At 36.6% G+C, this 60,948-nt stretch overlaps 2 protein-coding genes across 5 annotated transcripts; both read left to right on the top strand.

The window, feature by feature from the left end:
- The first annotated feature begins 6,915 nt into the window (after nt 1–6,915).
- On the top strand, nt 6,916–39,310 carry LOC125232223 (synaptic vesicle glycoprotein 2B-like). 4 transcript variants are annotated; one of them, XM_048137880.1, is made up of 10 exons: nt 6,916–7,020; nt 26,244–26,462; nt 29,279–29,441; nt 32,585–32,766; nt 33,528–33,712; nt 34,327–34,487; nt 34,811–34,988; nt 35,931–36,205; nt 36,992–37,119; nt 39,214–39,310. In XM_048137880.1, the coding sequence occupies exons 2-10, from the start codon at nt 26,267–26,269 to the stop codon at nt 39,279–39,281; spliced, it is 1,536 nt and encodes a 511-aa protein (XP_047993837.1). In that variant the 5' UTR covers nt 6,916–7,020; nt 26,244–26,266; the 3' UTR covers nt 39,282–39,310. The 4 variants fall into 4 exon arrangements, with proteins under 4 accessions (XP_047993837.1, XP_047993829.1, XP_047993846.1 ...); XM_048137872.1 differs by lacking the exon at nt 6,916–7,020 and adding an exon at nt 16,539–16,844; XM_048137889.1 differs by lacking the exon at nt 6,916–7,020 and adding an exon at nt 19,079–19,100.
- A 2,160-nt stretch (nt 39,311–41,470) lies between these two features.
- Nucleotides 41,471–57,920, top strand: LOC125231713 (synaptic vesicle glycoprotein 2B-like). The gene is made up of 10 exons (XM_048137255.1): nt 41,471–41,658; nt 46,722–46,940; nt 47,450–47,612; nt 48,114–48,295; nt 55,548–55,732; nt 56,087–56,247; nt 56,324–56,501; nt 56,577–56,851; nt 57,256–57,383; nt 57,663–57,920. Exons 1-10 carry the CDS (start codon nt 41,628–41,630, stop codon nt 57,728–57,730), a joined length of 1,590 nt encoding a protein of 529 aa, XP_047993212.1. The 5' UTR covers nt 41,471–41,627; the 3' UTR covers nt 57,731–57,920.
- The last annotated feature ends 3,028 nt before the right edge of the window (nt 57,921–60,948 follow it).

Genomic DNA, 60,948 nt, shown 5'->3' with positions numbered 1-60,948 from the left:
GTCTATCATTTTGTCACAATGTCTTTCACGGTCCAACAAAAATGTAAGTGCGAAAGTGACGCATGATCATCATCATCATTGGCCACGTCATTTATTGCCGATGATTGTTGCAGCGTCTAGTAAGTTATGTGTTGTGTGGAGGTTGATTGAACGTCTTCGGTGGCTAAAGAGATACCAGAGCGGCATCTTCTACCATAGCGATCGCAGACATGATCAGAGTTCAGAGGAGTGGGTCTGGCAGCGCGTAGTTTTTTCTGCCTGAGGCTTTCTAGACGCATGATAGGACAAGTGATAAAAGCAGACTATGATACGGACACTAAATGGAGATACATCTGTGCAGTTCGCGGACAGAAATGTAAACGTTTAATTATTCTTTCTATGTATAGACATATCAGTTTTTGTTTAGCGGTTAATACAGACCATTCTGTTACTTTGAAGCGTTGTTTGATCCGTTACTTTTGATTGTAACTGTACCTACGTCCCAATTCACGCCTCTGTTCCCATAAAAGACAGGCTGAGTACATGAATTCTGGTCAAATATTTTAATGTGTCAGTAATTAAATGGTTGAAAGAAAACAAAATCGTGATATTGCAGTTACAAATTGTAAGTGCATCGCCCACACCACAATTGAACCGAAAATAATGTAATACATAAATATATTATATGACTTACATCCACTACTTACAGTCTGTAGTACGAAACCACTTGACTAATATTAAAAATTTTCAAACAATAGTCTTCAAAACAAAAGCGCTGGTAGCCTAGTGGTATGAGCGTGCGACTTTCGATCCGGAGGTCGCGGGTTCGAACCCCGGCTCGTACCAATGAATTTTTCGGAACATAAATATGTGCGAAATGTCACTTGACATTTGCCAGTCGCTTTTCGGTGAAGGAAAGCATCGTGAGGAAACCGGGCCAATTCCAATAAGGCCTAGTTACCCTTCGGGTTGGAAGGTCAGATGGCAGTCGCTTTCGTAAAACTAGTGCCTACGCCAAATCTTGGGATTGGTTGTCAAAGCGGACCCCAGGCTCCCATGAGCCGTGGCAAATGCCGGGATAACGCAAGGAGGATCATAATGAGTCTTCTTCCACTAGCATGACCGTAAGCGTGAGCGAGGTGGATATGCTTAGGATAATGTTTGGCATCGCGGATGTTATATATTTTTGTGGGTCAACTGCCGAATATAATTTATTTACAACTATTAATATAACAATAAATATAAATATACACAACAAAAAATTTAATTAATGCTAAAACTAAATATAAAAAATCTCCTCTAAAGAACCGACCTCTGGAAGTGAACCCAGGATGCTGGCGGCGTTGCCCCTTTGCACCGCTAAACTTATTCAATCTTGGTCAACTGGTTCCAAATCGCATATTAGTGTTCGAGACGACGCGATACGCGTTTACTTCGAAAGTCCTCACAGGGTTCATAGGTGTGCTATACTGAAATGTTCCAATTTATTTGTTACCTATGAAAGCAATAAACTACTGATTACTGAACCCCCTCTACCTGTTAGTACCACCCTTATAAATGGGTAATTTTAGGTTGTTTACTCACAACTGAAGCTATAACTTCTTTATCAATTAGAGATTTACGGTTAGAGTTCTGGTTTTCCATTTTTTGCTTCAACGACAGACAGACAAATCGGCGTATTTTTTGTTGTAGATTTATGGCCTAGAGAATGACATAGCGGCGCACGGACATAGAACCATTGCTGATTGATGTGTAAAATACGATCACTAAAAAGCGACCTGCGAATTAATCTAAAAAAGAAAATCATAGACATGAACAATGGAACATTCTCCCAACATTAGGCACTGGTCCCACCGCGAGCTAGTAAGCTATCGGCTATAAAATCGAACAAAAGATAAAGCTCCCCCGTGCCACAGAATACATATTAGTACAATCACAGAAAGCCCTCTCCAAAAATCCGTTTAAAGAAATAACGACTCCTGCTACGATACTATTAAGTTCAAATTCCGACCGCGCAACGCTAAATGCCTACAATTATATTCAAGTAGAAGTGCGCTCTCTTTCTATCGCGTAACTCGTACCTTTTCTGACGATATAGGGTTGTCTCCTTTCAAAAAAGAATATAATCTTAATATTTAATTACTACCTTTTTTATTTTGCTCTACTTTGCTCGAAAAAACCTAAGATATGTCTTAGATTCAGATTCAGATTCAATAATTTATTCAGTATCTTAGTGGTATGTAGGTTTAATTCTATAAATTCGCGTGTAACTAAGGCGTACTTACTTAGATAGGTAACTTAATTGAAACAGGCCTGATATTACCTACTCCAAGCCCAAGCTAATAATACCCCAAGCCTCCAAGTCCTACTCCAAGCTAATAATTCCGCCCTTTAGTTATTTTTGTAAACAAATGAGGTTTCGAATAGTACGATCACGATAAAATATCAATTCTGTGACAGCGTTCGAATCAATACGTAGTACGCGACGAACAATCTCTCGCGCGTGCGTCACCGCTCGCCCGTGAGGCCCTACGATTTGCCCCTCGCGAGGGGTACTTACAGTTCGATACCAACACGCGCGAGTGGGACAGGTAGGGTTGCCAACTTTTTTTGGGAAATATAGTATTTGAGAAAATTATATATAAAAAAAAATATAGTACACCGAAATAAAATATAGTACGGTACAGATAATGGGTAACCGAATCGTAGAGATCGTTTTGTCTGTCCACTTTAAGGGCACCTTAAGGGTGCGCGCCCACGGGGGCAACAGTTGCTCGGCGACTTTCGTATTTGTATGAAAAGTTGTGTCGCCTCGTGTGCGCACTTTCATACTAGGCCATGGTCGCGACAAAAAAGCTGTCCGTGCAAATAAAAGAGACACGGCGATTTTGATAGCTTACCGCCAGACGAGTAGGTAACTATAAACATCGCCGTGTCCCTTTTATTTACACGGGAGTGATTATCTTTTGTTCGTTTTTATAGCCGATAGCTCATAGCTTACTAGCTCGCGGTGGGACCAGTGCCTTACCTACGGATGCCAAATGGACATTTACAGCAAAGACCAAAATATGATAGTTTCATGGCAAAGAGGAATGGCGAGGAGTCTGCTAAAGATAAGGAAGATAGATAAGATCAGTGTGCGTAGCTGAATGCACAAACGCTCACGAAACGCTCACGATAACAATAGTTATATCTCTTTCGTAGCTATCTATCCTAACGCTCTTGCGTATTGGCGCGGCAGAGTCAGACTATATTTCTCCGGCGTTTTGGTGGTGTTTCGCGTCGCAGAAATGTCATTCGGCTATGGCGCCAGACACTCAAAAATCCTAGGCAAAACTAAGATCATAGATGCACTCAGCCAAGCCCAGAAACAGAAAAGGGTGTAAATATAATACTACAAGCCAATCAATACTGTACACTCTGTACTGCGGATCAAACAACGCTTTATATGTAACTAGCTTTTTCCCGCGGCTTCGCTCGCGTTAGAAAGAGACAACAATAGCCTATGTCACACTCCATCCCTTCAACTATCTCCACTTAAAAAATCACGTCAATTAGTCGCTCCCTTTGCCGTCAAAGACGGACAAACAGACAGACACACACACTTTCCCATTTATAATATTAGTATGGATGTAGGTACAGTCGCCATCAGATATATAAGAGCGCCCGAGGTACTCAAAAATATCTGAACACGCCTCTAACGCCTAGGCAATAGAGGCGTGTTCAGATATTTTTGAGTACCTCGGGCGCTCTTATATATCTGATGGCGACTGTACCAATCTGAATATTAATATGCGGTTTAGGTTAAGTCCCGCATACTATGTACTTATGTAAGTACTTTCAAACTGTTGTACAAAATCTAAACCCATTTCGGGCACTGTGCTTTTATTAAGTTTGAATAATAGAATTCTGAAAGCGGAATGCAATCTAGGTACCTAGCCAACGTCTCAATCGCTTAACCTCTCCCTATCACTCTTTAGCCGGTCTAGCCAAGATCGAAACAAAGTCTGTAGCGCCGATACGGAAGGGCGATAGATATACGACGATAACGGTATAATTTTTTTTTTTATCATGCAGAAACGTCTGCGAGCGATATTACATATTTTTAAATTAAAGGAAAAATGGAAAAATTCACACCTCCTGCAGGACTCGAACCTGCGACCTTTGGCCTTGCCGGGGCCATCACGCTTCCAACTGCACCACGGAGGCCTGCTGGATGTGTGCGAATTTATCCATGCCTTCCCTCAATTCTCAACCGCCTTAGGGAGGCGTTATAGCAAACATCTACCCGTAAGAATAGATCTTAACAGGCACTGGAGTCTCAATTTACATTGAGAATAGCCGGAGGTGTGAATTTTTTTTTTCCATTTTTCCTTTAATTTAAAAATTTGTAACGGTATCATTGTTAGTGTTTGTGCAGTTGGCTACGTACCCTGGAAGTGGCGCGACGAACCAGGGGGCCGATTTTTGAGTCTCACGGCGTCCGAATTCAGAAAATTGTCACTGAAAATAATAGGCAATTCACCGTTTTCAACCGGTATTTTAGTGACAGTGAGACTCAAAAATCGGCCCCCAGACTGCGTGTAGATCGCCATTCGCCACGTAGCGTAGCGTGGACGGTTGTAACTTCGGCTAGACCGCCCTGGGCTTGATAATGCTAAGCATAACTTTAAATTTGCATTCGAGAGCTCGGGTTTCTAGAACATTCGTAGAATGGAGTCGCTTTTCTAACCTCATTCCAATTGAAGATGTCATTTTTTTATTGTAATTTACCGTAAAACAGATATATTGTGGATGGAATGCAGGTGAAGGGCGGGGATGTCTAATTGGGCTCTTATAGGATAATTATTTTATTCAAATACCCAATATTTCAAGGTGCTTTTTATTTTATCTTTATGTTTACTTAAATTACATATAAGCAACCAAAGTTTGGTTTAGTTTGTGTAAAACTGTTATCTAATGGGTCTGTAACTTTATTTTTTTTTTAAATCTAAAATAAGTACAATTGAATAGATATAAACTGTTTAAAATAAATAACATAAAATTGTCATGTCTAATCTAATTGTCATGAAACTCCAACTCCATAAAGTTACTCTATGTTACTAAGGGCCACTTGCACCAAGGAAAATGGAGGGTTAACCCGAGGGTTAACCCACCTGACAATGACAGCCCACTAACCCTGAGTAAAGTGGTTGGTGCAAGTGGGCCTAATACTAACTAAAATGTTACCTTTTTTCGTGACCCAAAAGTTACGTCACTCCAACTTCCTGTAAATTGAAACACTTCCTTTCAGGGCCTCTCAATCCGTTTTGTAAAATATACTTGTCGAACAAATCGAAGCTCGCTCCTTTAGCTCGAATGCGGCCCGGAATTGGGAAAACATATAACGAGTCCCGGTTAATGATGCAACCCTAATAATGGAACCTTTTCAAGCCTTCCATTTCAGTCTTGTTAGTTTTATGTTTTTATGTATCTAGTTTTTTTTTATGGCTTTCACTCCTCGGTCTATGTATTTAGTTTTTTTATATGGCTTTCACTCCTCGGTCTATGTATCTAGTTTTTTTTTATGTCTTTCACTCCTCGGTCTATGTATCTAGTTTATTTTTTATGGCTTTCACTCCTCGGTCTATGTATCTAGTTTTTTTTTATGGCTTTCACTCCTCAGTCTATGTATCTTGTTTTTTTTTATGGCTTTCACTCCTCGGTCTATGTATCTAGTTTATTTTTTATGGCTTTCACTCCTCGGTCTATGTATCTAGTTTTTTTTTATGGCTTTCACTCCTCGGTCTATGTATCTAGTTTTTTTGAAGTGAAACTTCTAATGCGACTTCCAACTGACAGAGCGTAACACTCAGTGTTACGTTGCGTTAAACCCCAACTCACTCAGTCAGTCACTCATTCACTCACTTACTCAGTGACATAAAGGCTTTGAATTCTGGAATGGTGGCTGGAATGGCTGGAATGGATCGAGTGCAGAATGAGTTTGTTTTTTTCAATAATGTGAGCAATTAGCAATTTAAAATATTTAAAACAGTAAAACGGCTCGTACTAATGAGTTTTTCGATAATACTTATTGCCATTTGCCAGTCGCTTTTCGATGAAGGAAAACATCGTGAGGAAACCGGACTAATCCCAATAACGCCTAGTTACCTTTCGGGTTGGAAGGTCAGATGGCAGTCGCTTCCGTAAGACTTGTGCCCACGCCAAATCTTGGGATTAGTTGCCAAAGCTCCCATGAGCCGTGGCAATTGCCGGGATAACGCAAGGAGGATGATGATCGTCATTATATTATTGCAAGCACAAATAATGACGTGACTCTGAATCACGTTTGACACTCCCCCTGATTGACAGATTTTGGCAACCTTCGGCTCGCATTGCTGCAATATTGATTTATTAGGGCTCGTAACACTTGATGTCCTTTTGCGTGCGATAGTAGTATCGTAACTATCTAATCTGTAGTGATTAGATAATAACATATATTTTACATATATTTCTGGACTGTTATTCGTCATTTACAGTGTCGTGCCCCTACATAAAAGATGTCAAGACAATTCTATAGTCTATTCTCCAAAGCCAGCTCCGACCCCCCGGCTCCCCGCGCACCTTAATGCATTTTGACGACCGGTCTGGCCTAGCGCGTGACCCTGTCCGCTAAGCCGCGGTCCCGGGTTCGAATCCCGGTAAGGGCATACATTTGTGTGATGATTGATGAGCACAGATATTTGTTTCTGTCATGCAACTGTCATGGATGTTTTCTATGTACATATATGTATTTGTATATTATATATATCATTGTCTGAGTACCACATTACAAGCTTTCTTGAGCTTACCGTGGGACTCAGTCAATCTGTGTAAGAATGTCCTATAATATTTATTTATTTATTATTAACCTTACTGCGTGAGTGCGCGGGGAGCCGGCGGGGGCTGGCGGCGGCGCTGGGGAGTGCGAGCGGGTTGAGTGAAGGAACAGAGGGGAGTCATTTACGTCAAAATACAGGAAGCAGCGTGAATCTCACGAAAGTGATTCTAAACTATTAAAAAGTAAGTGCATGGTCGTAGAAAAAGTATTGTATGCAACGGTGTTTAACTGAGTCCAAAAATACTATTGTAGGAAGTGTCCTTTCTGTACGTAAGTACTTTAATTTAATATATGTATAGTGTAAGTTTTACCTAATAGTGGGACGTGGGATACCCACGTATCATAATACACACTACACAAGCATCGATCTACTCTCTTCTAGATTACATTTTATTTTAATACGTAGGTACAATAAAAATATCACTAACGTAACTTTGCGCTGATTTGCATAAAAAATACGATAGTACTCTTTATTATACTGTGAAGAGAATGTGTAATAAAACTAACATAACAAATTTTATATCCTAAACTGCTACGCCTGTATGTTTTTCTAAAGCAATGTAGACGATCGACCTGGATTTCGGTAAACAACATAATTTTATTTTTATTAGTTAGAGTGAAATTAGGTTTTATGTTAGTTTGCGTCAAAGAGAATGGTCATAGTGGAAGATTGTTATAAAGTTGTATAGACTGTTTGTCTTTGGACAGAGTTAAATTATTTAGAAGGGCAACATTGACAATAGGGAACTTGACTGTTCTTAAAATAAAATATTTTATACCATGCACGAAATATAGCATTAGATAATTATTAGAAAAACATTAAAGTTATTTTTAATTCGAATTCCTATTTAATAAGTCAGATAGAAATATATAAAGGATCTGAATTGACCGTGACGTCACTAAATTCGATTTCATATTAATTCCATATAATGCAAGTCGTTCAAATTCGTTTTGACAGTTCTTAAAAAGAAGCTGATTTAACTAAGGAGGCAAGTAGCCTATTTGTCCGATGTCGTTGCGTGCTAACACAGATAAGATATTTACGTGATTTTTCGACCTTAATCTGTAGTATAATATTAACAGACGTATTCTCGATTTAATACTATGTAACGTTATCTGTGAAGTGACCTATTGTAACTGGCCACTCACACCTGAAGATGCTCATCACAAAGCACTGATTATACAGAGTGGGGCCTGTAACAAAGGCGAAGAATTGAACTGTAGGCTATTCTCCTTATACTGATCAACATTTGTTCAGTGACTTTTAAAAATTATGAAGTCTTTAAATTTTTAATTTTTCATACAAAATAAATATTAGCTTCAATGTACGCCATTATTGTTGTCATTGACGTTGTCTGTCACACTTTAGACTTAACAGAATTCGCAATACATTACCTCTTAGAAAAAACTTTCAAGGGTGATAAAAATCTAAAATACAAGTTATTTTTAAAAGTCGCCGAACAAATGTTGATCAGTATAAGGAGAATAGCCTAGAGTTCAATTCTTCGCCTTTGTTACAGGCCCCACTCTGTAGATATTCAGGTTAATATTGCACCCACTCTTAAACCAAACCCTACTATGATTCACAATTTTAGTGCTGGCGATTACAATAAAATAAACATGGTTCTGTCTAAAATAAATTGCTCCTCTTTTTTTTAAACAGTGATGTTATAAGTGGTGTTGCAAAACTTAATAATCTTTTAAATGACTTCATAAAAACTCATATTCCGCAACGTAAGGCAAATGCGTCAGTTTCTGTTTCTGTATAGCACTCTAGGCCATTGAGAAAACTCCTTAAAGAAAAACAAAAATATCACAAACTATGGAAATTATAAAAAAATTCCCTAGATTACGAATCGTTTAAAATCTTGAGAAAAAGGGCTCAAAAAATGGAAACGCAGTGCCTTAACAGTTACGTATCATACGCTGAACAAAAAGTTCTGGTTCTATGTTAAAGCAAAATACTCTAACAGTAAATTACCACAAACAATGCAATAAAGAAATCGTGTCACATCTAATGGAGAATAAATATGCAATCTCTTTAACACTTACTTTTATTCCGTTTTCGTGAAGCTTGCTAATGTTTCATCCATAAACAGTTAAACACTCCACCTGCTAATAATTATTGTGATCATGTGATCGATATTAATTATATTGCCGTTCTTAAATTACTAAATAGCATAAATGTTAATAAAGGCAGGCCCGGATGGTATTCATCCTATGTTTATAAGGAGATGCTCATTTTGGCTAGACCGCTTACAATTTTATTTAAAAAATCGATTGAGAAATTTGGAAAAAGGCACTAATTACTCCTGTTCTTAAAGGATCAATTAGCAATATAGGCCGATCTCTATATTGTGTCAATTTAGTAAAATATTTGATAAAATTGTAGTGCAACAACTATCCCAAGTGGTCAAAACTCAAAAATCACAAGTACTATATCAACATGGATTTTACAGAGGTCGTTCTATAAACACTAATTTACTGACGTTTACTAATGATGTTCCGAATGCGATGGATAAAGGCGCTAGGGTCGAAGCCGTATATACTGATTTCTCCAAGGCGTTCGACACAATATGCCACGATACTCTACTACAGAAGCTCTGGCTGCTCAACATACACGGCGACTTGTTCAGATGGATTCATTCCTATATTGAGAATCGTAGCCAATGTGTAGTTTTATCCGGTTATGCCTCACAATGGAAATCCATTAGCTCTGGAGTCCCACAGGGATCTCATCTTGGTCCGTTATTTTTTCTACTATTTATAAACGATACTGATAAATATATTAAGCACTCGAGTGTGTCACTCTATGCAGATGACACTAAAATTTATAAAGTTACCCATTCTGTTGAAGATTGTCGCATGTTACAAGACGATCTAGTTAATTTTGAAACATTTTGTAATGATAACACATTATTATTGAACCTAAAAATTATTTATTATCAGTTACTCAAAGAAAAAACACAATATCGACTACAACTTTACTTTATTGATATTATCCTCTGAATAGAGTGACACAAATACGTGATCTAGGTGTTGCTATGGACTCCGAGCTATCGTTTAGGCCTCATTTGGAGTTTATTATAAAAAAGGCATATAAACAACTCGGTTTTATACTGCGCGTAGGAAAAACCTTTTAAAAATAGTCTCACCTATAAAATTTTATATAACAGTTTTGTCCGCAGCCATTTTGAGTTTGCCTCTTCTGTCTGAAAACCTTACCACGCCATTCACATTGAAAGGATAGAGCGCATACAAGAAAAGTTTATCAAAGCTGCAGTCGATTTTCGAACTGGTCATACTTACACTAGCTACCAAGACTCACTTAATTTTATTATCATAAGCTCCAAACGCTCAGTAGCCGCCGCGATTGTGCAGACTCTGTCATGTTATTTAAAGTCTTACATAGCTTAATAGACGTTCCCTCACTGCTCCATCAAATTCAAATTAAAATCCCTCGAACTCGTCAGCGCCAATGTAGAAAAAAGTTTTGTTCTCAATATCAAAAAGCCGCACTTGTTACGCACGAAATGTTTTTATAAGACGCGTGTGTAGACAATTTAATGATAAAACTTCAAGAAATTGATATTTCAATTGTAATGTTGTCTCCCTTAAACGTGCTTTCAGATGATGTTATTTAAATTAATTTACTTATATAATATTCGTTCAAGCTACTGATTTTCCTTTAGCACATTTATTTTAGATAAATGAATTGGATAGATAAGCATCACTAAAGTTATTGTTATCTCTATACTCACTGTTTTGCACTGCATTATATTTAAAACATAAATGAAACTCCAGGTTTAGATTTTAAAAATAATAATAATAATAATAATAATAATAAGCCTTTATTTCCTTAACTTACAGAAAATTGCATTTTTTACATGTAGTTATTTTAGATATATAAGTTTTTATTTAAGCTAAGGTCCCATTCTGGGTATAGGCCTCCTCCAATAATTGCCAGGCTTTTCGGTCTCCTGCTATTGTTTTCCAATTACGTCCTGCTGTTCTTTCTATATCGTCAGCCCACCGTTCTTTTGGGCGACCTCTGTCCCTGTAGTTGATTGGGCCCGACCATGTAGAAACTTTTTTTATCCACTTTTCTCTTGGTGCTCGTGCCACATGTCCGGCCCACATCCACTTCAGGTGAAGGGAATGCTGTAGGGCATCTATGATATTTGTTCGTTTTCTGATGTCTTTACATTTCTGTCTATCTCTGAGTTTGATGTTCAGTATACTCCTTTCCATTGATCGTTGGCATGTTTGAATTTTTCTTTTGATATGGTTGTCAAACGTCCAAGTTTGTGAGGCATATGTTAAGCAGGGTAATAAACATGAGTCTAATACTTTTTTCTTTAGTCTGAGTGGCAGGTTAGATTTCAGTATCTCTTTATAACCCCAGAATTTTTTCCAAGTTATATTTATTCTTCTTTGTACTTCATCTAAATGCCTTGATGGCTTAAAGGATATTTCTTTGCCCAAGTATATATAACTGTCTACATATTGAAGCGGTGTTTCTTTGACCAATATAGGGACTTGAGATCTATTTGTAGCAACCTTTGTCTTTGAGGTGTTTAGTTGAAGCCCAATATTTTCGCTCACTGTGCAAAGCTCATTTATCATTCTTTCCAGTTGAGATGGTGTTTTTGAGAACAATACTATGTCATCTGCAAATCTTAGGTTTGATAAGTATTGACCATTAATGTAAATTCCTTTTTCTTTCCAGTTTAGGTCCTTCATTATATCCTGTAGCACTGATATGAAAATCTTCGGAGACAGAGGATCTCCTTGTTTGACGCCTCTTCGTATAGTTATAATGGGTCCTAGTCTATCGAGTTTGACACGGCTCGTACTTTTATTATAGATGTCTTTAATTATATTTATGTAAGTATCAGCAATACCTTGATGTTTTAGTGCCTGCCAAATACTCTTGTGTGATATTGAGTCGAATGCTTTGGCATAATCAATGTAGGCCAGATATAGAGGGTTGTTGAATTCCAGGTATTTTTCTATCACTTGATCCAAAGTATAGATATGGTCGGTGGTTGAGTACCCTGGCCTGAACCCAGCCTGTTCGCTCGGTTGGTGTTTTTCTATTTGTGGCCCTATCCTTCTTTCGAGGCACATTGCAAACAGCTTATAGATTGTGGGTAATAAGCTAATCGGCCTGTAGTTATTAATATCCGCTGGGGCGCCCTTCTTATGTAGTAAGATGATCCGTGCCTCAGCCCAATGCTTAGGTATTGATTGTGTTTCAAGTATTTTGTTAAACAGTACAGTGAGGGGTTCTGTGAGAATCGATATTCCTACTTTTAGAGCTTCGTTGGATATATTGTCCGCTCCTGGGCTTTTCTCATTTTTTAGGTGTTTTATGTTGTTCTGTATTTCTTGGGCGTCAAATGGTGAGATAGCAATATTTATATTGCTGTACTCCTCTCGTTGTTGCTCATGCTCGATGTTGTCGCTTGGTGTATTGGTTAAGTCTTCATTACTATATAGTTTTTTGTAGAAATCTGTAGCTACTTCAACTAGTTCTGTGCGTGTTTGGCGTTTTTTACTTGCTTTTTTTTTGAAAATACTATGTACTAATATTTTTGTAAAAGACCGTTTGTAGAAACAAAAATATTCTCAAATAAATAAAAAAAAATTATAGGAAGTGTACTTGTTATACTAATTTGGTTTATTACAATATAGGTACATATTGTAATAAACCAAAAGACCAAAAATTTAAAAATCTGTTGTATGAAAATAGTAATGTAGTGAGTTAATGTAAACTTACATTAATTATTTAATTAATAAAAAACGCAATCCTCAAATGCAACATAAAGGCATCTCCAGTCAATTTTCTCCGAGCGTTGACTACCATGTCTAAACATTTAGAACCTCAGTTTTGACTATTTGGCCATAAGCTATCGGTTATACCTATGGATAAATAAACCACAGAATAAAATAAGTTTAAATATGTCCTGTATGTAAATCCGTGCGCAGTTAGACGAGTATTTGGCTAATCAACGAGCTGTTGATTCACCGGCTACAGTAATTTTTAGAGATGTCCATAGAATATTCGGAAAGTATCCGTTATAAGCCGATTCGGCTACTTTTACTAAATATTCTTCAACCGATGCTGAATAGTTGTTACACATAAACTCAGCTAACTAAATGAGGAAAGGGAATAATTTTAATAGCGTATTCCCGATCCCATTTTAAGACTAAAATGCTATATAAACTTTTCTGGGTTTCGCCTAGTTTCAGAGTTATTAGGAAATGAAAAAAAAATCTTGTTAATCAGTACAATAGGCTTTTTTAAAGGGGTTGATGCCATATATTATTATGGAGCATAGCGTCACTATCCTCATTGATAGATGTCAAAAAATGAGAAGTAAAACCTTTCAAAAATGAGGATTTTAGAAAAAAAAACGTTCAAACTCATGGTAAGTGCTAGTTTTAAAACTAACATTTACATTTTTTTTAAACAATACATTCAAAATAGTTAAGAAACCATAAAAAAGGCAACTGTATACATTTTTTTCTTTCTTTTGGCCCCAGTAATAGGTGGTTTATTTTCTTTCCTCATGGGCACCTGTATAGGTACTAACGCCTGCTCCTCTTAGGCCTACTTGCATCAACCACTTAACTCAGGGTTAGTGGGCTGTCATTTGTCAAATTCCATATAAAATGGTGGGTTAACCCTCCATTTTCGTTGGTGCAAGTAGCCCTTAGCAATTAACGAGTTAAAAGAAATCGATATACTTACCTAAAACAAAAATTGCGCAATCAACATTAAATATTAACTACTGATCCATTTTTTTTAAAGATTCCAAATACGAAGAAGATTCTTTTGATAATTTGTCTATTTGATTGACTAAGATCATTAACTGTCAGCAACATAATTTAAAATTTAAATTGTATCAAATGCTTTGCTTCGTTGGTTCACATGAACAATTTTCATAATAAATATGCCTCAAAATGTAGGTATGAACATTACCAAGATATTCTGTATTTGCATTAAATAAATGTCATACCTATACAAAAAAATAATGACCAATGCCAGTGTCCAAAATATGTCCAGCTTGGAACACTTGCGGGCATTGGTAATTTTTTCTTTGTATATGACATTTATTTAATGCAAATATAGAATATCTTGGTAATGTTCATACCTACATTTTGAGGCATATTTCTTATGAATGCCGTGCCGTGGAGTAAAATTATTTGGAATGCTGGTTTTGGCAGAATACAGAAGTATTTGGCGCAGAGGGTGCCGAATATCAGTATTCCGAATTCGGCCAAAACCAGCATTTGGGGCAGCTCTAGTAATTTTACCCCACGGCAAACACTACTCCAATCAGATTTCAATGTAAAGTAATCAACGGTGCTGATTTTATTCATGAAATATATTCCTGCGGAATTGATATAAATTTTTGATACTTAATTATACGTGAGTCTGAACAAACAATGACATAATTCGTTGAACTATTTTAATGAAGTGCACATTGCAAAAATGCGAATGTGTTAAGGAAAATAATTATTTTTGTGTCTATATTAATTAGTGATTTTTTTATTCTGATAATTATTATGTAAATATGAAATGAAAATAAACAAACTACTAGTGGTTAAGTTTGCCTCGAACTTGGAACATAGAACTCGAATTTGTCGAAAACTATTCTTTTGATTTTCAACTCGAATAAACCAGCGATACCTAAAACTACCTACTAATATTTAATATCACGACCTACTTATATTTGACGACCGACCGGTCTGGCTCAGTCGGTAGTGACCCTGCCTGCTAAGCCTCGGTCCTAGGTGCGAATCCCGGTAAGCGCATTTATTTGTGTGACGAGCACAGGCCCCGTAGCCGAATGGCATTTCTCCGACGCCAAACGAAAGCGATACGCCGCTGGCTCTGTCGCGCCAATACGCAGCGCTTCGTTTCGTGAGCGATTGTGCCATTCGGCTAGCCACCCAGGGTGGCTAGCCGAATGGCACAATCGCTCACGAAACGCTCACGAAACGAAGCGCTAGTAGATATCTATCTCTATCGCGCTTGCGTATTGGCGCGACAGAGCCAGCGGCGTATCGCTTTCGTTTGGCGTCGGAGAAATGCCTTTTGCCAGAAAGGCATTTCTGCGACGCGAAACGAACACGAAACGCCGCGAAAGGTAGTCTGGCTCTGTCGCGCCAATGCTCAAGAGCCATAGAGTTAGATATCTACGAGCGTTTCGTGAGCGTTCGCGCCATTCGGCTACGTACTAAGGCGGGTCTGCATGGGGTCGCCGGTCGTCTAACTGGTTTTGGTTTCTCATTCGGATCCTGTTCCTACGACATTAGGTAGGTAATTATTCACTACCAGGGTGCGTAGCCGAATGGCACAAATGCTCACGAAACGAAACGCTCGTAGATATCTATCTCTATCGCTCGTGCGTATTGGCGCGACAGAGCTAGACTAACTTGCGCGGCGTTTCGTTTTCGTTTGGTGTCGGAGAAATGCCATTCGGCTACGCACGCAGTCTGGCTTAGTGGCTAGTGATCCTGCATTATGCCAATAGTCCTAGGTTCAAATCTTGATACGCACACAGATTTGTTTTTGAGTCATGGTGGGTATTTTCATCGTACCTACATTTGTATATTTTTTAAATTTAATGTTAGTAGGTATACGACTAAGTCAGTGTCAAGACTGTCAAGGTCTTGATGGTAGTACTACTTACACGTGCAATATTTATCTTATTCGGTAAGAATATTTTCAGAACAATATTAAGGGCCCATTTACACGGTGCGAGAACTTACATGCGGGTGTCATTATTAATAAAAAATCGATTGTCATATTAATTACGTAAATCGAGGTTCAAGGAATGCGACTGTTTATTATTACGAATTACCACAGTAATTTGCCGGTGATGAGCAAGCACGCATGCTAAAAAATGACATATCTTTAAATCGTAATATTATTCGTTTTGTACGACGTCCAGTTAGTATACGACGTAATTATCAGCGATCCCTTGGGCGTCGTTATAACCTGACTCTACTGTATATATCAAATTATTTTTTTTAAATAAAGGGAAAATGAAGATCTTGGTTTTTATACGTTACTTCCTTGTATTACTAGTGCCTCTGGGAGCTGTAGACCTCCGCGACATGCTTAGAAAGCGCACAACTGAACTGACAAATATTTAGTTTTTATAGTGATTATCAAAGTAAACTCACGACAGTTTTAAGCGCCATATACGCTATGGGCACTCAAGTCCTTTATGACAACTTCTGAATTTTACAAAATTTCCAAAAACTGGATAAAAATGATCTTCATCGTGCAAGTAATACCTGCTACGATATCATAAACAACATAATTATTGAAGGTAATGGTAATATTTTTGCGTAGTATGGTAATTTACTAAAAATCCGCAAAACCGGTTATTAACCGGTTTTTAAAGTTAACCGGTTTTTGCATCCCCTAAGCATTACCTACTAGTCCAGTCCACTTTTATTTCGATAAATAAACGAGTACAAGCGTAGACGGAACATATGAAAAAAATATTGAATGATTTAAAAATATATCTATCCTCAAGGTTATCTCGCACGTTGGGCAACATATATTTATAATAACAAAACAGATAATTTACTGTTACAATGAAATTAGCGTCCGTTCTTAAACATTTTGATTGTAATTAATAGTTTAGTAGGGACGCATAACCATAAAATGTGAACCAAAGTCAAGAACGTTTCAATTATTATGATCTATTAATGATCCTTCTCAATTGGAACTATGCACGCAAGAATGTTTCGTAATCGTACGCATCTTCAGTTCACTCTTAGCTTTGCTGTAGTTATCTCGTTCCGCTTCCTTGTAAAGCTTGTTATAATGCAGTGATAGTATTGTTTTTAATTAAGTGTAGTGTAATTTATATTAAAATATAAGTATCTTATTTTACAATTGATACAAATAATAGTGTTCATTAGTTTAAAGACGTTTAAAAGTTTATTATATGGGGTAAAAGGATGCCACAGACGCCAGGTAAATTTTAGATATTATAATCTACATGTTCGAATTTAAATTACTCGATTTTAGTGTCGGAAATAAAGTCTCTATTGAAGGAATTTCATGATTTAAGATATTAATAGATCAGATTTGTATGTTAAACTCTAAAACTGGTCGTATAAATTAAAATTAGATTGCGGTTCTAAGATAAATTACCTACATTACTTTAAGTTTAATGTTTGTAAGTCTCTCTAGTAAACTCTTTATTACGTACCTAATACACTTAATTGATAATCTACTTTTTTAACAGCAGAAAAGAGAACGAGCCACGAGAGATAAAAATATCATAAAAATTATGATTGAACGTAGTAGGTAACATCAATTCTAAAAGCAGAATGCTAGATGTTACAATTTACCTTATATTCTTTTCGATACCCTGTAGCAGACTGATAACATGTGTATTTTGACAACACTATTAAAAATAGAATTTTACTCTGCTGCTTAGTAATAAGAATAATACGTTCGCGGATACTCGGTGTCTACAATACAGACGTCTGGCTATTATGTCAGACGTAGCTTTCATGAAGTGCAGTAACTCCGTCATCCGTCATTGTTTAGTTTAGGGCTAGAAAACTTTTTTTTATTCGGAAATAACCCAATTAGTTTAATTATGTAATATTATTATTATTGGACTCAATCATGTATTTATGTCGCAGTCCTATTGCCTAATTCGACGTTTAACATTACGGCTAGCCGTTATCAAAAACTGCGGTGCGGCGACGGCTCCGATGGTTATTAGATTATTTTTATTGACAAAACAAAATACCTACAAGTTTTCGTTGAATTATTAGCGATTTTTCACTAAGGGTCAGTTGCATCAACCACATACCACATTTGACAGACAAATCATCCAAATCATGCAAATTCGTATTAATTTTTCCTAGTCTACATCAGTGCAAGATAAAAGCTTTTTCCCCTCACTAGCTCAGAAACACGTGTTTTGTCCTTTAATACCAGCGGGTAAAAACGCATTTTATCCACTAGTGGGTAAAGTAATTTGACCTCTTTGAATAAAGTCAAATTAACTGCTTTAAAATTAATAAAAGTAGGTGAATCTAGTAATAAAGATGATTTACCACCTGCAGAACTACTGGAAGCAGTGATAAACGCATTTTTTGCGTTGTAGTTTCCTCGCTATAGTGAGGGGAAAAGTTTTGTGTTACACTCGGGTGCAAATGTATTTTACTTCTCGTGTGTTAAAAAACTCGCAAGTTCAGGATTCTATTCTCGAACCACTCGCTTCGCTCGTGGTTCAACTATAGAATCCTTTCACTTGCTCGTTTTTCAATTCCACACTCGGCGTTAAAATACAACTTTGCCCCCTTGTATAACAAATAACTATTTCACGAATCAAATGGATCTGTCTCCTTAATTATCAACGTATACTTGATTGAGTATTGGGAAGTGAAGATTGTCAACTAAATAATAGCATTACCTACTAGTCCAGGCCACTTCTATTTCGATAAATAAACGAGTACAAGCCATCGTCACGCAGCTGATGTCTATGGAACTTCCCATACAATAAAATTTAACGAACGCTTTAACGGTGACAGACGGTTTGATGCAACCGTCGACGACATTTTATCATAGGTAGTGAATAAAAGGTAAATATTTAAATAAAATAGGTTAACTTCCAATAGTATAAATCACAAATATAATAAATCACCAAAATATGTGAAGTTCTTCTGTATCATAAGCAATTAATGACATGCAACTTAATCGTTCTGCGGTTAACTGACCATTAGTAAACCTAGTTAATTAATAATAGGACAGTAATTTGATACTAACTGTGTAGTATTTGTTTATTTTGCATTTGGAATATGTCAATAAATATGACCCAACGTATGTTCGGTTTGGTCAAAAAATGGCACTTGAATAACCAATATCCAGAAAACATTGTTTGAATCTCTAAATAAGGTAAGCAGAATGGAAATACAATAATTAAATTATGAACATTTTGTGACTCCCCACATCTAGCGTCTCGCGAGCGTAGCGTCGAGCCAACTGCATGGCAAAGCCTCCGACATCGACGCGGCGTCTGTTTCCATACAGTTGGCACGACGCTACGCTCGCGTGACGCTAGATGGGGGGGGGAGGGGTCTTTGCGATATAGATCTACATGTTCTTCTTCACTTTCAGGAACACGTGAAAAAAGGAGATCTTAAAATTTACATTTTAAAGAAGAAATTTTAAAGAAATGCCATTTCTAATGGCCATGAGAAAGAATTTAACGTTAGTATATTGAATGTTGGCAATTTTCACAACAAATAAAACATACACGCATGTAGAAAGCTAATGCATTTTGTTTATTAATTTAATACTTACAGTGCCGGACAAAATGCATCATACACCGATATATAATAATAAACTTTCTATTATAATTTCCTTACCCTTAAACTTAATATCACAGTTGTATTGGAAAACTTTTAGCTAATTTCATGGCGTATAATATACAGATAATAACATATCAATGATCGTACAATTATTTTTTTACATTAGTATAAATATAAATATCAGTACTTTAGGCTCTTGACAAATTTGATCATGCAGTAATTAAAATACGAATGAAATGCAATGTAGTAGTGTGTATAGCTTTCATCTGCTTTAGATATCGCTGATTGTCTCGGAGGAACATTTTCTGTTAGAAACTGAAGGTATTTATCTAACCCAAGCTTTTTCCTGTGTGTCTACTAAAGTAGGCAAAGTGGGTATATAATTCAGAATGACATATGATATTTTCTTTATTTTTCCAAAAACTTCCTTAAATTTTGGCTTGGATTGATTACATGAGACAATGTTAGCCATTCAAGCTATTTATTCCTATTAATCATAACATACGCATGAGATATACATACTGGTATTGTCTCAGCCATCGCCCGACTGAATATATATGATGTGTTTAATAAAGATGACTGAAAGAAAATACTAGTATGTCGATTTCATGCGTTCGTTGTGATTCATAGGATTAAGTAGCTTCAATGGCCAACATAGTCTCATGTTATCAATCCTAGCCTAGCCAAAATTTAAGGAAGTTAACACTTTAAGTTCTCGCGCTTTGTACACATATTTAAAGTCACACACAGGTCGAATAAACACAGGTTGGGAAAAAAGGTAAAAATAATGTTAATTAATCGCGTTCGACCTGTGTGTGACTTTAAATATGTTTAAGGAAGTTTTTGGAAAAACAAAGAAAATATCAAATGTTATTCTGAATTAACCCACTGACTTAATTACTTTAGTAGGCACACAGGAAATAGCTTGGGTTAGATAAATACCTTCAGTTTGTAACTGAAAATGTTCCTCCGAGACAAGCAGCAATATCTAAAGCAGATGAAAGCCATACACACTTATACATTGCATTTCATTCGTATTTTAATTACTGTATGATCAAATTTGTCCAGAGCCAAAAGTACTAATATTTATATTTATACGCATGTAAAAAAATAATTGTACAATCATTGATATGTTATTGTCTGTATGTTGTACGCCATGAAATTAGCTAAAAGTTTTCCAACACAACTGTGATGTTAAGTTTAAGGGTAAAGAAATTATGATGGAAAGTTAATTTTATATGTCGGTGTATGAAGAATTTTGTCCAGCACTGTAGGTACCGTATTTATTATACTTACAAAATTACAAATCAAAGTATGTAACTCATTTAAACGGCGCACGAACTCACATGCGAGTTTAGTTACATTGCGGACTATTGAGGTTACGTACAATTCATACACTAATCAATATACCAGTATACCTAGATATTTTTCTGGCATGCACGTCAAGTTGTTAGTCCTTGACAAAATAAAAACATCGATAATCCTTTTCTCGATAAGTAGCCTTACATAAGGTTATTAATTACGCCTAATAATGATGTCTAAACTCATGAATAATCATGGAAGAAATTATGTAGACTACTAAAATATGGTTCGTTTTATTATAATTCTCCATTTATTTTAACATAATATGTGACATTTTTATAAAACACAAATGTTACATACTTACACATAAATTCAAGCCGGGGGTCTAAACGGGGTAGGCAGAACACATGAAACACAAGATTCAGTGCCACGGTAATAATTAATGACATAATTATAATAATTAATGACATATTATAATGTAATTTATCGATAAACTAAATATCGGAAGGAAGTCACTAGTGTTACTTCGTTCGTGCCAGAAAAATATCTAGGTATACTAATCAAATACCGCACGTAATGAAACTCGCATGTGAGTTCTCGCACTGTGTAAATGGGCCCTTAGTTTAATATGGAGTTAACTGTCAATCTCATAATATATGTGAGTGTGTTTAGTAAAACGTCCCGCTTTGTCGGTTACCATTAAGGCGAGATTTACTTGTACCTTTAAATGAATAAACTGACAAAGCGGCTTTATAGCAATCGACAAAGTGGGTCATTTTCCCGTGCACACTCGCATTACTAAACACACTCACATATTTTGACTGTTTACTGTATATTATGTGCACGACGCTGGACTGTCACGCATCCCAGCATTCGCCAATATAGTGGAAAACGTCAATTCACTCCATTTTATAAAAATAATTCAAACTCAAAAATTAATGCTTTTAATATGATTTTTATGTTTCGATAGAGTAATCATATCGTGGGATTGCTTTTCCCAAACAGCTCGCCACAAGCTTCTCAGCGTTGTAATAAAAAAATATTATTATTTTGTACAGTAAAAATGTGAATAACCGATATGATATTGTATAATAAATACACTCGTTTAGCGTTATTAGCATTGAGAAATGGTTGTAGAGATTATAACAGAAAAAATAATTATGTACGTATATAGTTACATGTATACCTAATTACTTGCATTCTAGTAGTAAAAACAATACAATAACAGTACTTTATTGATAAACAAAATTTATTGACAGCAGCAAGTTAGAACTGCTTGGGCATTTTCGCGAAAAATTATTCATTTTTTTTCTAAAACAGGTAAATTTAATGTTTTTCCTACTCAGAATTAAGGTTAATAACTATAACATAATTCTACGCCTTACTTTATAAATACCTATAATTCTTTCTCTTTCCCCTCTATGTATCTGAAAGAGCAGGTTATAACATTTTACAGTGACACCTTAAAGACGAAATTCATAATCTCAAGACCAGGCCCCGTAGCCGAATGGCATCTCTCCGACGCCAAACGAAAACGAAACGTAATCCGGCTCTGTCGCGCTAATACGCAAGAGCGATAGGGATAGATATCTACTAGCGTTTCGTTTCGTGAGCGTTTGTGCCATTCGGCTACGCACCCTGCATGTCTTACTTAATGCACCCTGCGGAATCATTTGTTTTAAGTGGAAAAAGTCTGTACGGAAAGACAACAGTTGTAGAATGTATTGGGTCCATTAACAGTAAATTTATACATTTAAATAGGTACCTTCCTCCTTCTTCGGTCGTTCCTTCAATGCAATCGTGACATCATGTCATTCTGTTGAAGACTTGGTCCCTCCATAGGCGTCTATTCCTCGCCTAGCGCATGGCCTCGTGCAGTTATAATCGCATGGGTACAGTAATTTGAACACACCATCTAATAGCTGTCTGAGGTCTCGTGCCTTCAACTTTGCCCGTTATAATTATTCTCTCCAGCACGGGAACCATGGTCGCGCGATAGACGATAAAATAGCAGGCCGTCCCTATCGCACTATTTGTAAGTGTGATAGGGACGGCCTGATATTTTATCGTCTATCGCGCGACCATGCTTCCCGTGCAGGCTATCTGGTGGGCGACGTGAAATGTGACCGATATAACTAAGAGTAGGTTCTAGCATATTGTTGACAGCCAGCGCTCAAGAATGGATTGGTTAGAACGCATTTCCGTCCATAGAATCCATAAAAGCCGGCGCTACAACGCCGATACGTTTGTTCAAATTTGCTCGAATGGTCCATGTTTCCGAACCATACATAAAGTATACTTTGCGCCTTAATAGTTAATTATTACTCAATATGAGGTTATGTTACTGTTAACTCAGAAGGAACGTAAAGTTGCCACGTAGACGGAACTTTAGTTGTAGGTAATTTGTTTACATATCCGTCCACGCGTTTCGTGATTCGTCAACATTGTCGACGTGTCACTAGTGCTACGCACAGTTTTTGATAACAACTGTGTTATTATTATATTAAACGTTATCCGTTATTACTTCAAGATTGAATAATGTTATTCAACTTTTATGTGTTTATTCGTTTTATAAATTAACGTTATTTGAGGTTTATTATTCGTGTTCTATATGAAAAATATTAAAACTGCCATATTTAATTTTAAGAATTTTTTAGTCGTTAATATATCGTTTTTCAGTTTATAGTTTTTATGTTTTTTTTTATAACTATTGAAGTTGAGGTTTAGGAGTTCAATGAAACATTTGGCTCAGTTCATAGCGTTCATGTACCTACTTTTTCTTTTTACTACTTTATTAGTTTTTTTTACGTAATCATATGTATGTGTATACTACAAAAATATACTTACAACACGATAAAAAAAATTATCACAAAAAACTATATACAATACCGAAATTTAATTTATATAACGAAACGAAATGTATGTACAAGATAATAAAATGTTACATCTCTAACAATGCCGGGGATATCTAAATAATAAGCATGACAGACAATCAGTATGTATTTTTCAGAGAAACAATATTTGATTAAATATACGAATGTGTTTACATAAGAATTAATTGTAATTATGATGTTATACGTATGATTTATAATAACGATACAAAACTACAAGATGAGTATACGGAAGACAATTAGTCCGTTGAAAAACGAAGTACCTAAGTAAATAATGTGTGAAATAACATAAGTCTAATAAAAAGGTGATTACGAGAACATTGAGGACTGAAATATAATAATAATACTTGTATAGTACTTACCTGCGCCAGTTCTTGAAAATGGTCGTGCCACGCTCTATTGGGATCGATCTATTATCACTGACAGGACTATTGTAGCCAATAAGCCTGACATTGTGATAATAGATCGACTGCAACGCCGGGCAGTGCTCGTTGACATCACCATCCCCCATGATGAGAATCTCGTGAAAGCCGAGAAGGACAAGTCCAGTAAGTACCTAGACTTGGCTCACGAGATAGCCGCCATGTGGGATGTTGATTCAACGATCATTGTTCCGATAGTCGTTTCAGCGAACGGTCTCATAGCGAAGAGTCTCGACCAACATCTTAAGAGACTCTCGCTAGGTGGCTGGATCAAGGGCCAGATGCAGAAGGCGGTGATCTTGGACACAGCGCGGATAGTCCGACGGTTCCTCTCTCTGCGGCCCTAACCACCGGCAGCTTGGGCCCTGCCCCGCTGCTGGCGGCACCCTAGGTTAGGTTTTTTATAATGTGTTTATATATTTTTATATTTTTTTGTATGTGTTTTTGTATTTTACTTTTATATTCATATTATAAAAAGCTTAACCTAAGAAGCAAAATAAATAAAGGAAATACTTGTATCTATAATATATATATTAATGCAAAGTATTAAGTTTATTTTTAAAAGAATTTAATGAAATTTAAATACAGTGACATTAATAAAAACAAAATTTAAAATAAAATTAAACTAGGTACATAAATCTAAAAATATTCTTAAATTGTGCATACGCTTGGAAGTGTAGTTATATTTTTTAAGATATGGAAAAACATACCGAGATAAATTGTAAAGGTGAGTGGCGTTATTCTTAGCATTAAAAAAAAAGTTGATTCCAAAGATATATACTTAGGTATAAATATATATTGTTTATTATTATAATTGGGCTTACTCTTGGCCACAGACTAGCCGAAGGCATAGACGTGGCCTACGATGGAGTGAGCTCGCCCAGAAGATGCCTATGAATGACTAGCGAATGAATTTACTTTTTTTGCCGGTGTTGTCACAGGTGGTCACAGTCAGATTTGTGTAATTTTGTACATAATATTATTTTCTCTACACCTAAACTAGGCAAATATTCACAAATTCGGTCGTGGATCTCTCTGCTATTGGTGATAAAAACATTTATTTACACAAGTATGTATTCAAAAATTTAATAGGTGCGAAATTAACCAATCATATTTTAACTAGCTTTTGCCCGCGGCTTCGCTCGCGTTAGAAAGAGACAAAAAGTAGCCTATGTCACTCTCCATCCTTTTAACTATCTCCACTTGAAAAATCACGTCAATTCGTCGCTCCGCTTTGGCGTGAAAGACGGACAAACAAACAGACACACACACTTTCCCATTTATAATATTAGCATGGATTATGCTTTTTTGTTTTTAAATGTGATGAAAAATAATTATTGTCTATGACATGGGCAGTTTCGTTAATACTTGAGTTTTACCGTCACGTTTCCTTCCCTTACATGAAGGACCAAAGAGGCACTTTTGTTTTCTGCTTTAGTTTTACAGTTGTTATGATGTAACTGCAATGATTTGAAATGCAGTGTATGCTATCACAGATAGAAAAAATATTCTACCTTGGACGTCAATACTTAACTTAGCGTTCTGAATACTTAGCGTTCCATTTTAGGTCGCTGTAAGTATATACATACGATTTAATACTGGGTGCGTAGCCGAATGGCACAAACGCTCACGAAACGAAACGCTAGTAGATATCTATCTCTGTCGCTCTTGCGTATTGGCGCGACAGAGCCAGACTAACTTTCGCGGCGTTTCGTTTTCGTTTGTCGTCGGAGAAATGCCATTCGGCTACGGGGCTTGAACTGACAAAGCCAATACAAAAAAGCGTACCCTTGAAATGTATGGGCCTTTACGGCTTAAAACTAGATGGCGCCGAACGCTCCGCTCCGATCGTCCACTAAGGCCCACTTGCACCAACTACTTAACTCAGGGTTAGTGGGCTGTCAACTGTCAAATTCCATATACAATGGTGGGTTAACCCTCCATTTTCTTTAGTGCAAGTGGCCCTAAGTGGTACAGAGTATAGCGAGCGTTTGCATGCATTGTCTTGAGATATTGTTTACATTGTGATAATGATAAGAAAGCGCATGAAGTTATCAAAATTATTGCCCACATACATTTTGTTTATACTTATTTATGCATTATTATTTGATGAAATATTGAGCACATAAACCACGAACGTCTTTCAATAATTTCTTATCTTTTCAATCATTTTGTATAAATTGTGTCACCCATGAGAAACTTTTTTGCCAAAAACTACAGCATGCCGACTTGAAAACCACTACCAAATTATTATTTTATGACAAAATCCATTGATATTTGATTATGCAACGGATACATATGAATAAAAACACGATAAATTATTATTTAAATCAATAATGATCAAATAATACTTAAATATATCACTTCCTGTTTACCCTAATTTTATGCGTTTCCGTAGTCATTAATATTTTTGCCATTCCGTTCCAGAAAATGAAGCCACAAAAACGCCCATGCAAGTATTGGAAGAGGCCTTGGAACATGGCAAATTTGGCTACTTCAACTACAAACTCATGTTGGCAACTTTCATGGCTGTATTCTCTTACACGAGTGTGACTACGACATCATCTTACATCCTTTCCAGTGCAGAATGTGATCTCAATATGAGTATAATGGAAAAGGGCATGTTGAACGCCATGCCATTTTTTGGTAAGTGATTTTATTTATAAACTAATTGAACGTAAAAATTTATTACACATTAAATTAAACAAAAACACACAGTATACACATATCAGCCTTAATATTCTAAAATTTCCCTTACAAACTAAACTATCAAATAAAATCTCCCAAATCTGATCCCTGCGGAAGAGTACCCATAATGCTTGCCACATTTCCCCGCTGGATGGCAATGCCAATCCTCTGGCCCAGGAATGAACCAGCCCTAGGATCCCTGGTGGTGTCAAGGAGCCTTTTCTTCAAATCCTTGAACAAAGTTCGCGCATCCTGACACCAAGGCCCTAAGGTCTCCACTGCAAACGCCGCAAATACGTGGCTACTCAAAAGACCAGCATATTTGCGGCGCTTCAGTGCTTCAGCCGTTGCCGCTGCCCCGCCCGGCCTTAAAGAAGTAGAGGCCAAATGGGACGGCGCCAAGGTATCCACGAAATAAACTGAAATAAACTGTTTTTATAAACTGAAATAAATGTCATATACAAAGAAAAAAATACCAAGGCCTCCAAGTGTCCAAGCCTTCGGTAATTGTGTCATATATGTTGGTGCAGAGGCCTGGTTCCAAGGTTTCTAACACTCATGTCGGCCAAAGGTAATTCTAGCCAGCGATAAATAAAAGAGACAGAATTTAAGTACTTACTTTTATTATCCTTGCGTCAACAACACAACTCACCGTTAAGTACTAGTTTTTCAGATTATCAGTATTCAATATTATTATGGTCAGTGTCATATGGTTAAAAAAACAAAACTGTCTGTTCGCCATTCCTGTTCTGCGCCCACGCTCAACCTTCCGCCAGCCAAGCGTCCTCCTTGTCAGCCAATGAGAGCATCGCCGGTGATCCGGTGGTGCTGTCATTGGTTGATGTTATCGACTACAGACCCGTTTCAATAATTACATTTACTATTAATTAAATTAAATTGTTATAAAAGTACAAACGTATGTAAAATAATGTGTCAATAATTATATGAAGCTAACATATACTTGAAAATTTCGACCCTTGCCGCCGTGACCAGTTGGCCCAGTGGTTCAGGCATCCGTGGCTATAACGGAGTACGCTGGTTCGAATCCAGCATTGGACACTCTAAAAAAAAACACAAATTAAAATATTTCCTATGAAATAATTTAATTTGGTCTTAGAGTGATTTTGGGCAGTTCTCAGGAGGCGCGTTTTTACGTGTCCGGGGCAAAAAACGTCAGAACGGACTGTTCTAAAAATCTGAATTAATTCAGGTATAATCTTTAGCCTCTGTTCTGTTTGGTACACTATAAAATTATTTATTTATTATTTGTATAATATAAGTAATAAAATATTAAATGCGAAAAATGACCTTCGGTGGACGTGTCCCGCACCCAGAATTTGCAAAACAAAAAATCATAACTCAAGATGGAGTTGTTGATCGCAGTTGTTATAGATATTCACGCATAAAGTATTAGTTTACCTATCATATTTTCTATATAAAAATAATATGTTAGCTAAACTCATCGAGTAAAGACAAATTTACGATGTGTCTCGGGCTAGTGACTGATTTCGGTGTCATTTGCTAAACAAGACAGTACTCTTACAAATTAGTAGATCAGGGACATAGTGGCACAAATATAGTAAGTTTTAACTATGTTTTAACCATCCAGTGTAGAGGAGATGCAGTACCGTTTTATAAAGGGGACTTTTTAAAGGTTTCTCAGTCATTCGGTGGGTTTGGTCCCATGTTTTTTAAGATTCGGTGGTTCAATTTACTCCCACAGTTTTAGTGCATTTGTCGTTATGTAAGGTACTAATAAATCCTTGAACGTATGTTATTACGTCATTATGACATCTCCTCTGTATCATGCATGCTATTGCAGTTATCTCCAAAAAAGCGATAAAATTTGATATCAGTGGAGCTGATTTCCGTGGTTTCGGTGGATTTTTTTACCACCGATATCAAAAAAAGTGACCACCGACTTCGATTGCCACGTTGTAAACTAGTTTATTGTGCATTATTTTCTAACATTTAATACTTAAATAGTAGGATATACTTTGTAAAAACATAAAACTATGTTTGTAAGCAAATTAAGCCATACTATGGGTACAAAATTCATTACTCGATAATGACTAGTCTATTAACATGTCAAAATTAGTAAAATTGCGCGATTATGAGCCTTTTTACATCACCTGTCATCGAATTAAAATGAAAAATATCAATCAATTGAATAATAAGTTATACATAAAGATGAAAATGTGGAATAATGTGTAAAAAATTGAATTCGGTGGTGCCAATTGATTACAGTGCCCATACATAATTTCGGTGATTTTAAAATGTCAGATTTCTTACAAACTATAAGGTTCTAATGGAGGCCTCCACCACCAATATTTTTTATATTTAGGCTAGATTTTAGTAAATAGACTGACTTATCAAAAAAGTAGAAAATAAAAATCAGCACCGAAATCAGGCACCGAACGTCATCTCTGAGAATCGCCCTTTTATTTATTATGTGTTCCGTTCCTGCTTATTTAGTTGAAGATACTAATTCTCCAGTCTGTCAATATATCTTTAAGTAGTTAAGTTCACCACTGAAATGGAGTCGTAGCGACACAACATACGCCTGTATTCCCAAACGGGGTAGACATGACACTTCAAAAGTGGCCAGATGTGATATTTACATTTATTTCATACAATCTAAGATTCTAATGGGTCGGCAACGCGGATGTGACACTCCTTGAATTGCAGACGTCCATAGGTTACGGTGACCGCTTTCCATCAGGCAGACCGTATGTTTGCCACTGACGTAGTGTAAAAAAAAACTTTTTTTACAGGACAAGTGGCGGCAGCCCCGTTCACCGGATTCATAACGGATGCGTTCGGGAGAAAATTATTCCTTGTTTGGGGGCACGCCGGGATTTTGGCATGCGCGCTTCTCGAAGGCACGAGCCAAAATTACTGGATGCTGTTGCTTGGGAAACTTCTAGATGGCATATTGTGAGTACTGAACACTATCATAGTCACTCACAGCTTATTACCTACTTAGATCCGATTTGTTGTTCCAATTTCGTAGCGTTGTGCCCTATCACTCCTATCAGCCTATCACACAACGCGAGATGACATCCTCATCTTATGAGTAGTTATAATATGTAGGTATATCTTACATGAGATCAAATTTTTATCTTGAGTTAAGCTAGCAGTTCATATCATAAAGCAATGTATTAAGTACCTAGGTACTAATAATATCTGTAAAGTAATTAAATTATAAATTGAAATAGATACCACACACTAAACAAAAAACGATCAAGCACACTGGTGGCGAAGCCAGAAAAAAAATAGATTTGTTACATACTTCGGTAATTAAATTAGTTAAAATGTGAGTGTGTTTAGTAAAACGTCCCACTTTGTCGGTTGCCATTAAGGTGAGATTTAATAGTACATCTTTATATGAATAAACTAACAAAGCGGCTTTATAGCAATCGATAAAGTGGGACGTTTTCCCGTGCACACTCACAAATAAAGATATGATTGATTCTAATTATACCTACATAATATAATATGTCTAAATCGTAATTATTTTTCTTTATTGGTAAGAAATCAGATTAGCTCTAGTTTTGGTTGATTTATATATTTTATCTAAATATCGAATTACTTTTATTAGTCATTACTCTCATAACCCTCTTACCGGTCAAACAGTAATGACCTTATCTCTAGTTTTGACGTTAACTGGCACTTATTCATATTAAATGTTAATTTAAAAGACAGATAACTAGTCTTAAGAAATTATACGGAATACACACACGTTGCAAATATATAATTATTCCATGGTTATTCAATTGCAGTACAAACGTTGTTTTATATTATAATAAATGTTATTCCGTCGCGAGAATCGTTTCTCTGAAAAGATAAATTAAAGTAATGATATATTTTATTCTAATATAAGTTAATAATAACTACAACTCTCTTCTGTTACCCGTAAGGCGGGTGGGTGGGACAGTACTCTCTACCTCTGGCTTGCCTTGGCTGGCCGTCCAGAGTGGGGTCGTTAGGGCTACATGCCCCAGGGGTGGAAGTGAAAATTTGCATAAGACGCGAGTTGGTACAGTGGCTTAACGGCCACTGGGCAGAAAGCGGTGTACACCTCTCGACACCCTTGAGTTCTCACACCAGTGTTGCCCTTGAGCCATCTTGAATGTCGCTTTTTGTGGGGGCCCATCTTGTGGGGACGAGTCACCGTCTGCCGGAAATAAAATTGTATACCATTTTATTAGGCAGGCGTCCGGTTTTTTATCCATAGCCCAGTATTTAGTCCATCACTTTCATCAAAATAGCCCAGTTCATTTTAGATTCCATTAACTCTCAAATAGTCCTTACACCCTGGCGGGTGCTGCCTCTGCGTGTGTCCCATGATACGGGTAAGGGCAGCATCCGCTCGGTGTACCCCTTACATTTCATTAAAGTGTCAAAAGGGCCTCTACGTGTTGGCTTCGGCCCCGCGCACGCCTCCCAAAGGTCCGGAACACCATTGTTCCGTGATGGGAAAGACTACAACTCTTACCTGAAAAGATAAACAACATTTGAGAGTTTATTTTCCAATTATTTGTTGAATAAAGCCTTTGACATTCTATCGCATATAAAGTATATGTAATTTACACAAAAACAATATTTTTATAGAAATTTAATGCTTAATTATCGTCACAAAATTGACAGTGAGTTATTTTTTGTGACCCCAAATTCTGAAAATGTCCCTATACGTAAACAAAAGTGACAAAGTCATAGACACTCACAGGGTTTGTAGTAAACAAAGAGGCTTAACATGTATACTGTGTTTGTTTGTTTCTTCTGCTTTATCTTGATCATTTTTGATAGAATTGCTTAACCTTCAAGTCCTGAGTTCCTTTTAAAATACCGTCAACCGGGGTGACTTTATGAATTTTGGGGTTACTTTGATGGTATTTGAGCGGCTTTAAAATTAACATTATTCATTATTTACTGAAACTGTTTCATTTAACTAGTTAGATCAATTTATTCATGTAAATGTACCATAGAAAATCGCGAATTTACTTACAGTATGACTTTAAAACTAGATTTTCAAAGTCGCCCCTGCGTTTTAAAGCCACCCCGGTTGACCGTAATACAATATTTAAACTTTTAATTTGAATTATAATATAATTAATCAAGCCCCCAAAAACTCTTCAAAAATGAGTCTGCGTCTTTAGAAAGTAATGTTACTGTCAATGTACCTACAGTCTGACCAAAAATCTATAAAATTAAAAAGTGGCAACATTGTGTCATCCCTTTCTAATCAATATGTGTGAGAAAATGGGATGACATTACGACGTTGCCACTTTTCAGACTAATTTGATTGTCACAAATACGAGTAATCTTATGGATATGTTTCTAATGGGGTGGCAACGCGCATGTGACACTGTTTGAGTTGCAGGCGTCCATAGGTTACGGTGACCGCTTTACATCAGGCGGGCCGTATACTTGTTTGCCACCGACGTAGTATAAAAAAAAATATGTCGGCACTAATTTTGACTCCATAAGATTTAATATAAAAACCGGCCAAGAGCGTGTCGGGCCACGCTCAGTGTAGGGTTCCGTAGTTTTCCGTATTATTCTCAAAAACTACTAAACCTATCAAGTTCAAAACAATTTTCCTAGAAAGTCTTTATAAAGTTCTACTTTTGTGATTTTTTTCATATTTTTAAAACATATCCGGTTCAAAAGTTAGAGGGGGGGCGCACTTTTTTTTCCTTTAGGAGTGATTATTTCCGAAAATATTAATATTATCAAAAAACGATCTGAGTAAACGCTTATTCATTTTTAAATACCTATACTAACAATATATCACACGTTGGGGTTGGAATGAAAAAAAATATCAGCCCCACTTTACATGTAGGGGGACCCTAATAAAACATTTTTTCCATTTTTTATTTTTGCACTTTGTTGGCGTGATTGATATACATATTGGTACCAAATTTCAGCTTTCTAGTGCTAACGGTTACTAAGATTATCCGCGGACGGACGGACGGACGGACGGACAGACAGACATGGCGAAACTATAAGGGTTCCTAGTTGACTACGGAACCCTAAAAACCTACAACCTTATTGTCTTTATGTTTGTAATTTTTCAGTTTAAGCTTCACATACAGCGCGACAGCTGTCATGGTGACAGAATGCACCCACAAAGGCGTACGAGACAGAGTGCTATTGGTGTACTCTTCTTTTATGTCGTTATCGCTTATCCTTTGCGCATTAGTGGCCTGGGGAATGCTGATGACTCCATGGCACTTCGTCATCATTAAAGGATACCTTGGTAAGATGTGTTCAGTGAGAGTTTTCTGAAAGTGGCCTTAGGAAAATTATCATCACAAGAAATATACTCATACTTAGTTAAGTATGCCTTCTATAGAATTATATTTAAGTATTTGTTCGTCATTATCATTATTAATTTTCTATACACAATTAGATAAAAAAATGGCCAACGGTATTAAAAAATTTGATAAGGTACAGCGGGGCAAACCTCGACTGGGGGACAATTGTAACTAGTCCATTTTTTCCATGATCACAATATGATGTTGATGAGTTCTACATGTATCCACAGAACACCTACCATACATAACCGGTGAACACTCTATTTAATAATGCAAATATTGTAAAATATTAAAAAAAAGGACCAGTTACATTTGCCCCGCTGTACCTTACGTACATCTCGGTTGAAGGCCTCATTCAACTTCGGATATGTCTCACTGGGTTCGAACGCCAATCTATCTCGACTTAGATATGAGCCTTTCATCCTTTGGTTAGACGCGTTAGGCAAATACCAGTTGAGTGCTCGATAGTTTACTAGTAGAAGCCACTTTCGATTTTAAGTTATTATCAATAAATTGCAGAAGGGTGGTCTACACTACACACTGGTACTTTTACCTTACATAGACGAACAATGTGTCGTATCAAAGAGTTAAAGAGCTGGCACAGGATAAAAAAGCTGGAAAATACTCCATCGACAAGAGATTAACTCTTGAAATGATTATGAGGAGACGAACAAATTTACCTAATCATTTTGATCTTTTCCAGAATTCCACCCATGGAACATATATCTTTACTCAACTGGCATCACTAGTTTAATAGCGATGTTATTGTATATACATTTACCAGAAAGCCCGAAATTTCTACTAACATTAGGCAAAGAATCGAAAGCTTTGGAAGTCATTAAAAGAATTTATCATGAAAACAGTAGACAGTCAAAAGACACTTTTCCAGTAAGTATTTTTAAGTTGCCAAGCATTATTTGCCAAGAGTGACACTGAAGCTTTAGTGGTTTCGTGTGTTCTGCCTACCCCTTTATGGGATACAGGCGTGATTGTATGTATGTATGTATGTATTTTTAAGTTGTTTTCTAAAAATACCTTTTTCTAATAATATAATTATTAATTATCTACCTACTTAATGATATTTTTTTTGTTTCATGGATAGTTCAGATAAGATTATTTATTATGACATGAAAACGAAAAAAACATTTTTTTTCCAATGTAACAAAACACGATATACAGGGTGGTTCCTGATGATGAACCTAACTGCGTGTCGAATTTATTGGAAAACAAAAAAAAAACACGGTGTATTTTGGCCCACGATTCGGACGTCATATTACGTTCGTGGTTATGCTAGGTGTCTATTTGTCCGTATCGTATCGGTGGACACACTTGTGTGACTTTCTATATGTACAAAGAATACTGAATGCGATGCGTACGACGCAAGTCTGTCTGTGGACACTTAGGTAATTAAGTACCTTACCTAATTACTTATGCAGACAAGAGGGAAGATATTTGATTTCAATTACTCAATTATCCACCAATTTTTATTCCTATTTTTACAGATTAAATCGTTCAACGCTTCTGGAGTGCATTTTACACCAGAAAAAATTAGCATCAAGAAAAAAATGTCTAACGCGTTATTTCAATCAAAGGAGTTGTTCAAGAAACCATTGGTTTTTATACTTTTGTTATTCGGAAGCTCGTACTTTGTAAATTTACTTGCGTAAGTTTAAGAAAATATTATATAAATAATTTAAAAAAAATGCACGAAATAAAACTGTGGAAACGGATTACATCGCGTAAATGAATTTACAATTTATCCCGACGTTTCAAACACTTTACAGCATTAGTGGTGGTTGGGTGTTACCCGTTGACCACGAATGCTGTAAAGTGTTCGAAACGTCGGGATGAATTGTAAATTCATTATACGCGGTATAATCCGTTTCCATAGTTTTATTTCATAAATAACTATCGCGGTAACCGAAGACAATATTAAAATTGCACGAATTAAGAAACAGGATATAAACCTAAACTTTTTATATACAGGTACTCCGCGCTAAGGCTTTGGTTCCCTCAAATTTCGACAATTATAGAAAATTACCAATACAGACATGGCGGGGACACTGATCGTTTCTGCGTCATGATCGACGGCTACACGAGCGAGCTGGCCAAGAACGTATCGCTGGCTGCGGCGACCAACAGCGTTACAGATATCTGTGTACCTGTAAGTGTTTTTCCGAAATACATACATACACATACATACAATCACGCCTGTATCCCATGAAGGGGTAGGCAGAGCACATGAAACCACTCAAGTTTCAGTGCCACTCTTGGCAAATAAGGGGTTGAAAGAAAATGAAACTGTGACATTGCAGTGACAGGTTGCCAGCCTCTCGCCTACGCTACAATTTAACCCATATCCCCACAGTCGCCTTCTACAACACCCACGGGAAGAAAGGGGGTGGTGACATTCTTAACCCGTCACCACACGGGACACACGGGGATTTTTCCTAAATAATACTTGATATTATTCTCTTTATTCCTTTTAAATCTATGGTTACACTTTTTACAATATGTATTGTATATGAAAGTAAAATATAAAATGACACAATAATTTAAAAATATATAAACACGTTATAAAAACCTAACCTTGGGTGCCGACAGCAGCGGGGCAGCGCCCATCAAGCTGCCGGTGGTTAGTTAGGGCTGCAAAGAGAGGAACCGTCGTTCTATCAGCGCGGTATTCAAGATCACCGCCTTTTGCATCTGACCCTTGATTCAGCCATCTAGCAAAAGTCTCTCAAAATGTTGGTCGAGACTCTTCGCTATGAGACCTTTCGCTGAAACTATATATATTCATAAAATCATTGTAATAATCGGCACAATGATCGTCGAATCAACATCTCATATGGAGGTTATCTCGTGAGCCGTCTAGGAACTTACTGGACTTGAAAAGAAAGAAAAAGCATTTATTGGCACAAAATACATACTTATAACTATTTTAAACTAAAACTAATTAAGTACACATCATTATGAGTTGCGCTAAATGGTCCTTACTCAGCTAGGTGTCACGGTATGAGCCACATGGCACACTTCGCGACGCTAGTTTTCTGTAAGGCCTAGGAGATGGACTAGGTGTAGATAAATAATTTGTTTCGTTCCACAGCATCCCGCTGGTCCTGATACATATATCAACGGGATGATCCTCGGAGTGCAATCTCTGGCCTTTATCCTCATCAGCACAGCACTGGTGGATCACATAGGCCAGAAACCTCTGATGTTCGTTGTGTTCGTAGCCTGTGCCACGTGCTCAGCTGCTCTATACTGGACAAGCTCCCCGTTATCCATTGGATTATTGATAGCAGGAACGTGTGCGTTAATGCAGTGTGCGCTGAGTATACAAAACACGGTGTTGATGAGAGTGGTGCCTACGAGTGTAAGGTATGTTGTTTGGGTGAATCAACATTTTCTTGCCTGTTATTGGTTACGTTCTCCTGAGTTACGCTGGTTTTATGCAAAATTATGCTACCTACTTAAACTATGCAAACATATATTTTTCTGGTGTTAACAAGCCCTTTCCTTAATTTGCCACAAACATGGCCTACATGCATGATTGCATAATTTCAGTAGCATAATTTTGCATAGAGCCAGTGTAACTCAGGGGACCGTAACCATGGCAATAAAATGCAACAGAAAGTTGATTCACCCGTTTACACCGAATTATAGACTGAATGATAGCAGACATTGAAAATAATATTCCCTTTCTATTAAAATTATTCATTTGTTTTTAGAGGATAATACAATTTATTTTTTGACCGACTTTAAAAAAATAAATTGATATAACTAACAATTTACTGTTTTTTTTTTTTGCAATTATTCTTCACCTGTGCTATAAGCAGAGATCGGACGGATTTGCGACATTCTTAGTGACTTACGTCATTTTAACGACTTTTAGTATGAGATGACGCACAAAAATCCGATCTCTGGCTATAAGACATTCCTTCTATTCGTGCCAGTATACCTCCTATACTGGCACGAATAGAAGGAATGTCTTATAGCACAGGTGAAGAATAATTGCAAAAAAAAAACAGTAAATTGTTAGTTATATAATTTTTTTTAAAACTTTGTACACCCTTGTCTCAGTGCGCGAGTCCGACTCGCTACTAGGTTTTTCAAACAGTGATCATCAATAATATTTATGATTGAATGTTTATTTCTAATTTCCAGAGCATTAGCGTTGACGTTAAACATAATGTTGGGAAGAGTTGGATCTCTAGTGGGGAGCGTTCTTTTCCCCGTGATGTTGCAAAGGGGCTGCATGTTTCCATTCATGACATTATCTATTATAACATTATGTAAGTATCTTTAGTTAGAAACCAGTTTCATCGCCTTGACAATAGGCTACTTGACCCTTTTTAAAGTCTGTCTTATATGATTGAGTACTGTCCAATTAAACGAAATAAAATATTACCATATTTTATTATGACCTAAAACAGCAAAAAATATTTTTTAAAGTATACTTTTATGTAATCAGGCGAAAACAAGATAGTCATTGCATTATCTGTGCATCAGGTCATTCTACTCGAAAACAGCCTTTTCTGACTTTAAAGTATGAGGCATATGGTTCATACGTCAGTGATTGTTTTGTCTGAAGTAAGTTCCTATTCGATGACGTCACTACAATAGCTGATAACGTTTTCGGTGGCAAAAAAATTACATGTACGCATTGTTAATTGAAAATACGTAGTCTTTAATACCCAAAATATGTAAATATTGTTTTTTTTTGTCAAATACTACAGAAGACAATTATTTATTGTGCCAAATTCGAGTCTATGCCCATAGAGTTCAAATATATTATCGATATTTCTATCTATTATCTAAAAAAGTTAATTAATTATCTGGCATTTCAATGACTATAGTCTATCATTAGGGTTCCGTATGGTGCGACTCTGTCCGTCTGTCTGTCCGTCTGTCACATTGTTAAATATCTCGAGAACTACTTATGCTATCGATATGAAATTTGGAATAGTTATAAACATTGTGAACCTCTACAAGTTAAAAGTCTTTTTTTTTTAATTAATTAATATAAATGATAGAAAATGGCCAAAATGAAAGGGGGGCAAACTGAAAATTTCAAGTAACTAGGTCAAGTGGGGTATCGTTAGAAAGAACTCAAATTGAACATATCAAAACTATTTTTTATAATTTTTTGGTTGTGGAAAAAAAATGTTTTTTGAAGGAAAATGTAAAAAAAAACCGTTCCCCCCCCACCTTATCTCCGAAGTTTACCAACATAAATTTATGAAATTTTCACCAAACATGGCTATTATAATGAATATTATAGGAAAAATAAAATCGTACACGTATCTTGAAAACTTTTTTTTATTTATTTATAAAAAACCTTTCAGATTTACATTTTCAATTTCAACACCCTTGCGGGTTTTTTTATTGTGTTAATATAATCATTTTTTTTTTCAAAGTTTCCATCCCACTTTTTTTGTAACATGATTATTTTTTACGCGATTCATACCCAGAATCGCGAGGTCTTTCGATCCTAATACGAGAAAAAATATCCCAAGATTTCCATTTACATACATTTACAAGCATACCATTATTGAAACCCTCCATTCCGTTACCTCCATACAAATTGTATTGAAAAAAATGTGACGGAATGGGAAAAACCTTAGGACACTTTTTTCTCCTATCAAGATTGAAAGAGCTCTCGATTCTGAGTGGAAACCACATAAAGTGGGGTGGACAACTTCAAAAAAACCGGCCAAGAGCGTGTCGGGCCACGCTCAGTGTAGGGTTCCGTAGTTTTCCGTATTTTTCTCAAAAACTACTGAACCTATGAAGTTCAAAACAATTTTCCTAGAAAGTCTTTATAAAGTTCTACTTTTGTGATTTTTTTCATATTTTTTAAACATATGGTTCAAAAGTTAGAGGGGGGGGGACGCACTTTTTTTTCCTTTAGGCGCGATTATTTCCGAAAATATTAATATTATCAAAAAACGATCTTAGTAAACCCTTATTCATTTTTAAATACCTATCCAACAATATATCACATGTTGGGATTGGAATGAAAAAAAATATCAGCCCCCACTTTACATGTAGGGGGGGTACCCTAATAAAACATTTTTTTCCATTTTTTATTTTTGCACTTTGTCGGCGTGATTGATATACAAATTGGTACCAAATTTCAGCTTTCTAGTGTTAACGGTTACTGAGATTATCCGCGGACGGATGGACGGACGGACGGACGGACAGACAGACATGGCGAAACTATAACGGTTCCTAGTTGACTACGGAACCCTAAAAAAAGGCCCAATTACATACCTACCTATTTAAATTTAATGTTTGTTTAGCCAGTTAACGTATTTTTTGGGAAATTATTTTATTGAAGTGTGTATATTCTAAAAAGCAAACATAGGTAATTGTTTATTTTCCAGGTGTTGCTGGGATGGTCTACTTTTATCCGAACCCGAAGAAGGAAAACGCTGCAGCAGGAGACAAATAAAATTGACAATAAATTAATGACAAACCTGTTATTTGTTTACCTATATTGCCTAGACATAGCCATGAATAGTACCTACATTAAAATACAAGTGGGAAAAATTAAAAAAGCAAGTGTGGCGATAAATTAAAACACGACCGAAGGGTGTTTAAAATCGACACGAGTTACAAATTTCATTTTTGCACGTGTATCGTACGACGTTTTTCAGCACATTTTATTTATTTATTTAGATGGCCCTCCGAAGTTTCGACCTGGCATAATATAATGAAACACTTCTCGCACTAGTGCGTAAAAAAACACCATCTGTACTATCCATCCATCACATCCACTCCCCCTCCCCCCACAATCTTCCGACCCTTGTGTTACACATTACACAAAAACTATGATGCCTATAAAGTTGTGGTTCAACATAGGAATTTATTTTCATAGAATCTGTAGGTATGTGTTATCTGTAAAAAAAATAATCATTTTATTTTATAACTAACTAAAACTTTTAAATATTAACAATTTAGAATACTATAGTACTATTTATTCATGGTGCTCCTGTTAAAAAAATAATCATGTTCGCACAACCTAACCACAAAATTAAAATTTTGAAAAAACCCCCGACCGCGAAATAGTGTACCGATTTTTATGAAACATGGTAAAAACACTCCCGATTAACTCAGCTTTCGAACAAAAAAAAAACAAAATCGAAATCGTTTCATCCGGTTGGGAGCTACGATGCCACAGACAGACACACACACAGACAGACAGACAGACAAACAGACAGACAGACAGACAGACAGACAGACAGACAGACAAACAGACAAACAGACAAACAGACAAACAGACAAACAGACAAACAGACAGACAGACAGACACGTCAAACTTATAACACCCCGTCCTACTAATTCCTACAGGCCGATGCCGGCCCGATGTGTCAATTCCTACAGGTTTCACGTAAGCCTTGTCGGTATAAGCATAAATTAAATATAACAAGATCATACCATCCCAGACATTAAAACGCGACCGCCTACGAACGCGCTTACACTCCACCACACATAGATGGTGCCACAAAAAATGCCTTGTTGCCACCGATTATTTGTAGATTGGCATTAAGTGTCAATTCCGAGCCGTAAATCTATGTCAAAATTGACACTTAACGCCATCTACAAGTATAATCGAAAGCTACAAGACATTTTTTTTGTGGAGTCATCTATGTATGGTGGAGTGACATTTTAATGTATGGGATCTATGCTTGTTATATTTAATTTATGGTATAAGCAATATAAGCATAGAGGAATAAGTAAGGGAAGAGTTGTAACTCCATACATCAATAAATCGAGTTATTTGTAGTGACATCTAGCGTCAAACACGCATCAAATAGTGTAAATTATTAGTACCACTACTCGACACTAGGTGCCAACAGTGTCGCGTCTGCCAAAAAAATAATATTAAAATAGTTCACAACCTTACAAGCAGAAGGAATTGAAAACAGAATACTGATTAATTATATTGTAATATTAGCTAAAAATTGTTGAGCCTAATGGCTTTGTTCGTCGCGACATCTATTGACAAGTAGAAGTGCTGATAATTTACGCTATTTGACGCGTGTTTGACGCTAGATGTCACTACAAATAACTCGAATTTACTGATGTATGGAGTTACAACTCTCTCCATACTTATTCATCTATGGTATAAGTTGTAAACTATGAAAGATAATTATGATGTGGCTAGTGACGTAGCGTAATCATACGTCACATCATGTCGCAATGATTAAATTCGCAGTCATGGACGGATGTTCGATTGGCGGAATCCACTTTGTCTAAATGTGTCGCTTAACTTCAGACTTGGATAAATCCATTCTGCTTTAAGGTTGAATATATAAAAAGTGTAATATAATCTGAAAGATAATCAACCTTATAGCAGAATGGATGTACCCAAGTTTGAAGTTAAGCGACACAAATAAGTATCTAAACTATGACAGAGCTACATAAAATATAACTTACAAAACGTTATATTAAACAATAAACTGGTATATTTCATCACATCTTTATTTGGGATTTTTAAATAAGAGGTATATCTATGACGATGAGTACTTATCACAGTAAAATATTTGTTTAAAGACACATCTCTGTTTACATGTGATTTAATTATAATTCATGTGCTGTGATATAATGATACAAAACTCCTTCATGAAACCAGGAAGGAAGACGTTTATTTTGGAAGTCTATTGAAGCGCGAAATAATATCTATCGTAAAAAGCGCACATTCTATATTGGAATTTAAGAAAAGAACTTTGCTGACTCAGTGTAACCAGTGCTTATAATTTGTTATTGTAGTTTTAATATTATATGCACCTAAATAATGAAGGGTGACATTGAAGTTAATAAAAATGGTGAGTGACTTACCTACACTTAACACGAGCAGATAATTAAACCTACGTATAATTTCATCATTTTGTAAATTCCGGTTTGTTATTTTGACTGACATTAGATTAGATCTTATTAAAATAAACTATAACTAGAAATCAAGGACGATATATACCGGTACTGAACAAAGCCCATACATAAAAGTGTACCCCCTTAAATATATGGGTCTTTTAGGGGTAAAACTAGATGGCGATATTTCGCAGCCTGGAAGTGGCAAAAATCATATTTTCAACAACAATTGACATATTTCTTTATTTTCACACATTTTGAAAAGAAAAAGGAATCATTATCAGTGTAGTTATGATGGTATTTAATAAGTGGCGCTAAAAAATGTAGGAAAAAATTAAAAAATCATCCAATGCTAGAAATGAATAAAAATAAACTTACCCGTAACAAAAGAAAAAAAAAATACAATCATAAAAAGAAAAGTGAAAACCCCATCTACTAGACTGACTAAGTCCGCTCGCTGTATGGTGCCATTGGTGCCCGTTGGAGTGCGGCCTTTGCTTTCTGTAAAGGTGCGCCTACGCTACGTGATCCGAACAAAATTCGTCTAGTGTGGACTGACTTACAAGCCTCGGCCTCGAACGAGCGCGCTTCGAGCGTTTCGCTCGTGCTCGGCTGCGTTCCACCAGTTGTCAGTTTTTTGAGCTACTAGCCAGCCTTGTAGCCTCCTCCTGTAGATTCTATGATCCGTGCCTACAGAGCCTCCACAAAGGCTTTCATGTCGGCTGAGCAAGGGCCCAGTGTTTCTATAGCCAGTGCCACAAACTCAAGAGGCCATATTGAGACGATCAAGAAAGCCGATGTTGTGTAGTGTCCAATGCAACGACCAAAGAAAAAATTGCATATTAATTAAAGAAACCCCGCACAAAATGTTCGAAAAAAGCCGTTCGGTCGATTTGGCTGAAATTTTTAAAAATATAGCCTCTAATACTCTGATTAACTGTTTGAAATTGCACGTTTAATTAATGACTAGTTTTTGTGTTATGTGATTTTTAGTAACCTACAAGTATGTAGCTCTGATTAGTTAACTAACACAGCTTAAGGTAATTAATGGCTACTTTTGTATTAAATATTTCTTAATTACAATATAGACCTTATAATTTCATTAGTACCTTATAATTATTAACAAGGAGCACAGTAGCAACTTGTACTTAGCTACTATGAGATTGTGAAACGAGATTCGATAGTGTGAGAACGTTACGGAAAATGCTGAATTCTATCCATGTAGCCGAATGGCATTTCTGCGACGCGAAACGAAACGCCGCGAAAGGTGTCTGACTCTGTCGCGCCAATACGCAAGAGCGATAGAGACAGATATCTACGAGCGTTTCGTTTAGTGAGCGTTTCGTGAGCGTTTGTGCATTCGGCTAGGTACCCAGTTCCGCCCGAGCATGAGCGTGGAGAAGTAACTAACTCGTAGATTACACTACGTCATTCAATGCGTTAAGTATGTTATTAAGCGTTCTCAATAATGGATACTTCACATTCTCTTTGTATTTGGTAAAACCTAAACCGTAAGAATGCTGCAACGTGACCAAGAGTCCTCGCTCCACTTTTACACGACCAATAATGTCCTAAGATGCGGTCTTCGCCTCTATATAATAAAACGTTTCGTTTCGAAACCTAGATGTAGCCCTTATTCTTAAATAAACCCTGTCTTATTGAATTTTGCATCTGTTTCGAAAACTTCTTCGCCCTTCGTAATGTACTTCTACTTACTGCCCTGAATATATCCTGAAGATAACTCACTTGATATGTTCAGACATCTTCTTCTTCTTCTTCCTCCTACCCTTATCCCATGTTATGTGGGGTCGGTACAACACGTCACCCTCTTCCATTCTCCTCTATCTTTCGTCATCACAACACTCAAATCTTTCTTTCTCGTATCCTCTTTCACACAATCCATCCATCATTGTTTGGGTTTACACGTACCCTCTACATCCATCAACCTTCATCTCCAACATTCTTTTGCCTATATGACATTCATCCCTCCTCATTACATGACCGTTTCACGCCAACCTGCCACTCCTCATCTTTTCCGTTATAGGCGTAACTCAACTCTTACACTGAGAGAAATTTGCATTGTGAATTTAACAAGTTCGACTTGTTGCGGTTTATCCGTTTGAATCAGCCAAACGTATGTTTTTAAAACAATATGTGTCAGGTTGTTTTTATAAAATCGACTTGTTGATTCAAATATATTGCCGATTCAAATGACAAGTAGCTTGTTGTTTGAACCAAAGAGCACGTAGGCGCTATTTTAACCAAAAAACTTGTTGAACGAACATGAAAACTGGTTGTATTTTCTCTCAGTGTAGACGTGACCCAGTACAAATACGCTGGGACCGTGCGCGACGACAACGCCACGTGACAGTGACAATATTGTAACCGCTGTCAAGCGAGAAGTAAGTAAACATTGTGAAAAAAATGATGAAAATCTTGTGCTATTTTACTACCTTAGACAATTTTGGACGATGGTGGGTACAACTTTATCGCCAATAACATTAAAATCGTTGTTTTCAGTGAGAAATTAACAAACTGGTGACTAAAACGGGGTTTCGTGCCATCGCTCACGAAATCATTTTCCAACCTGAGACGATGAATAAAGGCAATAAATTGGTGCTAGCTGGGCATTTTCTACAGATTGAAGACATTATTCCACCATTTATATCTATGTGCAATAAAGTATAAATAAATCATTGGCTTTTGAAATAGTTGATCAGTTCACTGCTATCCTGTCATTTTCATAGGCTAACTATAGGTATTACGAGTATAAATATCATTGCAGGGTACAGGGTTTATTGTAAAATAAAAACAAACTAGCTATAATAACGTTTAATTATAATATACATTACAAAAACTTGTTTCAATTACTTGAAAATATTGGAGGTTTACCAGATATCACATCAAATACAATCATGAATGCGATGAAATAAGTTCTCAGGAATTTTATTTAAAATGTGATAAGCCTTCAGTGGATGGACTGCTTCTGCTTCTATTGTTCTCGTGCTCCTTCTTCCCATTGAAACGATATTTACGCATTTTCGTCAATCCGTTTCGATTTGTAAACAGGAGCACAGGGTGGCTAGCCGAATGGCACAATCGCTCACGAAACGCTCACGAAACGAAGCGCTAGTAGATATCTATCTCTATCGCGCTTGCGTATTGGCGCGACAGAGCCAGCGGCGTATCGCTTTCGTTTGGCGTCGGAGAAATGCCATTCGGCTACGGGGCCTGATGAGGAAACAAATAATTGGGATTGGCTTCCACGTCGGCTTTTCTACCTCCAATAAAATTTGCACTATAAATTCACCGTAAATTCAATTCAATACTTGTATCAAATGATTACGCACTTTAAGTAAAATCTCTGAAGATTGGACGACACTTTTCTTCTTACGGCAACTATTCACATAAACGGTGGTTTCGTTTCCACCACGGTCTTGGAAATAGCTAGAATTTAGTCGCTACTTTTCTTGGAGTTATTACAATTCGCCATAACAAATTTTACTGAGCCCGTATTAAATTTATCTCATAAACGACATGAAAATGTTTACTGCAATATGGATTTGACAGCGCAAGTCAGCGACTAAGATGTCAATTTTGGCCGTAGTGAGCGCTGTGATCGTTTTAGCTACCCCCTCCACCCGCTTTGCACCCTGCCAATAGAAACAATGGTATTCGATACCTACCTTGAAGCATTTTATCATACACCTCGACATTATGTACAATCAGTCATTATAATAGGTTGATAGTATTTATTTATCATAGCTCCAGCTATAAAAAAAAATATTTAATTCGGAATATGGGATGTTGTACTTGTCATAAGACCACAGAATATAATAATAGTACAAGTACAGAAGGCCCACTGCTTTGATGCTCACGAAATGCCGCCTTGTAAATGCCTACAAAATTCTAACAAAGAAACGAGCCGCACGTGTTCAGCGTCGGACGATAGGGTAGTTGCCTAATACATACGATTAAAACGAATGAATGCTCAGATAAAATGTTATACTATTATACATATTCCAGTCGTGGGTACGTTCTAGTTATTCAATTCAATTCAATAATTTTTATTTCGGAAAAAATCCACAGTTATATACACAGTACTTATTTAACTATTTATATATATTTTGCGTTCCGTGAGAAGGCGCGCCACCCCTGATTAGGCCGCGAACTCGCGGCCGCCAGCGTGTACTTGTAGCGCGGCGATAGAATCGCGGAGTGAGCCACCCATGTGACCCATGTTATGACTTAGCAGCGGAACTTCAATGAGTTTATTTGTATAAGGGCTACCAAGGGTTTTTACTCTCTTTGCATACACATACGTGTAGTCACGTTGCAGCATTTTTATGGTTTTTAGGTTTTACCCGATGCGAGGAAAATATGAAGTATCCATTATTGATAACGCATACTTAATGCATTGAATGATTAGCATCGTAATGTAGCCTACGAGTTAGTTACTTCTCCACGATCATGCTCGGACGGAACTGCCGGCCTAACCGAAATAATCGTTGACGCTATACCCCGATCGAAACGCATTCTGGCTCTGTCGCGCCAATATGGAAGAGCGATAGAAATAGCTAGCTACTATAACGTTATTATCGTAAGCGTTTGTGTATTTGACTACGTACCCTGGGTACGCAGCCGAATGGCACAAACGCTCACGAAACGAAACGCTCGTAGAAGTCTATCTCTATCGCTCTTGCGTATTGGCGCAACGGAGCCAGACTAACTTTCGCGGCGTTTCGTTTTCGTTTCGCGTCGCAGAAATGCCATTCGGCTACGGCACCAGGGTGGCTAGCCGAATGGCACAATCGCTCACGAAACGCTCACGAAACGAAGCGCTAGTAGATATCTATCTCTATCGCGCTTGCGTATTGGCGCGACAGAGCCAGCGGCGTATCGCTTTCGTTTGGCGTCGGAGAAATGCCATTCGGCTACGGGGCCTGGGCAGAAACCGCTCTTACACTAAGTCTGGAGTTCGCGCAATTTATTGACATCTTGGTATGATATTTAATTACAGAAAATGAAGTCACGAAAACGCCCATGCAAATTTTGGAAGAAGCCTTGGAGTATAGCAAATTTGGTTATTTCAACTACAAACTCATGCTAGCAACATTAATGGCTGTATTCTCCTTCATGAGTGTGACCACAACTTCGTCTTACATTCTCTCTAGTGCAGAATGTGATCTCAATATGAGTATAATGCAAAAAGGATTGTTGAATGCTATGCCATTTTTCGGTATGTAATTTTATCTAATAATAAATATACTCTTTTTTATGCCTTATATAAAAATTCCAGATTCACCCTTCCTACGAAGGCTAAAGTCGAATATCGGAGTAACACAAACACAAAAAAAATTTCGTCATGGTTGTAAAGTATACGTCACCGTTTAACTTATAATTCTTATAAAAAATTTAATTTACTTATAGTCACTGTAATTTTCTATAATTTAGTTGTAAATGCTCTTATTTTATGATAAAACTTGTTATGTACTCATACACTTGTAATTTTTTTGTCTTGTTAGTTTTTTGGTGAAGGAAAACATCGTGAGGAAACCGGACTAATCCCAATAAGGCCTAGTTACCCTTCGGGTTGGAAAGTCAAATGGCAGTAGCTTTCGTAAAACTAGTGCCTACGCCAAATCTTGGGATTAGTTGACAAAGCGGACCCCAGGCTCCCATGAGCCGTGGCAATAATCCGGCGGATAACGCAAGGAGGATGATAATGGCACTTGTAAATTTTTTTAGGGCAAGTGGTAGCAGCTCCCTTTGCCGGGCTTATAACGGACGCGTTCGGGCGAAAATTATTCCTAGTTTGGGGGCACGCCGGGATTTTGGCATGCGCGCTTCTCGAAGGCACGAGCCAAAATTACTGGATGCTATTGCTTGGGAAACTTCTAGATGGCATATTGTGAGTACTGGATTTCAGTATTCTAACATTCTCGTTTGATGCACCTTGCTTTAATGCTACTGAGTAGCCACCATTTTTAGAACCCCGTAACCCGTATGTCACATGTGGATGAGGAAGTATTTCACTATACAGTCTGACCAAAAATAGTAGTAATTAAAAAGTGACAACATCGTAGTGTCGTCCCGTCTTCTCGCACATATTGATTTGAAAGGGATGACACTACCCACAATGTTGCCACTTTTTAATTTCTATTATTTTTGGCCAGACTGTATATATGTCAATGTTGCTATAACTTGGCCTTTTTTGCCGACTCCGAATAATCACCGACTACATATTTTTCTAGATAGTCGGCGACTAGTCAGTACATTCTTAATTCCTACTTTTTTATTGCTTGTTTGTTCATATTGGCACAATGGGTGCTGATCATGGAATCGCGATGCGCTTTTATTCATGATGACCTCTCTATTTCAACGTGACTTACTTTTCTTTAAAATCTTCTAGTTTAAGCCTCACGTTCAGCGCGACAGCCGTCATGGTGACAGAGTTCACCCACAAAGGTGTAAGGGACCGAGTATTATTGATGTACTCATCTTTCATGTCGACGTCGCTCATCCTTTGTGCATTAGTAGCTTGGGGAGTCTTGACGCAGCCATGGGACTTTGTCATCATTCAAGGATACCTTGGTAAGATGTTCCGCCATATTTTCCGAAGACAAACATATTTAGAGTCTGGCTAATGAACGTTGAACCCGCAAAAACGTGTCAATTTCTGAAAAATTGGAACTGGAAACACATTGATTACGTGGATTTACTTATTATTACATATTTCCAATTTATTGTCAGCACTTATTTTAGTACTTTATTATGGTTTTATTAATTATTATTTATAGATTACGCTGCACGCTGTTAGCTTTTACCGAATTCTTTAACACTTTCGAAACCGGGCTCTACGCGGCGCTACGACATTTTCGCTACATACGGGGAAACCCATGTAATCGGCTACGCTTCTACGAGCGGTGTGCCCGACAGTCGGGTTCTTGGTAGCGAAAGTGTTAAAGTGACAGTCACACTGAAAGATGACATATTCGCAGAGTTGCTGTTTAAAAAAATCCAGGGTAAATACTTTCATTAGCCAGACACTATATAGACGCACTCACAAATGGGTCCAAACAGGCATTTTACGCAATAATGCCAAACACACAGAAATAACAAACAGAAAGTCCTGGGGCCCATTTCTCAAAACTGAAAGTTACAAGCGGACGAAGTCTCTTTCCAACTTGTCATATTAGACATTGACTACCGCTTGTAAATTGTAACTTTCAGTTTTGAGAAATGGGCCCCTGATGTAAGTGTGAAAATAAAACCGCCTTCAAAAATAAGCGCGTTACAAAACACGGAGAAACTAAAAAGCCAAAAATAATAAACCTTTCAATTCAGATTTCTTATCGTATTGCAATAAGCTAAACATCCAAATTATAAACAAATCAATTATTTTTGTAGTCGGTACCAGACCTGTTCGTCGCCTTGCTATTGCCTGTTTGCCCCACCCAACCATACACAGGCTGGTACCGACTCCAAAAATAATTGATTTGTTTATAATTTGGATGTTTAGCTTATTGCAATACGATAAGAAATCTGAATTGAAAGGTTTATTATTTTTGGCTTTTTAGTTTCTCCGTGTTTTGTAACGCGCTTATTTTTGAAGGCGGTTTTATTTTTTGTTAAAAAGTTTATTTATTTGTTGATTTTTAGTGGTTCCTAGTGATATTATATGTATCAGTCCGAATACATGTACTATCAGCCGAAAAAGTGCATGGAAAGCCTAAGGGTCAATTTTGCATATCAACGTCTGTAGCAAGAATGGACTAGTGTATAGATAGAAAACTAGATGGCGTTGAAAGCAAGAATGGAGTAGTGTATAGATAGAAAATTAGATGGCGTTGTTGACCAAAAAAGGTTAATGTAGGTGAATTTGCTAATAAGTAAAGAAATTCATTAAATTATTACGAGTTTTTATGTTCATTGTCGTTTAAAATACATTTTTTTATATTTTAATTTCAAACGAGTGTCACTTAGTCACGATGGGTAAAACCACATTAGGGAGAGGTAGAAATCATTTATAAATTTTTGTTATGAGTTTTTCTAAATATGCCTTTGTCTTTAAATACTACTAAGTTAATCGTCCAGTGGCGGTGGCACCCTCATTAGTGCGTTTTCACATTGTCCAATCCGATATCGGATGTAGGACCGATATTCCATACCTTCCGACGTCCGATATCGGATCGGATAATGTAAACTGCAGAGAAATTAAACCCTAAAGATCATCGGTCGACGGCGAGCGGGTCACGTGATGTGTGCTCGCCCGAGCCGGTTCTCCCTCATTGTGCCTCCCCCCCGCCCGCACCAATCAATTACTTTTCTAGCAACCGTCGTTTCTGAATACATATTTGCTCGTTTTTAATTTTATAATATTTTGTCGGCTTCCAGCCAAACATCATACAAAAAGACATCACCCTTAGCGCCACTGCCAGGATTTGAACTCGGAACACCAAGCGCCCGACCCTTCGTATAACCAGTGCTCTGTTCCCCTAGGCTACCAGTTGAGTTGACAACCTTGTCGAAAATTTGCCTTGCATTACTTCAATGCAATCCGTAATCTATGTGGTCTCAGTGGTCTGTTCTCAAACTCTTCTAATGACTACAGGATAAGGTTGAAATTGGCATAATAATAATGTTAATGTTATTCTTCCGAAATTTTTTATACTACCGCGATTTTACTTCAGAAAAGTATCTCTTGATTTTTCGTGTTTTTATTACTTGCTGGTTAAGGTTGAGATTTAAAATAATTTACTTATTTATTGTCTTATTTACTACACTCTAGTTGAGGGTAATATCATTATTACTTTTCAAGTCATTACATTACTAACTATTGGAAGTATGGAACAAACATTTAAAAAAAAACAAGTTTCCTTTATTAACGAGTATCCCTGTCTTAATGCTCCACCTGCCCCTCTAGCACAACTTGCCTTGTCGCGCGCGAGTCCATACTTGAAGTCGCGCTTTATGTATGGACTCGCGCGCGACAAGGCAAGTTGTGCTAAAGGGTCTGATCTCACATAGGTATTATTTCTAATGTGTGTAAACAAAGTTATCAGACATTGTGATACCTATCAGGGAAATATTTCTATATATTTTTTTGTAGTATAGTTATAGTATATGTTGGTTCTTTCTCAGTGAGTTACTGAGACATCCCAGTTTAAATAGCTGTAAAATAATAATGTTTTAAAAAGTATATATTATACGTTTATATAAACAAGGTTTTCTATTTTAGTTTGTTAGTAAATTAACTATAGTTCGTTTCAAACCTCGGGTAGTTCCATGTAACGGGAAAATTTAAGTTACCAATTATTGCATGACACTTCAGGTATTTTTTATTATTTTTTATGTCTATGATTAAAGTTATTAACTTATATAGGCAATATGAGCATTATACAATACTAGCTTTTGCCCGCGGCTTCGCTCGAGTTAAATTTGAAAATTGAGGAATGCTCCATACTCAATCCATTTTAGGGAAGAGCCCGGGGTTGGAAATACACGAAAAGTAGCCTATGTCACTCTGCAACCCTTCAACTATCCGTTCCATTTTACCGTGAAAGGCGGAAAAACAAACAGAGACAAACACACTTTCCCATTTATACTTAATATTAGTATGGATGGTATATCGTTAATACGATCATTTAATTTACTTCATAAAAATCATAAAAATTTTCACCACACCAACGCGAACAAAATACTGACTATAAAACATCAATTTAAATCAAATCCAGCAATCTATTCAATATTTATGATTTAAAAATAATTATTTGTAGGTAAGTTCTACCAGCCAGCTCAAGGCATCAAGTTAAAATTTGGAAATTACTTTGCACTCTTGTGGATAACATTCAATTTTGGTATCCGTTATCCAAGAGCGCAAAGTAATTTCATACAAATTTTAACGATGTCTTGCCTTAGAATTTACTTAAAAATGATGATTTTGAATCCTAAATATTGAATAAATTGATGGATTTGATTTAGTTTGATGTTCTATAGTCTGTATTTTGTTCGTGTTGGTGTGGTGAAAAATTTTGTGTTTCACTCGGTGGCAAAGTTTGTTTAACCTTCGTGCCTTGAAACCCTCGCAACGCTCAAGATTCCACTTTTTGAACCTCTCGCTACGCTCGCGGTTCAATATTGGAATCTTTCGCTTGCTCGGGTATCAATATTGGCACGTGCGGTTAAACAACAACTTTGCCCCCTTGGCAAAGTTGGATTCCAATATTAAAACAAAAAACAAATAACTATTACACATATATATAAACAACCAGAAATAACTAAACGCTGTTGTTTTCATTATTGTATTTATTTTCATTTATTTTTTACTAATACCTGGAGGGCGATTTTTGAATCTCGCATACGGGATTTTGTCACTAAAATACCGGTTTAAAACGGTGACTTGTTTATTATTTTCAGTGACAATTTTCTGAATTCGAACGCGTGAGACTCAAAAATAAGCCCGCTGGTCACGATAATGTTCACTTTTATAATTGCCTAAAACCTTATACAAAGTATTAAAAAATACGACAACGGCAAAATAAGGTATACAGCATTATCTTCAGAGAATAACTGCAATTACACATTTTATTTTACCCTAAAAGTTCTTATCTTAAAAACAAGATATATTAAGTTATTTATTTACTTCTAAATAACAGCCTAGATTAATAATCTAATACCTCGGGTGTTGACATGTGTAGGTAAATAAATTACAAATATCTTTCTAATAATATGTATAAAATTTCCACCATTTAACCTTACTGTTTGAGCAGTGGTTTAAAACTTTATTTTGGGTGTTAACTATATTATTAACCGCTATTTTTATAACATATTAAATGGTCTAATTTACAGCCGGATGGCAAATTACCCAACATTTTATTAAGGTTTAGGCTTAAGTTGCATTTCCGATCGGAAAAGGATTGAAGCCTCACCCCAATTAAAAATGTAGGTATTGTAGGTAATATGTGAAATAAAGGAGAACTAAGATTGTTAATTTTTCATTATTTCCAGCATAAATAAATTTTAGTGAATGAATCACATTAAACATAAATTTAAAAAAGCACCTTTATAAATCCTTTCACCTGTACGGTAAAACGAGAGTGGATTACAGGACTGGTAGGCAATTACCTACTTAATTACCACTTATTAATAAATTGTGTCAAGTTTGAAATTATTATCACTAACTCCAATATAGTCTTGTTATCAAATAATCAAAGGTAATATTTTTTACTTACGTGTTCAATAGAAAAATAATGTAATTTTTACATATTAATATAGGCATATAAAGTATTATAATGTTATTTATACACTTATTTGACACACACTGTTGCATCGATTAACAGTCTTTGTTATACCTACAGGCTTGACCTGGCCAAATGATTATGTCACTAATATTTGGTATAACCCCTTCCTTGTCAATTACATCTTGCAAACGGGAACGCATAGATGCGACAAGATTTTGACAAAAATCTGACCCGCGAATGTTTTCCCATATTTGCAAACAATGAGCTTCTAATGCTTCGGGGTTCGCTCATTGACGTTATCCCAGCGCTGGACCATAACACCCCAGACATTCTCAATTGGATTTAAATCGGGCGACCTAGCAGGCCACGGAATAACTTTTACTTCATTTTTATTTTGCTCCAACCACCTCTTCACAGTATGCGAATTATGAATAGGGCAATTGTCCTGCACTAACGTTATCTGTGTCATTTCGTCTTCAGGATATACGTTTCGAACAGTAGGTAATAACGTTTCCTCTAGCACTTCCACATATGTTTCGCTATTCGCTCGATTGGGAATCCTGACGAGCTCCCCGGCCCTGCTGCACTCATCCAGCCCCACATGTTCACCGAAATACGGCCCGACTCCATGTTAGGCACGACATTGTTGGTATCGTACCGAGTATTATTTCTGCGCCATAAATGAAGACGGCCATGTTGACTTGATCTGAAAGACTTTTCGTCAGTGAAGATAACATTACTCCAGTCGTAGTCTAAGTGATCCTTCGCAAATTGTAATCTTGCCGTTTTGTGTCTGTCTGTGAGAAGAGGCTTAACAGCAGGCCTGCGATTGTGCAAGCCTTCACTGTGAAGAACTCGACGAACCGTGTCCGCACAAGTGCCAAATAAACGGGCATAGTGGCTTGTCGGTTTGAAACCATTTTCCTCGTATTCTCTCACCATAAGCTGACGTTGTGAGGCGTCTATAAGGTTCGGTCTGCCAGACCTCTGGCGGTGTGACAGCGACCCTTCCATTTGGAAACGTTGTATCCACAAACTAGCAGTTTTCCACTGTAACAATTTATAAACACGTAATTAAACATAAATTATAACCATATTTTGTATAGCATTCCAACTTATTTATTGTCTAAAACCAATTGGTAAGGAAATAATAAAACTACTTACATTCACACCGGTTTCTCTAGCTATCTCTGAAATGTTTCTCCCTTCTTCGTGCAACGCAATTATTTGCGATCTTTTGACTACGTCAATATTATTATGCGAACTCATAGTTAAATAAAAAAAGGCACAAAGAAAGCAAAGAGCAGGATACCCAGACACAGAAATGAACTGAATGAGTTATACGTGAATTGTAAGGTAGGTAATTAGTAACGACTCGAATAAGACGGAAATGTCTATCTACCCTCAGTACCCTTACACGTTTTTTTCTTAATACAAAAAATAACGAAATGTATCGAAAAACTTATAGTTATAAAAAATATTATTATCAATCTAATTTGAATTATAATAAAATTAAATTATCATCATGCTGTAACTTAAGTTTTACTTTATTGCATAGAATTGTTCTTATTTGCCCTCTCTCTTCCACTCATAGCAAGTCGTGCATCGTGCTGTTGCGGACAAAGTTCGTATTTGTTGATGTTGACACAACCAGGGACTAATTTCGTAGGCTTTTTCAATTGGTCATTTGGTGAGGAGGTTTGATGCATGGATTTCTATGCAGGAGGTTCCCAGTTCGAATCCTAGCCGGCGACTATGGAAATTTGTGTTTTGGAATTATTTTAAATTCTGAATGGTTGGTGATGTAAAATGATGGCAGATGTTAAGAATAATTAGTAATTACTTTCCAACGAAAAAGTAACAAAAACTACAAAAAGTAAAAATAAATATAAAATTGAACGAACAGTTCGAATCGTAGGTAGGTAGTAGGTAGTGGGCTCTAAAATTAAGATAAATTACTTTTTGCGTCAATTTCGTTTTCAACGCCATCTAGTGAGCTGGAAAAAAACCAACAAGGTTTTTTGGAAGCTACGTTGCGTTCGTTTAACGTGCACGCCAATTTTGTTTAGAGTTCGCCATCCACTTTTGCGGCTGATAGTACAGTAGTGAAAGAATTATCCTTTAACTCCTAACCATTGAGGAGTTGACCTTCCATCATCAGCTCAGTTGATTTTTAGTGGTTCCTAGTGATATTATATGTATCAGTTCGAATACATGTACAGTAGTGAAAGAATTATCCTTAAACTCCTAACCATTGAGGAGTTGACCTTCCATCATCAGCTTAGCCACATAAAATTATTACCATCAGACGTTAATACTGGTGTACCTTTGAAAAATAGACTAAAAACATTACATGTGCCTATAACATTTGAAGAGTTCCCTCGATTTCTCCAGGATCCCATCATCAGACCCTGACTTGGTGCCAATGGGACCATCTCGGGGTTATACCGGTTCAATCAAAAAAAAAAATTTTGAAAATCGGTCCACGATTCTCGGAGATATCGAGTAACATACATACAAAAAAAAAAAAAAACATTCAGTCGAATTGAGAACCTCCTCCTTTTTTGAAGTCGGTTAATAAAGATTCTTATCTTTTGTTTCAGAACTTCACCCATGGAACATCTATCTGTACACAACTGCTATCACGAGCTTGATAGCAACGTTATTGTATATGCATTTGCCAGAAAGCCCAAAATTTCTGCTCACATTGGGTAAAGAGGCTGAAGCTTTGGAAGTTATCAAAAGAATGTACCACGAAAATAGCGGACAGCCAAAATATACTTTTCCTGTAAGTATATATATATATATATATTGTATATTTGTTTCTTACAGTATCACACCAGGGTGCGTAGCCGAATGGCACTAACGCTCACGAAACGCTCACGAAACGAAACGCTAGTAGATATCTATCCCTGTCACTCTTGCGTATTGGCGCGACAGAGCCGGACTACGTTTCGTTTTCGTTTGGCGTCGGAGAAATGCCATTCGGCTACGGGGCCTGCTTAGAAGCCATTTTCTAAGAAATCTTCTCCTGAAGGACGTTACGTGCATAGACAAAAATAAATTATCATGTTTCACTATACATATATCTCCTTGACAATTGTTAGCCGCCAAATTCATGTAATAATATTGTGTTTTACAGATAACCTCGTTTAACGCTTCTGGCGTCCACTTTACTCCAGAAAGCATAAGCATAAAGAAACAAATAACCAACGCATTACTTCAATCAAAGGAATTGTTTAGGAGACCACTAATCTTTACACTTTTGTTATTTGCATCCTCATCATTTGTAAATTTATTTGCGTAAGTTCAAGAAACTATTCATACAGTTTAACCAAAGCATATAAAAAAAGAATTACCAAAAAATGTTTGTGTACAGGTATTCCGCGCTTAGGCTTTGGTTCCCTCAAATTTCGACGATAATAGAAAATCACCAGAGTAAGCATGGAGGCGAAACTGACCAATTCTGTGTCATGATCGACGGCTACACTAGTGAGCTGGCTAAAAATGTATCGCTTGCTGCTGTGACCAATAGGATTTCAGATGTCTGCGTGCCTGTAAGCAGATTTTTTAAAATTATAAAAGAGACTAAAGAAAGTATATTTGAATATTGATATCTTCTTTTTGTCCAGCACCCGGCAGGTCCTGCGACGTACATCAACGGGATAATCCTAGGAGTTCAATCTCTGGCTTTAATCCTTGTAAGCACAGCTCTGGTAGATTATCTAGGCCAGAAGCTTCTGATGTTTTTCGTGTTCGTAGCTTGCGCTGCGTGTTCAGCTGCACTATACTGGACGAGCTCCTCGTTATCAATCGGGTTGCTGCTGGCAGGAACATGTGCTTTGATGCAATGTGCGCTGAGTATACAAAATACTGTGCTGATGAGAGCGGTTCCTACCAGTGTAAGGTATGTGTTGTTTAAGCCGAATTGTAGATATGAATTTGGGTACAAACAGCTTGCAGATGATAGCATTGAAAGTAATATTTAATTTGAATTCAAAATATGCGTTTTGAAGAGTTCATAATTTTTAAGCTTTGTTTGAAGTATCATACTTAGAGGTGTACAGTAGTTACAATCTATGTTTTGAATATATCTATTTATTGTAGGTCCCATTCAGTATAAAACAGTGATAAACAACGAGTGTCTCTTCCTGATCCATCTTCCATTATCAATTTTATCGATAAGATCAGGAGGGGTCTATTTTCCATTTAACTAATTTTCCAAAATCTAAAGATTCTTTTGATTTTTGTACTTCGGTGTCGTTGCATCTTAAGGGCCACTCAATGGCTCTAATTGTTTTTAATTTCCAGGGCATTGGCGTTGACGTTGATCGTAATGTTGGGAAGAATTGGATCTCTAGTTGGAAGTGTTTTGTTCCCTGTGATGTTAGAAGAAGGATGCATGTTTCCTTTCATGATTTTATCCATTATATCACTATGTAAGTATTTTTAAAGGTGCTAATTAAATAATAATGATACAAATTTTATATAACATGGTTACAAATATACGCTTTCCAAAGTGCATTCCCAATTTAAAAAAATCTAAATAATTAATGTTTCATTGCGTGAAAGGAGGGCTGTGCCCAGCCGTGGGATGTATATATTAAAGGGTCAATATTTTTTTATTTTTAAAACAATATTCACACAAATTAACTAGTATGTATAACATAACGTTTAAGAGACATGAGTTTACTCTAAAGTATAATTTTATTTTACAGGTGTTGCTGGGTTGGTCTATTTCTTTCCGAATCCAAAGAAAGAAAACGCTGCAGCCGGAGACAAATAAAATTCTTCACAATAAATGAGAGACAAAAAAAGATCTACATATTTTAATTTCAGAAAAAACTAAGTTGAACGATATTTATTGCACAGACTGCATTTGCATTTGTTTAGTAAAGCCTGGCCAGAAAAATATGACTATTGTCAGGAGGGCGCTGTTATTTTGATGTATGGGGTGACAGTTCAGTTTAGTAAGAAGAAAATAGTTCTACTGAAATTCCGCAACATGGCGCGTAGTCATATATTTCTGGTCAGGCTTTATAGTTAAGATATAAGTTTAACATTTAAAATAATAACTCTTGCGCTTCTGGCTGGTCTTGTCAACTTAGGTTGGTTGGTCTGACTCTCTACACACTTCATTTTACCCATCATTATTATTTTGATTTATTGCAAAGTTCCAGATTGCTTCCCGTCTCCATTTTTAAACCCCCGACGCAAAACCGACAGGGTGTTATAAGTTTTACGTGTCTGTCTGTGTGTGTGTGTGTGTCTGTCCGTCTGTCTGACTGTTGTATGTCTGTCTGTTAGTCTGTCTGTCTGTGTGTGTGTGTCTGTCTGTTGCATCGTAGCTCCCGAACGGATGAACCGATTTAGATGAGTTAGTCGGGAGTGTTCTTAGCCATGTTTCATGAAAATCGGTCTACTATGTCGCAGTCGGGGGTTTTTTCAAAATTTTGATTTTGCCTAATTTGAACACATTTTACGCAATAAGAATTGTATTAACACTTGGCTTTTGTACCTACACATTAAATTAGCAATATATATTATAATATTAGCAATTTTGATTGAGGAACAAACGATGATGCTACAAAAAATTTTTTAGTAAGTTACTATTTTTGCTGTAATTAAATGTGAGATCCTAATGTATTGCAATACATCATCAAATTCCATAAGCATACAGTAAAACTCATCAAAGCCATCACATAAGAATCAATAACTAAAAACGAATAACAGTAAAAATGGATTGTTTATTTAAAAAAATTCCTCGAATATGAAAGTTATAATTGCTCGTTTCATTACAATAAAAGAGCACAAAATGGATAAATCAAACTTATCGGACTCAGTCACACTGTGAAAATATCGCAGTTAATATTGTCCGTAACGAACCTTTTTGTAGGTCAGTGTGCGTAGCCGAGTGCACAAACGTTCACGATAATATCTCCATCTCTCTTGCGTATTGGCGCGACAAAGCCAGACTTCATTTCTGCGGCGTTTGGCGTCGCAGAAATGCCATGCGGCTACGGGACCAGAGCACCTAACAAACGTCAAAATCGTTTACGTTTCGTAAGCGTACCATAGTTAGCTGTCCCTTTTTCCTCTTCGTCACGCAACAGAGCCAGATTGCGTTTCGATCGCCACGTAACATCAACGATTGTCACGTTGGCTAGTCTAGTCTCTCAGTCCACGCCAGGCTTGATTGGGTCATGCTGAAATGATGTTGTTCATTGAGCTGTACCCAATTCCCAGAGCCAGTTACTTACGGCTATGGCAGTCAATCTAATTCTAGTGGTAGGACTTATTTGAGTTTCATATGAACGTACTAAGGTAAGAAGTATTTCCATGATGACGGAAATCGGTAAATGATGATCAATGATCGATTTTAGTAATTGACAGCAAACTCCAAATAAATAGGCATTTTAAGACAGTCTCGAACCATAGTTCTAAGAAAATACGGAATCCTTATAGGATCACTTTGTTGTCCGTACGTCTATCTATCTGCCTGTTAAGACCTATGTTCTAAAAACCGGCCAAGAGCGTGTCGGGCCACGCTCAGTGTAGGGTTCCGTAGTTTTCCGTATTTTTCTCAAAAACTACTGAACCTATCAAGTTCAAAACAATTTTCCTAGAAAGTACAAAATACAAAATACAAAATCATTTATTCAGCAAATAGGCCACGGGGGCACTTTTACATGTCAACATTACAGAGTATTCATTAAAGTTAAACAAATGAAATTAATAGAAATATTAACTAAAAATATTAATCATAAGCAAAGTAGCTATACACTGATATAGAATTAGAGATGTATAAAGTCTCTAAATGTCATATTATTACTAACTATAATCAATACATAAAGAAAGTGCAAACAGATACAAAGATAAAAGAAATCTATAATACTTCAATAGTTGTAAAAGACTGAATATTACAAGTAAAAATATTATACTTAATCAAATAATCCATGGAGATGTATAGCGTCTCCAAGAGTCAAATTTTATAAAATTAAAATATTTAAAAGTAAAAACCTTTGTCAAATAATACAAAAAAAAAAATAAAAAATACAGAAAATGAACAGCTAAATTACACATTTCAAGAGATGTACAAGTCTCTAGTTGTCAATCATTAAAGAACAAATCAAGTTTACAAATAAGGGCCAATCAAGGTTACAAATTAAGTTTAAAAATATAATCAAAATCTCAGAGATGTATAAGGTCTCTAAGTGTCCAAAAAACTAACATTAACTTAATCAAACGACAACAAGGTCATTAAAGTAAGGAGGGAGTCTATTTTAAAATAAAATATAATCAAAATCTCAGAGATGTATAAAGTCTCTAAGTGTCCAAAAGCTAAAATTAACTAAATTAAACGACAATGTGATGGTCTCTAGTGTCATCCTTAAGACATTACTTACTTAAGTTTAATTCTTACAAGAACCGAATGTAGTGTCTCGCAATCCGCTCAAAAGTAAAGTTAAATAATCTAACAAAACATGTGGCCCAGGTAAGCTTGAACAGACCAGTCTCCACAAACAGCACCCGTTCACGAGTATGACGCGTATCTCAGCCATCGCCTCCCTCAACCTCCATTCGGGAAGGTGGCGACCCGACCAACACGGAGTATTTATAAAGTTCTACTCTTGTGATTTTTTTCATATTTTTTAAACATATGGTTCAAAAGTTAGAGGGGGACGACGCACTTTTTTTTCCTTTAGGAGCGATTATTTCCGAAAATATAAAAATTATCAAAAAACGATCTTAGCAAACCCTTATTCATTTTAAATACCTATCCAACAATATATCACACGTTAGGGTTGGAATGAAAAAAAAAATTCAGCCCCCACTTTACATGTAGGGGGTTACCCTAATAAAACATTTTTTTCCATTTTTTATTTTTGCACTTTGTCGGCGTGATTCATTTACATATTGGTACCAAATTTCAGTTTTCTAGTGCTAACGGTTACTGAGATTATCCGCGGACGGACGGACGGACGGACGGACGGACGGACGGAC

Source organism: Leguminivora glycinivorella, chromosome 1, assembly GCF_023078275.1.
Source record: "Leguminivora glycinivorella isolate SPB_JAAS2020 chromosome 1, LegGlyc_1.1, whole genome shotgun sequence".
Lineage (NCBI taxonomy): Eukaryota > Metazoa > Arthropoda > Insecta > Lepidoptera > Tortricidae > Leguminivora > Leguminivora glycinivorella.
Note: the sequence above shows the minus strand (reverse complement) of the source record. Positions and strands in the feature narration are given on the sequence as shown.

What these genes read in the sequence shown, in the direction of transcription:
- LOC125232223 (XM_048137865.1), top strand. Translation starts at nt 24,513, where the DNA reads ATGGAAAAACATACCGAGATAAATTGTAAAG. An exon ending in GAACGCCATGCCATTTTTTG is followed by an intron (nt 26,463 to 29,278) that starts GTAAGTGATTTT and finishes CTTTTTTTACAG; the next exon opens with GACAAGTGGCGGCAGCCCCG. An exon ending in TTACAGATATCTGTGTACCT is followed by an intron (nt 34,989 to 35,930) that starts GTAAGTGTTTTT and finishes TTCGTTCCACAG; the next exon opens with CATCCCGCTGGTCCTGATAC.
- LOC125231713 (XM_048137255.1), top strand. Translation starts at nt 41,628, where the DNA reads ATGAAGGGTGACATTGAAGTTAATAAAAATG. An exon ending in CATTGAAGTTAATAAAAATG is followed by an intron (nt 41,659 to 46,721) that starts GTGAGTGACTTA and finishes ATTTAATTACAG; the next exon opens with AAAATGAAGTCACGAAAACG. An exon ending in GAATGCTATGCCATTTTTCG is followed by an intron (nt 46,941 to 47,449) that starts GTATGTAATTTT and finishes AAATTTTTTTAG; the next exon opens with GGCAAGTGGTAGCAGCTCCC.